Below are 72,089 nucleotides of genomic sequence, written 5' to 3' on the forward strand. Positions count from 1 at the left end.
GAAGTTTTGTAAAAAGACAAACATTGAAAAAGGTCTGGCGCTTACCTGTTGTGGTTCTGCAATTTGATCGGGAAGGGCACTGAGCTGGTCGGGCATCACCGCGACCATATCTGACGTTGGGAGAGAAAGTAGCCTTCCCGTCGATTCTTCCAGTCGGTGCGCCTACAGTAAAAGGTTTGGAGTTAATGGTTAAAATAGATATTCATTTTTTCTGAGGAATATCAAAAACCATTTTTACCTCTGATTGTCTGGGAGTTGGCTGTTCGGTGGTCGGGACCACAGTCAATGGTTCAGTGGTCGGGACCACAACCAGTTGTTCTATGGTCGGGACCACGGATGGTTGTTCTCTGGTCGGGGCGGCAGTTGATTGGGATGAAGATAGATTAATATGAAATTGTGCCTCAGGTGACTGATGATCGGTCGGTTGAGAGATGGTCGGACCAGTGGTCAGTGGCAATGAAGGACCTTCTAAAATAGAGGGATTGAAGTTTAAAAAAAATGGGGACTGTAAGGAAAAGTAAAATAGTGAAAGGGACAAGACTTACCAAATTGTTGCCTTAAATAATTTGGCATCCCGCTGGTGTCTATTGGCAAAGATGCCAAGTATTCTTCAATAGCCTGCCTATCAATAGCAAGAGTGGTCTTTGTTTTTTGCCTCTTCGCTCCAGACCCGCCTGCAACAGGCGCCTGCCTTTTTCTTCCTTTGGCTGCTAGACGAGGAGAGCCAAGGGCTAGGGCTGGAGGTGGAGCAAGTTTCCTGACCAGTTGGTCAGTAGAAGGGGCAAGCAAAGACCAGGTGGCTGACCACCAGGCAGGGAAAGTTTCGGTTGTCGAGGGTTTCGGGCAGAAAGGTAAGTATGAATTAGAGGTAATATAGCTGGTGAGTTGGGAAATATAGGTTGGGATGAGTTCGGGAATTACTAATCTCTCTGGGCTTTGAAATATTAGGTGGGGACTGGCTAATGGTCCCGGTATGCCCTGACAGCAGCCAAATTGCCTCGAAAAAAATTGGGGTTGATAATTGTAGGTATAAAATGACCTACGGTTTTTCTTGTCCGACCTCCTACTGGAAAAAAAAGATCGGGGTTTCTTTGCGATGTCCCAGGAAAAAGCATAGGTCGGATGAGGGATAGGATCGGGACGAGTTAAAGGATGAGTTGGGTCAGGATAAAGGAAGAAAAGATCAGTTGAATACTGTATTAAAGTTGTGTATAAAAAGAAACGGAAATTGTTCCGATCTTCAGTTAAAATTTGGTTTATTACAGAATCGGATGATTTTAGACAAGAAGAATTTGGGGTTAATCTGGCTAAAGCATAACCAATAGATCTATAAGGATTGGGAGAAATAGGGAGGCGACCAAAAAATGCGGAAGGAAATTATAGACGGAGCCACAATTCTAGGAACCAGAATTGTCCCGAGGCTGTAGTGTCTGCCTTTTTAGTATCAATAAGACAGGAACTCACTCGAGTTAAACCTTCAAAGAGGTTGGCTAAAAATAAGGTGTCTAATGAGAAAAAATGGCCGCAGGCCAGTTGAATGGCAAGGTCAACCTGAGTAGAAAGAACGAGTTTGGAAGGGGAGAGAATAATGTACCTATGACGAAAGAAGAAAGAAATTTAAACTTGAATACCCAATCTTTGGAGATAAAAAAGAAATAAAAAGGGAGAAGATATACCTGCAAAGCCAAAAGAGGAGGAAGGTTGTGTGTTTCAATTCGGAAACAGGGGTACCCTCTTTACCTTGATATTTATTGACAAAATTTTTCCATCCTCTTTCTCTTTCAGGAAGCTTAGCTAGGGCCCAACCTTGATGGTTGGGAGAACGTTCTTGACTTCCGAGAGAGACTAGAACAGGATCCTCGCCTACAATCGGCAGATGCGCAATAACTGCTACATCCATTAAGGTCGGTCCAATAGGACCTGAGGGGAGGAAATAGGCACCCGCCTGAGAATGCCAAATGGCTGCCATGGCCAGTAGGACTTTATCATGTAGATAAAGAGGTTGCGTTGAGAGGAGGATAGCTTTATGAATCCCCTGGTTTTTCCATTGGTTTTCGAAATGGGGAAGGAGCCTTGCGTACCATTTGCGATAAGCATCTTTCGGATCAATCAAGTGAGTCTTGATACTGTCTAAGAGGTGCTCTAGCTTGAACGCGTTGTTGTTGACGATAATGGGAGAAACTTGCGCAATAACGGACCTCATACGCCCAGCGTCTGTAGTGGTGGTGCAGTAAGGGCGTACGGTAGGAGTGAGAACTTTTGAAGCCACAAAGGGCACTGAGGGATCGGCTCCATCGAAAGGAAGTGCGGGAACATACTGGTTAGCCATTTACGCGAAGATGAAGGAGATAAAGGAGAAGTAAATATCAAAGGGGGAAGTTAGATGGAGAGACAGAATGGGATTTTCAGAATTCTGGATGCGTAAGTTTTAGAAGATGAAGGTAGGGTTTAACATAAACCCTTTGATTTGACACGACACAGTGTGATGATCACACTCTGTAACCCTAAAACGTCACATCTTCCGTAGTTCGAGGAGTGACGTTTCGGCGGGAGGAGGCAAGTTGTTGAGCACAAAAAATGGTGGATAGGATTTTTTAGAATGGGCCTGTCAAAATTAGGTTAAGATTTATTCAAAAAGTCTAGTGGGCTTTTTGAAAGTCCAAATATAGCTGCAATAACTGGGTCGGACGAGCTTAAGGTCGGACGTTAAGGTCAGACCTGATCGGGCTTATCCCAAAGGTCGGACGGATTATGAGACTGGACCTGGTCGGGTCAATTCCAATGGTTGAATATAATGAGGTCGGGTATTGAAGCCGGACTTGGACGGGACCTAATAAGGTCAGACATTGAAGTCGGACCTAATCGGCACAAATCCCAAAGGTCGGGCGTGTGAAGGCCGGGCATTGAAGTCGGATCAAGTCTAAAGGTCAGGCGCAATGAGGTCGGGCACAAAATGGAGACAGTACAAGGTCGGGCAGTAAAGTAGCCAATTTGCAAGTCGGGTGAGGGGACAGTTCCTGATAGTGGAGAGTAGCTTCAACTGGCGAGCAGTTTTCAAAGGTCGGACGTGGGAGAACGGTTGACACACGTGTCAATATGAGAGAATTTCTGAGGTAGTTAACAGTGGTTATGGTAACCGACTAGGTAGCGGTTCGAACCGCATCTTCAAGGGATTATTTAAGGATTTCGTACTGTACAGAGAAGGGATTTTCAATCGACATCAAATTCAAGAGAATTGCTTTTGGGGATCACCACCTTAGTTTCCAGTCTTTTATTTTATTCATATTTTATTTTATGTATTCTCTAATGTTTAGATATTTCTAATCCCAGGCATTCATCTATCAAATTCGAAGATATTCTCCTATTTTCGGATTTTACTTTTTATTGTTAAAAAAAAGACTCATCAAAAATACTATTTATGAATTTTAGGTGGTGTTGAGACACAAACACAAAGTGTTTCGATTCTGATATTGTGTTAAATGGTTGCCTTATTTAAAATTTAAAATTAAAAAAATGCAGATCACTTATTTATTTATACAAGAGTCAACTAAAGCTAACACTGGAGTTCAAATCATAGAATTGGCACCTAAATCGAACCTCAATAAATTCTAACTCAATTCTACTATAACCCAACTAAGGCATACTCGATAAAATCCGATAGACCTGAAATACTTCTGATATTTTTAATAATTTTACCGTAACTTGGACCTAAATCTAGACCCAATCTATATGAAAATTTATGTATTTATTAAAAAATAATAAAATCATCATAAATAAATAAAGAAATCAACATATATATTTATATAATTACTATAAATTTATATTTTAAAAATATTATTGATATATTATTATATTAATCTAGTCAAATTCAGATCCTAATTAAATCCACTCTTAGTCCTGGACCCAATACGGACCCGAATAGTATATCCATATCCAATCCCATTGCCAAATAATTAAATAGGTCCGGTCATAAGTATATCCAAATTCATTGCTATTACTATTGCTTTGATTAGGAAGAGACTTAGTTTATATAGAACTTACTCTACAATGCAAAATAAACTAAGAGTGGATTATTAATGCAAAATCTACTAGATCGTTAGTAGATTTTATAGCATAAAATTTTGTGGGTACAACACTGCTTTGTAGATTTTGTAGCATAAAATTTTAGACTTGGAATTCAATCAATGATTTAAATCCTAAATTACTTTATAGGACCCACCTTGCGTTTATATAAATTATCCATGAAAACCTGTGTAAGAATCATGTAAAAAAAAAAAGTTGTATCAATGAATCATCAATCAAAACTAAGTTTAAAAAAAAAAAAAAAATCCATAATTCATCTATTCTCCAACTTCTAAAGAGTGACGATCAATCTTTTCTTTGATAAATAGGAAAAAGAAACGAAATAGCACACAAACAATATTCCAATGTATTACGCATGAAATTTAAGATGACTTTAAGTTGTTTAATTTTATGCCCATTTTACTTTAGGAAACGTTTTATTAAAATAATACAAAAAATTGAAGTCCCTAACATAAAATGACATTTAATCTCAATACAGTGTGCCGACATAAAATGCATATTCTACAATTTCAATCTTCCATCCTTCCAAGAAACCAAGTCCTAATATTGTCATTGTGGTTGCTCAAACATATTGCATTAAATGTCATTGAGTGACTCCATGTCCTAAGACTTGAGTGGAAGCCAAGTCATAGTGCTCCAAAAAAACTATAGAAAAATATATATTTTGCTATTTCTAATATTTTTAAATAAAAATAAATTAAACAATTGAGCTAAAGTTGCAATTTATTTTTTCAACACAATTACTTCACTAAGCGAATTCATCTCTCAAGCATTGCATTCTATGAATTCACCCATTCCATTAATTGTAATGAATATTCAAATTACAATATAACCGAATGGGTTAAATTGTAATTTAAAATAAATAGAATTAACAAATTACATAGTTATCTCTCTGTATATATACCAAAAATATTTACATCATGCTATGTAGTGCTTTCACTAGAAAATAGTTGCTTTGCGGTCAAATGCTCCTCTATGTACCAAGTACAAAATTGCGAGTTTTATAGTGAATAGGCGCAAAACACATCAACAAAAATATATAAAAGCATGGTAATAATCGCAGATACTTCTATAATATATTATATAATTTTTCCGTTAGTTTTGGTATTATACTACTATTTGACCAACAATAGTTGTTGCATTAGCCCTAACCAAAGACAATAAATTCCACTAAACATTCTTGAACCCGATACAATTGCCATGAAAAACTATATTGTGAAACCCCGGCCTACAAACCCCGCAAAGCTGGGCATGTCGGGATTGTAGAGTGACCCCACAGGTCGACACGATTCCTTCCAGCGTATTTCTATCCTTACTCATGCGCACCTGGGAAACTTCCGTAAAGGAATGTGTGTAAGTTTTCACATCTCGTACTTCTTTACTCTTGAAATTCGATTTCATAACTTTTTGTATTATTTTAAACTATTGCATATATTTAAAATATGGATTTATTGTGTTTAAAGAAAATTTTGACTTCTCATGATTTTATCTTCCCTTTTACATATGATATGAGTTATTTGGAAGAACAATGAATTTTATATGATTTTCTAAATTTGAACACTCTCTTTCTTGATGGAAAAATACTACAGTATATTCGATACATTTTCTGTAATGCTTGGCTATTTTTTTCACTTTTTTGTTGTATTGGAGATATAGATTTTTGTGTTAGCTTTAGTTAGAGACCAAATTTGTTCCATTTGGGTATAAAATGAATATTATATAAATTTTTAAAGTTAAACACCATGTTTTTTTACGGAAGGTTTATTAAGTAAGTTTAAATAATATTTTCTTCTTTTTTAATATTATTTTAGTCTTTCTGTTTAATTGAGAATAAAAGTATATGTGTTACCTTCAATTAGACACCACATTTCTTCTATTTGAGCATAAAATATATGTTTAGTGATTTTTACAATAAAACAGCTATGTTTCCTTGATTCGAACGAACTATTTGAGTTAAGATGATATTTTAGAAGTAATTCAAATTACTAATTAAATTTTTGGTCTTTGAAATAAAATTTAGGAATGTTAGCTTCGATTTAGCACTAATTTTATAATGTTTGGGCTGCCGATGAGTTTAAGGTAAATTTAAGATCTATGGTAAATTGTAGTAAGTTGATTGATCATATTTGGTGATTAAGTGAAGTCCGATCGAACCAAGTCCCATGAGTCAGTGGTAGTTGAGTTGCTTAGCTTTCTATAAGTAAAGGGGTTAAATATCGCATGTGCGATGGTTCAACTGATCGTCGCTTGATTGATAAACTATAAGAACAAAATTTATGTTAATGTGACATCATATGAGAACATGATGAACATATTGTTTAGGTATAGCTGAACTGATATGAGTTGAGATTTATTGAAAAATGATTATGTTACATAATATTAGTGATTGTTGATTTTTAAATTAGCAAATCCGGTGCTAGGCTAACTAATGAGATGAATGGTTGAACCGGTGCTAGGCCAACTCATATGTATTGATGAGCTGCTGCTAGGTCATCCGATTGATTGAAAATGGATTGGACCGGTGTTAGGTCAACTTCTATGTATTGATGAGCCGGTCTTAGGCCATCTGATTGATTGAGAATGAGTTAGGTCAGTGCTAGACAAACTCTTGTACATTGATGAGCCGGCGTTATGCCATTCGATTGATTGTGACTGGGTTAAGCCGGTACTAGGCCTCCTCTATGCATTTATGGATGTCAGTGCTAGATATGCTTTGACTTTTTGATGATTTTAATGTAGCATGATAGTTATTGTTTATGCATATTTAATTCTTTACTCAGCTTTAGCCGATAATACTACTTTTCTCTATACAAAGTTGAATCAGGACCTTAATCCACTTGATGTATCGTTGATGTGAGACTTTTATTGACCATTCGTGAACTTTTGGATTGGATACTTTCCAAATTTAGGGTTACACACTCACTACTTTTGAGAGTTTTAAGTTTCTGTAATGACATTTTAGAGTTTCATGTTTTAATGTAAAGAAAAACCTTTACACTCATTATATTTTAGGCTTAGCATTAAGGCACGTCATATTTTTGTGTGGCATTGTTATGATGTTGGCGTGTAACACTTAAGGATTGTTATTATATGGGGTCTTACATCTATTAGTATCAGAGCTGACTTAAGATAGCCCACAGTTGTTGACCGGACTATTAAAGGGCCTAGGAGTTGATAGATCGTTAGGGTGCAATGTGGATGTTGCATTTTTAAAAAAGGGGAGGATGTGATACCCTTGAAGTTGGATTGGTTCTAGGCTAACTCCCATGTATGGATGAGCCGATGCTTGGTCATCCAAGATTGAATAGACTACTCATGTCAACAATGTGCACATTCTTTTTGGGGAGTCTTACTTAAAGAACTCTAGATTTAAGTTTGCTTGTTCTAGAGTAATTTGAGAATGAGTGATTCCCAAGGAAGTCTCTCAGGGTCCGCATGCGTGAGGATAGAAACACACTGGAAGGACTCGAGTTCACCTGTGGGGCCAGTTTACACGTCTGGTTTTCCGGGGCTTGCGGGTTGAGGTGTCACAGTTGGTATCAGAACCAACCTGCGACATCCCATAGTCATTGACCAAACTGTTGAAGGACCTAGCAGTTGATCAATTCTTTGGGTGCACCGTAGATGTTGCATTCTTAAGTGGAGGATGATGTGATACCCCAAAAGTTGGGCCGGTGCTAAGCCAACTCTCATGTGGGGATGAGGTAGTGTTAGGCCATCCGATATTGAATAATAATTAAATAGATTGAATAGACTACTTATGTCAATAATGTGCACATTCCTTCTAGAATTAATCATGCTTGTTCTAAAGTAATTTGAGGATGAGTGACCCCATGGGAAGTCTCCCAGGGTGCGCATGGGTGAGCCAGAAACACGCTGGAAGGACTTGTGTTGACCTTTAGGTCCAGTCTAAAATCCCGACATGTACACCTAGCAGTAGTCGTAGCTTGGTTTTATCATTTATTAGACAATATGCGATGTATAAAACTAATGGCATCTACCTTAATAAAGCATGATAAATCCTACCAAACTTTGTAGAATATGTTCAAGCGTCAAACAAGGTCGATGTCCACGATGTGAAATATTTTTACAATTAGAATATAATAACTCCACTAGGAATCGATTCTCAATACACCTATTGAACATCAATGCTTGGATTTTTACGGAATAATTCTAGTTCACTAGCTGGAATCAACTACAATTAATAAATGCCACCGGATGCTCCAGAAGCCGATGCAAGCCCCACTTGATGCCATTACTACTATCAAAAAGTATTTTTCAAAAATGAGAAAATCAAAGAGTTGAAACAATTGAAATTTGGCTACAATAAAATAGTCAACACTGATCAATGGAATGAAGGGGCAATGCATCGGTGATACACACTCTAGCCTATAAAATGCATAGTCAGTGGATCAAAAGGCATCATTGATGCCCTATTCAATCGAAAACTTATAACTTCTAGTCCTGATACAAAAAAACCAAAAAAGTCTAAATCTGAATATCTAAAAACATTATGACAACAAACGGCAAACAAGCCAATACTATAAATCTGGATATCTCTTCCGAACAACTCACATAGAATACATCGGAAAATTTCTGATTAAAACCATACAAAAAGATATATAACTAAAATAGAAAAAACCATTGTAAGAACATCTCACCTGAGCATCTCTAGATTTCAAGTTTCTGGACTTTCTTGGAGCCCTTTTATTCTTCTTGCCCCATTCCAACAACGTTTTCTTGACACAATCTACAAGAGGGGCACAGTCAAAACCCCCAACACAAATAACAAACAAAATGAATCTCAAAATTGAACACAAAATGCTTTGATTTAGAAGCCTAACCTCGGATGTAGGTTTATTCGTTAGATCTTCTTTATATAACTTTTGAGCCTTTGCAGCTTTGTTGTCCTCCTCCTTCTCATGCAAGATAACTTTATGTTGCTTTCGAGAAGCCATCTCAAGTTATTTAGTTTTTGTAGAGTTCTTTCTTTTTTCTTTACTTCACTCTTGCTCGAGATTGCTTGAGAGAAGGAAAGAAAGAGAGAGCGGGGATGGGTTATGTTTGGTAAGTGATAGTGGGTAAAAACCACAAGCTAGTTGCAAAAATATGAACATCAAAACACTGCCCCCACCCAATATAATTTTTGTATATTTGCTCCTTTGGGCTTCCTTTCTATGTTGATGATAAAGTATAGTTTTAATGGAAAGTCTATCTTGAGTGGGAAGGGGGTTAAGTTAGGTAAGCGGAAGCTAGTAAATATCATCAGCAAGCTGGGAAAATGTGAACATTTAAAACATAGCCCACACCCGAAGAAATTTTGGTATAATTGTTGGGTTGAGCTCCATGTCTATGTAGAACATAATTAAAAATTTTGATGAAAACTCCATTCTCATCAATTTGAAGTTTGAGATAGAGACTAAAGCAGGTCATTTTTTCATTAGATCTAGTTTTCATGCTGTTCGAGATAGAGACTAAAGCAGGTCATGTTTCCTTTTCCTTTTTAGGGGTAAGAGAAATTTCTTTCTTTTTTTTTTTATTTTTTTTATTGCAAGCTTGTTTTGGTGATTGATTGGCTGTTGGATTATTATTATAAGCTTTCTTCAAATTTTCTTGTACCTTGTTTCAATGTGGTGTAGCTACTCTCGTTGGTTTGGACTAACCAAGTTGTCACTTGCATTATTTAATTTCCTATTCAGTTTGTTATTAGTCCTCTATGTAGAATCTTGCTATTGTACCTGAAATTTCTCTTTTAGATGGCCAATGTGTGTTACACTTTTAGAATCTTGCTGACTCCGAAAAGTCTAAAGGCTAGTCTTGCTTGAGATAAAATTGGATAATCAAAATTGAAGAAAGATTGATTAAAATTACATAAATAACAAGAGCAAAGAAAAGAAGGAAAAATAAAGTAAATGATTTGTGTTTAATTAAAACTAAAATAAATGCATTGCAAGAACAACAGAAGGAAAAGAAAATAAAAACAAAGGAAAGAAAAAAATAAGTTTGTGGTGTGTTGGTCGCTATCTTTTATCCTCTTCCCTCATGGCTTTTAAAGCTAATATTCACTCGCATTCATTAAGTGCTCGAGTAACTCCCTTCTTCATTAATGGTTCTTTGATTTCCATTACAATCTCCTTCAGTAACTTCCATAACCGCAATTCTTACACCTTTCAACTACCTTAAGCTTGCACGTCTCCTGTTCATTGTATCATCATTTCATTAATGATTCCTCAATTTCAGTCAATAAATACTCAAATAAAACTTATCTTTAAACCCTCAATTCTAATTCCTTTAAGTTGCCTCATGCTTTGGTTCCTCTTCAACGGTACTGAAATCATCGGTGGTGGATCTTCCTCTTACACAACCCACCGATTCATCCCTTGGACTGATAATCACTTTCTTGGGCTGAATCATCTCTAAATCAGGTTGGACTCCACAATTTTTCCTGTCGTTGCACTATTTGAGTACAACAACATGCCCCTCACAAAAATGGTTGGATGTATTGGACTTCCACGAACATCTAATATACTTGTCAGTTTTCTACCACTGAGTCAATTATTCATTGGATAATCTTCTAGTTGCGGAACATAAGGCCAATAAACCTTCTTGGGAGTACGATTTTTCCCTGTTCCTGTGAATTGGAGTTAGTACTACTTCTGTTGCTTTTGCACCTGAGAGAGTAACTTTGTATGTCCTCACACGTGGTTTCACATATTGCTCTCACTTTTAGTTACATATTTTTCTTTTTTCCTTCTCCATTCTCAAGACCGACTTTGAAACTGATCCAAAATCCTAGTTCCCTTATGACCACAACCCTACAAAAGATTCATTCTCCAATCTTGATGATTTTACTCTTCCTATTCCAAGTAATCCGACTTTTCTATCCATGAGCTCACCACCTACATTAATATATTGTCCTTTGATAGGTGAAACAACCTTTTTATCTTGTTGGCCATTTTCATGAGGTGGAAAGTCCCTCAAACTAGCTTTTCTAGTCCTAATAGATATAGATGGTGAATCTCCTACTTGAAAAGATAGCCTCCTGATCCTATCCTCCCATTTTGTTGATCCTCCTGAAGTCTTCCCACTAGTAGGATTGAGGAAGTGACTTCCAGTGTTGGCAAGTTGTTGGTGACTTATATCTTCTATCAGTAGCCGGCGGTAGACTTGCACTTTAGATTGGAAGTCCCTGCATTGATATTAATAAATTGAGAGTAACCTGTCATTAGTTAAAAAAATGACAGCTTACCTTATACAAGAAATGATTGAATGCCTTCAATACTATATGTTCAAATCGAAGCATTTTTTGGGGGAGCTTCCACATTCATGGAACCCGGCCAGCTTAACGACAAGTTCAATTGCTGGTGTTAAGCAAAGATGTTAATCAAGTCTGTGCACATGCAATGGTCCATAATCAAGTCAGGGCCAATCAACACTCTAGGGAAAAATATAGCCTGGGCTACAAAAATGAGATTTAGAATATCACTAATAACTGTGGTGATGGAGATGCTTGTATTTATAATACAACCGCATCGCTTAAAATTACAATAGAGATATTAAATGGATTAATTAAATAATCAATTACATATATTTAAAATTTAGAATATAAAACTAATTCACCTAATTTAATTTAATCAATTAATCGTATTAAGCCCCCTCTGTTGAGCACTGTGTGGGATTACGACATATGCAAAGATTTGGCCCAAAGAACTCCGTAGTGGGTCGAGGAAGACTCTTTGTAAAAATATGAACTAACTGAAGATGAGAAGAAAGAAAATTAGTGACTAAATTTCCGGAAGAGATAAACTCACGAACAAAGTGATCGTGCAAATCAATGTGACGCGCCACCGTATTTTGACTAAGGAATATATTGCTCTTATTACCACATAAAAGAGTAGACCGAGAGAGAAAAATTGTACAAAGCTCACGATTCGCTACCTAAAAGGATTTAGAAACCGCATTCACAACTAGAGCAAGCAACTGAAGATTGTTTTTCGGTGCTTCAAAATACATAGTTTCCCAATATACATCAGAGTACCATATGATCAAAGAGTTGGAACTCTTAGTAGAGGGAAGGACAAAAGTGCAAAGTACCATTAACGTATCTAAGGATACACTTCACTGCCAAAAAATGATCATCAATTGGCGATTGCACTAATTAACTAACTGAGCTAACTGCATATTAAAGGTCAGAATGGGTGATGGTTAGATATTGAAGAGCACCAACGAGAGACCGGCATAGTCTAGGATCATGAAATGGAACGCCACCATTGACAAGAGATTCTCGGGCTGCTAAAGAGGTTAAGACATGCTTAGACTCCAAGAAGCCAGCTCACTAAAGAATATAATGTGCATACTTGGCTTGACCAACAAAAAAGCCATCATAAGTATTAGAAATCTCAAGGCCAAGAAAATAACTTAGTCATCCAAGATCCTTAATAGAGAACTCGTGATGCGTACAAGAGATAAAAGTAACCAACAGTGATTTATTATTACCTGTAATAATAATTTCATCCACATAGATTAACAAATAAATAACTAATATACCACGCTGAAAGTAAAATAAAGAGGGATCACAATGACTTTGATGAAAGCTAAAACTAGCAAAATATGAGCTAAATCTTTGGAACTAGGCAAGAGGTGTCTGACGAACACCGTATAGGGCTTTCTTCAAATTACAAACATGAGTAGGGAACTAGGAGTCAAAATCTTGGAGGTTATGTCATAAATAAAAATTTTCAAGAACATTGTTAAGAAATCCATTTTTACATCAAGTTGATGAAGTGGCCAACTATACCGAAGAAAGAGCACCATAGTGTGATGTGAACATTCGCAGCCTTAATAACCAGTGTGTGATTAAAGTCAGTGCCAAGAATCTGGGTAAAGCCCTGGGCAACAACACGGGCTTTTTACATTTCAATTGATCTTTCGGCATTAAACTATACAGGGAAGACCCATTTTGATCCAGAAAATATTAGTACCATATGGATGAGGTACTAGATCCCATGTTTAGATGGAACGAATGGTTGTTGATATTTGCATAAATGAATACCATATTAAGACATCAAGTGAGGAAAATAATGAATTGTTGTTGATTACAAAATTAATTGATGGACACAAATATAATTTGAAAAATTGTCTTCATTGTCTTCTGGATTATATTACACAAAGATTAATGGAGTTGAAACATATCTGGTAGACCATGAGTCTATAGATTTTGTGATTTGTCATGACCAGTTTGGGCTCCTGATAATATTATAATGAGACGAATTTTAGAAAATATCCATGGTCATAATTTGAAAATCAAAGGATATTAAATACAAATAAGCTGAAATATGTTGTTTGCTCAAAAGAAAAGTTAATAACTAGGCCATCACCAAAAAAAATTGGAACTGAATCCCCTGCATTTTTAGAACGAATTCATGGTGATATATGAGGGTAGTAGATGCATCTACTGATGGTCGCATGTATATTTATTGTCCACCCGCAACTTGGCTTATGCGAAGGTTGTTTGCTCAAATAATTAGATTACGAGCACAGTTTCTAGATCACCCAATAAAGAAAAATTTGTCTTGATAATGGTGGTGAATATTCATCAAAGAGATTTGATAATTATTGCATGTCTATTGAGATTGATATTGAGCATCTCATACCGTATGTACATACTAAAAATGTTCTAGCTGAATCGCTTATCACTACAAAAAAACTCTTGATTTGCGAGGGAAAAATTCCTTCGCAAATCAAATTATTTCCTTCGCAGAACATGTTAGCGAGGGAAGTTGTGAAACAATACATGTCATCGCTATACACCTGCTCCCTAATTTCGATCCGAGGAAAAATTCCCTTGCAAATGTTTGCGAGGAAATTTAGTGAAGCATCGATTCCTTCACAAATGTTTGTGAAGGAATTTTGCAAAGATATAGTTTTCCTTCACAAATTGATTCGAAATTTGCGATGGAGTTCATTCCTTCAAAAATATCCATCGCAAATTGATTCAAAATTTGCGAGGAAGTTCATTCCTTCGCAAATATCCATCGCAAATTGATTCAAAATTTGCGAGAAAGTTCATTCCTTCGCAAATATCCATTGCAAATTGATTCAAAATTTGCAAGGGAATTCATTCCTTCCCAAATATCTGTCGTAAATCATTTTACAAATTATCATCACTAGTTCATTTCAAATTTCTATACTTCCAAAATAATTACAAACTAACAATATATTCATTTTAAATTCGTACACTTGTCTCAAACAAGTACAAACTAACATTATAAAAAATCATTTTAACCATCCAAATAGTAAGCACCATGTAATACAAAATAAACTTCATCTCCAATGCCATATGATAGCATAAAATAAAGCAAACATTCCATCAATTCATAAAATACCAAAAATAAACGAAATATGAACCAAACATTCCATCAATTCAGAAAATACCAAAAGTAAACGAAATATGAAGCAAACATACATCACGTGATCGGGGGAGCACTGGTATCTCCGTCTGGGTCATGACAATCTAAGTGTGCCTGAATATTCCGTAACTGTTCTATGATGGTCATATTTTGTTCCTTCATAATCTGCTGCTCGTGTTCTCTTCTCATTATACGTTCCATATCTGTAGGTTCAGCTGCAGGGGTTCGGCTGTCACTGTTAAACGATGATTGTTCAGTAGGAACCGTTGATGCCAACGATCCCAACCCAAATATACATTTTTTCTTATCACGGACTAAGCTTAGAAATGCGTCGTCCTTGCTATAGTCATTGTCCCCAAGTTGGGACATCCCCTCTTCAATATGTTTCATTCCATCCTAAAAATACAAATATATTCATGAATTATATGCAATACTTTAAATAGTGCTTTAAAACATATGATTTTCATACCGCTACTCGGGTAGCCTTCGTGTTGCACCATGATTTTTTATCGTGCTTCCTCGTGTGAGCCCACTCATACGTTCCCCATTTCTCAAGATTCTGCATTGCATATCAAATATCAAACCAAAAGAATACACAATTATATATAAGTAAAATTACTACAAACCAACTTTTTTGCCGTCTCCATGATCGAGCGTGATCCCCCGGTATGCGTCGACTCTGGATTATTTGCTAAATTGCCCCGACGTCTATTAGTCTTGGCAGTCTTTGACCTTTTTTGTGCATCATTGGAGCTCCAAGCCCTTTTCCATGCACCGAGCACCGCAGTGGGAATAATCTTTTGTGCGGTTTTATCCCGCCCACCTGGAATATCACTCATCCACTTGTTATAGGCCTCTTGTGCCCTAGTATTAAGTTTCTTTAAGACCTTTTCCTCATGAGCCGGATCCCACCTGATGTACTTCTGCATTGATTAGAATACACAATACAAATATGTTAGAAGAAAGGGAAGTGAATCCAAATTAGTATGTTAAGAATTCACATAATTAGTTGACATACCTTCATCTCAGTCGTATACCACCGGCGTGTATCTTCCGGTACGGAGAGCCACTTGTTTCCTTCCTTCATTAATTTTGATTTGAAAACATCCCGGAACTTAATCGAAGCATCACATGGCCAGAAGATGCAATAAGTTATATACATTTTAAATTGATACTACAATATCAAGTTGAATGCTAGCAAAAGGATCTTAGACAAAAACATACCTCCCACCCAACTCGACTCTCACTCCGACACGTTGGTCGTCTCCAACAGCAATATCCACTTGAGAATCTCCAACATCTGTTCGAATAAGAACTTCATGTAATCTAAAAAAATATTAACTATAGCATTCTCATAAAATTTACTTACGTGATGTGGTAGCCTGTGTATTCTCGGCCGATGTAACATTTGCAGACGTACCTGCACAATGAATACTTATGAATTTTATTTATATTTGCACAACTTCAAAGATATTGAAATTGTTATGTCTTTCTTACCTGACCCTTCTCCTACTTGGGTCTCAGAAAAACTCGGCTCATGTTGCTCCTCTTGCGTTTCCGTCTGCCACAACAACATTTGTGACCTTGCCAGACGGCGGATGTTCTGGCTTCGTTGTTCTTCATTGGATCCTTGCGACATCTACAATTTAAAGTACATTATCAGAAATCTTAAATATAGTTCGGAACTATGAGAAAATATAAATAAGATTAAATCTTATAAAGTTATAACCTAGCCATAAGGCACATCATCATCCGAACTCAAGGAGTAAAATTGATTGTCATCAGAACTAGATGTCTCAAGAAAGACTTCTTTCTCTGTATCAGAGTCATTAGACATTTGCAAGGGTATACCAACTCCGCCACATGTTGATACCAAATTTATAGATTCCCCGCATCTAACGGATTCAATCATGCATGCTTCAACAACTGGATCTTGGTACGTCTCAGTTTCTGGTTGAGTGAACACTTCTCCGTCTACCAATTCAATCCAACCTCGAGGTTTCACCCGACCAACAGCCAACCAATCATCTTTGTCCTTTCTCAAACTTCGGAATGAAATATAGCTGACTTGCGTAGCTTGCAGCCCAAGTATAAAAGGTTCATAAGTGCATAATTTTTTCCGTTTGTTTAGCTCAACCAAGTTGTAATTTTCATGCTTCTTTGTTACGAAACCACCTAGTTGGATCGAACTAATCAAAATGAAAGAAGATGCATCATTTTATGGGTAGCGCATGAAACTCAACCTCCATAATTTTTTGAATATTTCCGTAATACTCTAACCCTCCAGCATATATGCAAACCCTGCAGTTATAAGTTGACCTGTTTGATCCATGTGTCTCCGTGTGGAAAGGGTAACCGTTGATAAAACAAATTGGATATGTGGTAACCTCCTCCAACGGGCCGTGCGCAATATCTTGAAAATTTTTATCCAAAGCATGTTGGTTCTCCGTCTAACATAGAGAAGTAGATAATTATACCATATTACTAGAGCAGTTAAGTAGTTGTATGTCAACACCAAATACATACATATTGGTAGAACCATGTAATAAAGTTCTTTTGAAGCTGCGAAGCAACCTCGACCTCTGAAATACGTGGATTCGATTGCCTCAATTCATTGTCAAAGATCCTACAGTAAAAACATCAAGTTTCACTAATACATAATAACATATAGATAAAAATTGTAATCAGGAAACCTAAAAAGCTTACGATATGAATGGATCTATTTCGGGGACATTCAGGAGAAAGTATGTCTGAATTGCATTCCGTTCTATAGGAGTTAGAAATCGTTTCTGGGTTTGCCTTGCAATCGGGCTGAATGGTTGGACACAGGCAATGTATCACTATTTCCATAAATAGGTGCACCACCGTCATCTTGTCTAGGAACATCCCTCGCACGCGTATAGACGTGTTTTTCAAAATAGTGTGAGCAAAAAAACTAGCCTCCCTTACTATAAATGCATTTACAATTGACCCTTCAACATGGGCCTTATTTTTAACCATCCTTTTTAGACGATTCAAAAACCTATGAAAAGAAAACAACATTGTCGTGTAGGTTATGCAAACAGGTTTAAGTATACACTAAAGGTGACATGAAAGAACATTTCAGATTGATTCTATGTACCTCTCGAAAGGATACATCCAACGAAACTGAACAGGCCCGGCAATTTTCACCTCGTGTGGTAGATGGACGGGAAGATGTTCCATACTATTAAAGAAGCCTGGAACAAATATTTTCTCCAATTTGAAAAGGATCACGGGTATTTCAGACTCTAACATCTCCATATCACTAACAGTAACAACTTTTGACGTAAGCCGACAAAAGAAGTTGCTTAACTCGGTTAGTGGCTCCCAAATCTTCTTAGGCAAGAGCTCTCAAAACCCAATTGGAATGAGCCTTTGCATGAAGACATGACAATCATGGCTCTTCATCCCAAACAACCGATATTTTATCATGTCCACACATCGACCGAGGTTGGACATGTATCCATCAGGCATCTTCAACTTTTCAACCCACGTAAGGAATTCTTTCCTACGAGGTTTATCCAATGTATACGCAGCTGGAGGGTAGTATTGTCGGACAATGTCATATTCGAGTTCTTTTCTATCACAAAGTTCTGTCATGTCCACCCGTGCCTTTGCATTATCCTTTGTCTTACCCTTCACATCCATTACCGTGTTGAATATATTCTCGAATACATTTTTCTCAATGTGCATAACATCCAGATTATGTCGTACCAATAAATCCTTCCAATAAGGTAAGTCTCAGGAAATACTTCTTTTCCGCCATCCACACACCCGGGCAAGCCTTTGATTCACATCAGTAGCATATAATTCCGTTACTTTCAGAAACCCATAACCATCTATCCCTTGGAGTTGTTCCATTCCCGTTTTGATACGCGGAGGGGGATTGAAGTTGGTAATTACTTTTTTAAATTTCTTTCGATGAAAACGGTATGGGTGATTCTGGGGAAGAAACTTATGATGAGCATCAAACCACGATTGCTTCCAACCATTTAAGAGAGTAAAAGCCACTGTTTGTTCCTGACATATCGGGCAAGCAGTCTTTCCGGAGGTCCCCCACCCAAACATCATCGAATAGGCAGGTAGATCATCTAGAAAAATTAGTGTTATTATTAATATAAATTTGAGGACAATTACTTTTAGGAAATGTGCATATTTTTACCTATAGTCCATAATAGTGCAGCTTTCATGATAAAATTTTGCCCACGAGATGCATCAAATGTTTCAACTCTAGTGCACCATAGCATGTTCATCTCCTCGATAAGTGGCTGCAAATATACATCAATCTTTTGTTTTGGATTTGCACCACCCGGTACTACAACAGAAAGAAACAAATATTCATCTTTCAGGCACATATTTGGGGGAAGGTTGTACGGTGTCACAACTATGGGCCAACAAGAATATTGTCTTCCTGATTGTCCAAATGGTTAGAATCCATCAGTGCAAAGACCCAAACGTACATTCCTTGCCTCCATTCCGAAAAAGGGATATAGTGCATCGAGATGCTTCCAAGCATTCGTATCACTCGGGTGGCACGACACATCTCCAATTTCATGACGATGACCCGCATGCCACCGAATATACGAAGCCGTCCTTGTAGATACAAATAGATGTTTCAACCTTGGTGTGATGGGCAAGTAAAACATGTACCGTATCGGGCGCCGTCGCCCATTTTTTACTTTATAATGCGGTTTTTCACATAGCTTACAACACTCTAAGCACTCATCTTCTTTCCAGAATAACATACATCCCAACTAACAACAATCAATCTTTTGTGCCGGAAATCCCAAACCCTCAATCAATTTTTTTGTTTCATAAAAATTCTTCACGAAAAAATTGTCCTCTGGCATGATATTGTGCATTAGCTGGCACTGTGCATCATACCATCACACAGACAAGTTAAAATCTGCTTTGATAGTTAGCATCCTCGCCACAGCGGATAATAAAGTTGCCTTTGTGCAACCCTCCCATAACTCCTTGTAAGCCGCATTGAGGTCATATAATTTGTTATCATCTGGGTTCGGTTCTTCAGCTTTCACAACACGTGCCTCAAAATCGGGACCTCCAACGTCCATCACCATTTGGGTGTAATCACCCATTGCAGGTACAATAGAACTTTCTGGTACTTGTCTGTTTGATTGATTAGAGCTACCACTCCCGTCATGCTCTTCACCATGACATGTCCATCTTTCATAAAAATGAATGAATCCTCTTGAGTACAAGTGGTATTTCACATCATCAAAAGGAAGAAATCTGATATTTTTGCAACGCTTACATTGACATCTTATGTTACCATCGATCCTATACACCTCTGGACTGGTCATACAGTACTTAAGAAAATTGTCTACCCCAACAATAAAATTCCTATTCAGAATACCATTTTGCATTCTATTGTACATCCAAGACCGCATAGTACTCATGTCGCATTTATATTCTGCAGAAAATACAAATTTCTAAAAATGATTCTCAAAACATTGATAAACAAGAATGGATATATAAAGAACAAATTAAGCTCATAATAAAGAATAATTACTTATATTAAAAACATACACAATTTTTCTCTTTGATAGATCAATCATTATTTATTCATAATGTATTCATTATTATCAGAGAATGAAAAACAAACTACTAGAGAATATAATACAGATTCAAGGAGAATACCTCTTGGGACTGCAGTTGCGAGATTTTCTTTGTTTTCTTACAATAAACTCAATGAACCAATTGCAATCGTGTCTTTAGCTCCACCTATATTATATGATTCCGATCGATAATAAAGGGCATAATAAGCAAAATAAAAAATATATATCAGCTCAAACTCATAAGTCATCCATGGCTTCTATGCTTTATGCAATGTACTAGTTAATTAACAAGCCCAAATAAGTACATAAATAAATAAATAAATAATTTTGAATCAGTTACTATTCCAAAGGATGAAAGTTTGAATCAATCTTGCCATGGTGCTGCTACCGAAAAGGAAAACTCACACGACGAGTATCAAGGGGAGGATGGTATAACAGAATCTAAAAAAGTTTGTAGCCCTTTAAACCCAAAGAATAATGAAGAACCGAACCCTTGAAGTTTGAATGGTTATTGGGTGCACACATAACAATAACATTTCCCACTCTTGTTTCACATTTTGGGAATGCATACAACATGACAATCAGACTCAAATTATACATGCAGCAGATTCGACCCTCTTCATTTTCTAATTCAATATGCTGCTTAAGAACCCAGCAGATCAGATCACAGATCCAGTCACTAGATGAAATTCATATAGCACCACTAAAACTCCATTAATTCATAAGCTGAAAATAATGTCTAATTGCACGGCATGGAATTACTTGGAAGTTCTTTCAAAGGACTACACATCAGAAATTAATTTGTCATACAGATTAACACCCAAGGCTGATATTAAATCTTTTAAATCGGGTACGTGAGACTTTTCACAAGCAGATAATCAAAAGTCATATATACCGAGCAAAGAATGAGAGAAATCAGGAGATTAACCAAAAGAAATGGCAAAAATTCGATATGCTAAAAAAATAAATAAATTATTGCAACATCTAAACAGGGCAGGCCACGCGTGCATTTTTCTCATCCAAACAAGGCATAGGCTTGTGGTGTGTAAGCTCAAATACTTCATAATGAAGAGGATCCTTTGATCTTTTAGTGGCCTTTGTAGCATATAGATTCTGGCTTCTGTAACCTCTCAAGCCTCAACAATACTTTATTCTCAAATTGCAGACCAAATGTCATCTAACGACACATTTATACTTCTGAAAGAATATGTCTTAATACTGAAAATTTGTAAGAGGTGACCACATAAAGTATTTGAAATTCTTACATGAAGCAACTCAATATCGTCTACAAAGAAAGTTTCATGAATTTCATCAAATTGTAAGTTGTATAAAACACTAAAGTACCAACTAAAAGCAATAAGACAAATTAAAGGTGCGTTCCTTCGTGATTTCATACTTGTTTTGCAAATTGTGTTTACCCCTATAAAACATCAACATCAAACACTCATTTCCATTAAGAACATCACATGAAAACATATTCCCAATTCAAAATTTTACTATTCCCAAAACAAATTAAAAAGCCCAAAACACAAAGGAACACACTTAATTATTGTTGGCAACGATAGCCAATAAATGCAGTGAATACTTAGCAGGAAAGCAAATATGTTAACAATAGGCTAATAGCAATGGTGTAATCTATTGATTTCCACGAAGACAATTCCCATCTTTATCTGCCTTACAAGCAGAATTTCTACAAAATTAAAGAGATAAGCTCACCTCAATAAGCTTCATGCAGAGAATTCTTAGTGTTGCATCACCTCCCAGAACTAAAGCTGCGTCGATAAGAACATCAGCTACAGCTGCAACCATAAAATAGTTTCATTAGTATGCAGAGAATTTAATCACAGTCATGGATAGACCAAGACAAGGAACAGTGTGTGGAGCAACTTGAAGAAAGTTTTAGATGTTACCATACGACAGACACAGAACAAAGATAGAATCAGCAGGTGAATAAATCTAGGTGTTTAAAAAAACATAAAAATAGAATATGCACGCATTTCCAAGAGTGAATTAATAGTAATGCAGCAGAGTGTCCAGGGTGATAGAGAGAGGGAACAATATTGGGATATAAGATGTCCAACCAAGATAAAAAGATAGCATGGTTATAAACCTTAAGTAGGAAAGTAGTAATTACTTCCAGCAATAAACTGGGATGTAGTTAGTTTCCTCTAGAAATCATATTTCTTTCCTTTTAAAGTCTCTCTAATGTGATAAAGGAGCAAATATAAGATAACCAATCAAACAATTAAAAGAACAGAACATAAAATTGTTAACTACAGTATGTGACAGGTTATGTTCTATAGTTCTAACAAAATATAGCCAAAGGATGTCATTGAAATCAACATGAGGCACTACTAATTCAGGAGCAGTTTTTGGGTCAAAGGCACACAAATACATCACAGAATATTTGTCAAAAAACTTATGTATGGTATCACAACAAAATTAGCGGATGCTGTACAGGCATTGAAAACAACAAGCTCACTATGCCTGATCTAAAATCCCCATATCGAACAAAGATGGACTCAAATGTGGAAAACTATCGTATAAGTATTGACGTGTTGTGCTATATAATGAGCACTTTAGAAGAGTTATCGAAGGCTGAAAAAGGGTAGGAAGATTTTCAGACACATAATGAATTGATTCTTGGTGACATGAAAGAAATAAAACCTTTGTCCACAAAAAGGTCTAATAGAATGCCAATCGAAAAGTTCCCTATCTAAAAACACTTTCATTTAAATAGCATTGGAGAAGTAGCTCTACAGGTTATCTTTGATGCCTTTTCACAATATATGTTATCCCAAAATCCACGGCTGTTTATCAAAACAAACGCATGTTGCATCCTTTCCATTGAATTCTGTAAGAACATCATCTTCTTTGATCCAAAAACATAGCAGCCTCTCTTAGTGCATCGACATTCTTTAGGTATTATATAAAGCATCAGGCAGAACAATTTTGTTTTCTACTTACCGTGGGAAATAAACCTTTCTATGAAAAAAAAGGAAGATTTGGTTGAGTGAGGATACTGGAGAATTCCTGTGGTAATGATCAGCTTGACGTGAGAAAAATATAGTAGGCAAGATTAAAGGTATAGATGGCTTGTTGAGCAACCTTAGGAAGAGAGGGTAAGTGTTCTACAGGTAGCATCTAGTACAACTCTGCTGTAAGCTCGATTTGTTCTTCATGAAGAGTGATATTGTCTAGGTTGGTACCCCAAGACGTAGGTCTTCGATGGTCGAACTGGGTTAACAATTTGATTGTCATTTATTTTTTAATTACAGCGTGCGTGGTTTGAACCTTCCACAAACAATATAACTATGCTTGTGATGCTCGAATTCCTTCTACAAAAATCTGGTGCAGTTTTGTGTCATTAAATATTTAAGGAATTTGGGACCAACAGAATATTTATCAATTTCAATTCTACTTAAGAACATGATAATACATACGAAAATTCTTTCACAAAAAAAAAAAACAACCAATACTCTCTAATCCCGAAATTCATATAGAAAACACGGACAAAACATTGCATATCTAACAAGTATCCTTTGGAATCCAAATTTAAGATTCCTTAAAACTCTTTTTGTCCTTTCTTTTTATGATTTGACTATATGGTTTTTGCACAATATAAATGCAATAACAAAATAAAAGTGCATCATTTTAGATTTGAATATTTTGTATTCAATTCAAGTTTTATATCTATTCATAGTTGATTTATATCCTACCAATTAACATAGTATTGTGAAAAAGAATACATTGTATTTTTATGTAGGAATTATTTCAAAAGAATGTAACGAATATTTTTCTTTTAGTAATATATTTTGAAAATATGTAAAACTATGTTAGCTATCTATTATTTATCACGCGGACAAAGATTCAATAATTTTTTGTTATCATATGTCATAGCTTTTATATGAAATTTGATAACTTGTTCCGTCTATCAGATATATGGTTCGTATAAATTAAAATTAGAATATTATGAAAAAATTATTCTAATTGTATTTTATGAAGAATTTGAGTTGGCCTTCAATTTAAATATTTTGTAAGTATAAAAGTAAATCTTGAATGTTTTTTTTTTTTTTTTTTCAAGTTCCCATACAAATATACCATTGATGTCATTTTGTTTTTTTGTTATTTATGAAGTTAGTCCACATTTTGTCTATTGCATGTAGGTTCTTTTGCAACCATGCATTGTGAAACTCTAATGTCAGAACCATTATTCATACCAAAACAAAATAGAATGCCAGCATAAGTATTTTTACAAAAAATTATCTGCTATAATTTATTTATTATTAAATAGAATGGCCAGTACAACTATTCTTACAAAAATGATCATTTATTATCTCACAAATTTATAAATTCTACACTGATTATAATCAAAGTGTGCATTGAGATTGTTCTAATTGAGTTTAAAAATTAGCAAAAAGAAATGATATATTTGAAGCAACAATGGGAATGTACGATGGAGTTATTATGGTTAGAGACAAAAGAATGGATTCTCCGTCAAGGGGAATGATAGAGCCATAGTACTAGTAGATGAGAGAAGGGAATTGGCGTCTGCTGCTTCGTAGAGTTCCTCCAGTCCGAGATAACACCGAAGATGCTAGAGATTCCTCGGTGGTATGTTGGAAGGGTTCGTGCAGCTGAGATGAGGATCGAGAGAGAAATCTCTATTGATGTGATTAGCATGGGGCTGCCTGACAGGGATGAAGTGGCACATGACTACCCAACACCACCGATGTTTGAGTGGGTTGAGCCTGTGAGAGATGTGCCGTTGCTGGAGGCGGCACCTGTAGTGACTGAAGAAACACGAAATAAGATATCTCCAATGATTAAGCATATATATGGAAGCAGTAATGTTTTCTTTATTAGTTGTTCCCTTATCAGTGAAAACTTGAAGGGAGAAAAAGGTAACGTTATGATTTCTCCAACATGGTTGTAGATTTTGAAATGGAGAGCCATCATGTTCTTGACACGACAGGATGCGATGGCAAACCTGAAACAGGAGATGCTCTTCCCACTACAACTGGATTTGACGATATGGTGCCAATAACCCAATCAGTTCCCTTTTTTTTTTTTAATGCCTCCGGTGAACAATATCTTCACTAAATATGCATTTCTAATATTTTATTTGACACTCATATTGAACTTCCATGAGCAGCAGGTCGATGAAGAGCTCCAGGCAGCTCAAAATGAAGGACGCACCGACAAAAACAATGACCTGTCTTATATAGGTAACCAAGGATTGATTTGCACGTCCTGTGGTCAGTTGGAGCTTCACACATACCAGGTTTTGAGTTCGTGGGTAAGTATATTGTTCTTGAAGCTGTACTGCTTCTATTTCAAGAACTACAATCATAGTCAAATGGGCAATTGCTTTCACCTCTGTAGGTGGACAATGCTTGTTTCGATCGGTTAGAAGAGGTAGATGATCAAGAAGGCAATGGCTGACTAAATAAAATTCTAACATTGAAGATTATCACTGATTGACTGTCTCATATTTGCGCCTCTTTTTTCAGGGACAGAAACTGAAAATGAGAGAAAAATGTTGCAAAAGAAAGGCAGTATCTGCAAGATGCAGCCTTCCGTGATAGTTTGATCCATTGTAAACAATAAATGAAAATCAAAGCATAATTTATAAAATTAAGGCAAAAAACTATGTTATGCATAATCCTTGGTCACATTTCATGGCTTGACTTGGACTAGTATTAGTTTAGGATCAATTCTTGTTTTTTTCCTTTCTTAGCTCATTTGGTGGTTTATATATAGATCCTAGTTCATGGTTTGTCTCATCACTTGAAGAAGTATAGCAATACAAAGTCCTTTTGAGTTCTTCTCTAGCCGTGCCTTCTTGTTTGCTTACTCGTTTATTTTTTGGATTTTGCCTTCATTCAGAAAAAGGAATTCAATGAAATTTAGAGTTTTTGAGGATTGAGCTCATACTTGTGCTTGCATTTTTGGTGATGAGTATACAGTCCATGAACTAGACTGCCACTCCAACCAGGATAGTTCCAACAGCCCCTCCAATACAATGACTCCCCTTGAAGAATGCCATGAAATTGACGATTTGGAATGAGATTCGGGGAATAGTGTCAGCAGCAGCAGCAGAGGACGGCGCGCCTGTGGAGGCTTCAGGGCAGCACAGAATCAGAACTCCAAAACGGAAGGCTGCAGTGAACTTTCCTCAGAGGAAGACGAAGTGGAGGAGGCTGTCGGAAATTTGTTAAGTTGAAGAACACAGATTGGAGCAGGTGGGTGCAGTCTTGAAAGCACAGCGTTTGAAAGCTTCACGGACTGGGAGAAACAGCAGTGATGGAGATGACATCATGTATTGGATTAAGGAGATGAGATCATGTATTGGCTTAAGGAGATGACGAAGTTCATGACAGGGGCCAAAACGATTTGACATCTCCAAGTTCCTAGAAAAATCCATTCTCGGACCACCATCTGGGACAATGCATACAGGTGAAGCCGAAGGCTGCTCTGCTCTTCCGAAGAAGTTCAGGTTTGAAGACGATGTTGTGCCACTGCAGAAGAGGAGCAGAGAGAAGCTGAGTTGATGAAGGAGGTGGATGATTTGATTGATGAGTTCAACTTTAAGTGCGCTGTGGAAGAAATGGGGACGATTACCAGCCGTGAGGTTAGCCATTTAGTTTCAATAGAGAATAACAGATTCGACATGGATTGAGAACTGATTCAGCACTATTTTAGTTCAGAAAGCAATATGATAACTAGCGTTGCATTCACGGCCTGCAGGCTGTTCAAATGGATGAACAGGAGGAGGAAGACACTCAGGAGCGCAGATGTGCTCGAGGGCTGCATGAATTGACATTAGAAGAGGATCAAGGACTGTATGGTATCTACGGTCAACATGTGGTGATTCATCCGAATGATGTACTTCCTCCGTGGGTAATTATATATCGATTGCTTCATTTTGAAAAACTAAAATCAGAAAATTATCCAATTGCTGTAACATCAAAATTGTTCCTTTTAATTTATTATTCTCCCTAATTTTGCACTACTCTGATAAAAGTAGGTCAGTGAAATTTTAGGTTGATTTAAAATTTGTGTAGCTACCCCTGTTTATATGACTTCTGCTTTCCGGTTTTGCAGGCGATCAGAACTCATTATGCTCCGGGAAAGAAGAAGAATAAGCGGGAGAATGGGGAGGGTCTGGATATCGGCGCCATTAATCTCCCAGTAGCGGATGCAGCTGAGGTAAGCTGCTGGACCAGCGGCTCAGTTTGGAGCATCAAGGCTGGTGTACAATAAACTATGTACAAACACCAACGAGAAGGAATTGAGTTACCCTCTGGAAGAACATGGCGGGCAGTACTGATATTAGCTACAATCTTTTTGAGAAGTTGCTGAACAGAACTTGGAAGTTCTAAAGTGGACACTTCTTGAGACGCTTGGACTAGTGATTCTTGATGAAGGCCATACTCCTCATAACCACAGAAGTAAGATTTGGACTACACTAGTTCAGCTCAAGAGAGAAAAGTGTCTCATATTTTCTGGGACACCGTTCCAAAACAACTTCGAAGAGTTGTTCAACACCCTGAAGATCGTAAGGCCGACAGTGGCAGGAAAGATTAAGCAGGATTGGACATTTGCTGAAATTCTGTATTCAGATAAGAAAGCCCAAAGCTCTCGCTCTCCTTTGCTTCCTGAATCAATCAATCATGCAATGGAGAGGCTTAAAGTCTTCATGTCACCGTTTGTGCACGTGCACAAGGGAAATGTCCTGCAAAATAATCTCCCCGGATTAAGAGACTGTGTCATCCTCCTGAAACCGAATGGATTGTAAAAGAATCTGATCGAAAGGTTGGAAGTGCAACGGTTACGGAATACACTTAAAAGTGAATTTGGATTTTTTTTTGGTATCTGTTCATACTTGCCTCACCCAAAAATACAAGTCACAAGTGCCAACAAATCGAATTGATATGCTAGCAGAATAAAAAAGTGCTCATCTTCAGCCAGTATATTTCGCCCTTGGATCTGATCAAAGAGCATCTGACCGCGAAGGAAATTCTGATGCTGGAAGGAAAGCTACGGAAGAAGAAACGCCAGAATGTGTTCAAGGCATTCAATGATACAGAAAATGATTCAAAAATCTTGCTGGGGTCAACGAGGTGCTGCTATGAGGGCATAAGTCTGGTTGGGGCTTCCAGGGTCATTGTGCTGGACATCTTCTGAATCCTTCAGTCGAACAGCAGGCGATTTTCCGGGCTTACAGTATTGAGCAAAAGAAGTTTGTCCATAACTACCATCAAATGACTGCTGGAACATTTGAGGGGGACAAATAGCGCCGGCAAGCAGCTATCAGAATTCGTCTTCTGCTATTCATCGAAGGATATATCAAAGCAGCAGATGCTGGAGATTGAGGACAGGATTCTTCAAGAGATGATCCATATCATTCGGTAGTTTTAGCTTGTCTATGACATAAACAAAATATGATTGATTGCCGTTGATATAGGTTTCCACTATTTGTTTTTGACGGATTGTTAAATTTGAATTGCTCTAAGTTCTCAGGTGTGATTGAATAGATTAAATTATAATATTTTAAGAATATTCTCTTAATATTTTGATAGTGGTTGTTTGTCCGTGTACTTTGTTATCCTTCTTATATGCTGAAATTTTGAAAATAATTTTTATCCTTTAGTTGTCTGTTCTTAGATTTTTTGTACAATATTTTTGTGATTTAGAGATTTGGAAAAGCCAATGTATTGGGAATGAAAAAAAAAAAATGATCCATAATTAAAAGAGGAGATGATTAATCGAGTCAAATAGAGTTTTAGTGAAATTAAATTTGTAAAGAAATATCTCTTACGTAATCTGTTGGTGATTTGTATTTTTCGACAAAAAATTGTGTTATTTTTAATAAACACAAGATTTGTACAAATTATATTTCATTTGGATTTAAAGCAGGTCCTATTCTCTAAATGGGTCCTTTGATTCTCTTTCCGGGTTGATTTGTTTTCCAATTTGGTTTTCGATGACTTCTTTGATCCAAAGAGATTTGGTCTTCGGTTTGATTTTGCCAGACTTTGGAGGGCTTTGGTCTCTGTGCAGGCGATTGGATAGTCATCTTTGGATTTGATGTTCTATTTGGACGATCTGAGGCTTCGATCTTTGATTTGGCTTTGCCGCCTTTTGGAGAGCTTTGGTCTCCGTGTAAGCAATTTGATCATTAGTTTTGAATTTGATGTCTTCTTTAGACGATTCGCGGCTTTGATATTTGATTTGGCTTTGCCGCTTTTGGAGGGATTTGGTCTCCATGTGGGCGATTCGATCATTGGCTTTGGATTTGAAGTCTTCTTTGGACGATCCGTGGCTTTGATCTTTGATTTGGCTTTGCCGCCTTTTGGAGGGCTTTGGTTTCCTTGTGGGCAATTTGATTGTCGGCTTTGGATTTGATGTCTTCTTTGGAAGATCCGTGGCTTTGATCTTTGAGGAGATGGATTTGGTGCTCCATAACACTTTTGGTGGGGTGTCCCTTTGACTTTTGGATCGAAGAGGGACGAGTTGATGCTTTCGGGAAGTACGCGATAAACACCTTGAAGCTTTGGGATGAACTTTGGATTCTCTTCCTTGGCTTTGATGGATTCTTCAACGGCTTTTGGAGCTTTGATCCTTGAAGAGGTGGATTTGGTGCTACACTTTTGGTGGCGTGTCCCTTTGACTTTTGGATCGAAGAGGGCCGAGTTGATGCTTTGGTGAAGAACGCGATAAACACCTTGAAAGCTTTGGGATAAACTTTGGATTCTCTTCCTTGGTTTTGATGGATTCTTCAACAATTTTTGGAGCTTTGATCCTTGAAGATGTGGATTTGGTGCTCCATAATACTTTTGGTGGCGTGTCCCTTTGACTTTTGGATCGAAGAGGGCCGAGTTGATGCTTTGGTGAAGAACACGATGAACACCTTGAAGCTTTGAGAGGAAATTTGAAGACCGTCCCTTGGCTTTGACGAATTCCTCAACAGCTTTTGGAGCTTTGATCCTTGAAGAGGTGGATTTGGTGCTTCATAACATTTTTTGCGGCGTGTCCCTTTGACTTTTGGATCGAAGAGGGCCTAGTTGATGCTTTGTTGAAGAATGCGATGAACATCTTGAAGCTTTGAGAGGAAATTTGAAGACCTTCTATTAGCTTTGACGAATTCCTCAACGAATTTGGGAGCTTTGATATTTCCTCCGGCTTGGGCATACGACGAAAAACGTTAACTTCATCAATTCATCAACCAATATTGGATCATTTGTCCAAATCAGTGACTTTTGACGAAGAACATTTTGAAGGACACGAAGAACATGAAGAACAATACAGAGAGTCTAGAGACTTACCCCTTTGTTTGAATCATCGATGTAACTTGGATGTGTGAAATGAACTGACCATGACTCCTATTTATAGGGAAGGGGTGACTTCGGCTTCCTTTTGAATGGTGCCACATGGCGCGTCCTGATTGACCAATAAGAATATTTTATAATCTTTCATTTTCCATCAGATGTTTTTCATTTGCAACCGATTTGATTGTACCGCTTCCTTTCTCGCAAAGATCTTTGTATCATTGCTTTTTTCCGAAAATATTAATTTATATACTTCCTTTATCGACAAAAATAATTCATTCTGATGCCAAATTTATTATGGCTCTATTTATGCACGATATCTTCCATTTTAAACAAGTTTTGCATTAATAGTTGATATATATTGTTCAAAAATTAACATATGTGCATAATTAAATATCGTATATTTATTTTATTGGAATTTTATTTTCTTCCAAAATATATGATCTTTAATTTAATTTAGACATTTAATTTTTTATGCATACAATTATTATTATTATTATGATTATTATTTTTTTTTTGTTGTTATTGTTGTTGTATACGTGATAAATAATTCGATACTATTTATTAATATTATTATAGTTTTTTTAAATAAAAGTAATAAATTAAAGTAAATTATATTAGCAAATTATTATCTATCTTTTTGAAAAAGTATATTTTTATATTATAAATGTAATATTAAAAAATATTATTATCATAATTATGAAATATAATATATTGTCATTCTGATGTCGTTCTTTGATTTCAATTATCAAATACATTATATTGTTATATGGGTCATAGTGGAATAAATATTTATATATATATTTTTATTGTAGAACCGTTAACTTATATTTATTTACTTTTTATTTTAATATTTTTTTTTCAAAAATTTTAAATTATTTATTTTATTTTATTTTTATACATATATATTTTTAATGTGAAAATATTATAGTATATATAATAATAACAACTAATAAAAAATATAAAAATAATTGATATATTGAATGCTAATATAATACTAAAAATTATAAAATTATAAAATTAAAAATATTAATATACAATATAGTTGTGTTATATATATTATAAGGTTTCTACATTGTTAATAAGTATATATTATTTATTTATTTATTTTAAAAAATATAATATATAATAACTTTAATCATAAATATATTATATTTTTAAAACTTATGTTTGATATAAATTTATATAATTATACGTATCAATAAAAAAAATTATTCTTCAATTATGAGAAATTCATATAAATTTATAAAGAATTCAAACAAATCTATAAAAATTCCATTCATTTCTCAATTAAAGACACACCTTTAGAAATCATTGATTAATATAAATATCATAAAAACAAAAATGAAGAAATCATCGATTTCTCATATTAGAATTATCTTATCCAAATAGACAAGGAAAATATGACAATTAGTCTACATAACAACGAGGCACAAACGGTTAAAAAGAACTGAATGCTTCTTATAAGATATCACAAACTCATACTGCTTGGCCTCATGCAAAGAAAAGTGTGTTTGTTTGGGTGATTGGATTGGATTTACACTATTCATCTAATTTTTTTCCCCAAAAACATCAAATCAAACACCTATTTTTCATTTTTTATATTATACTAAAAATCAATTTTACATTCAAAACATCACATCAACACCTATTTATATTACATCATACAACTATTCAAATTTAAAATTTTTACTATTCAAATCTCAATTCAAAATTCAAACCCCCAAACAAACACACGAGTATCAATCTTTTCTCTACCGCCCCAATATTTATCAATTTCAATTCTCCTTAACAACATGATAATGCATTCAAAAATTCATTAAAAAAAAAAACTATACCAAAATTCAAAAAAAAAAAAAAAAATGCATCATTTCTAATTTTAATTTTTCAAGCCAATCCAATCAAAGTAGTTGTTTCATGCTCTAAGCATTCTTTAATTTTCTCACCACTAAATTAATCTAACTGATTCAGAGTTGCAAACAACCAATCTAATCAAAACAGTTCGTCATTCTGAATATTCTTTAACTTATCTAACAAAAAGAATTAAATCAAACTTGAATTTCTGTTAGGCGTCACTAACTTATGCATTGAATTTTTCACATACATTAGAAAATTCTGGCAAGATGTCAGCGAAAGAATGGACAACAATGACTTTTATTTATTACATATAATTATTGAATTTACTATTTACCAGACAACGTCAACGGTGTGTTTGTTCTATTTTTGAATTATAGTCTACCGGTAACTATATATAGTTTTAAGAAGAAAAATATATAGTTATTAAATACTTAAGGTGTGTTTGTTTGTGGGTTTTAGGTTTTGGGTTTGGATTTCTTAATAGTAAAAAGTTGAATTTGAATAGTTGTTTGATGTGATGTGATATAAATAGAGATTGATGTGATATTTTAAATGTAAAATAAATTTGTAGTATAATATAACAAAAAAAGTAATTGTTTAATGTGATATTTTTTTTAGGAAAAAAAACTCTCTATAGTAAAACTTGCGACAAAACTCACAAAAGAATACAACCTTAACTTTTTCTGTTTTTTGACTTTCCATTTGTATTCTGGTTACTTTTTATTATTTTTGTTTAAATGATAGTTTAATTTGACGTGATTTTGTAAGAATAAAATATATTCTTATTTGTGTGATTTTGTGAGAGGCGGAAAATAGGATTGTGTTTTATTATAAAAATAAGAATATAATTATTTTTCACAAAATCACATCAAATTAAACTATTGTTAGACAAAAATAATAAAAATAACCATAATACAAATGAAAAGTCCAAAAAAGAGACGAACTTAAGTATTTAATAAATATATATATTTTCTTAAAACTATATATACTTACGAGCATACTATGATTCAAAAGTAGAACAAACATGTCCAATCCAAAAAAAAAAAAAAAAAAGCAGAATAAACATATCCTTCACATTGTTTGTAAATTGTAAAGTTAAATAATTATATGTAAAAAATAAAAGTTCATTGTTGACCATTCTTTCCGTAACATCTTGCAGATGTTGGGGTGTATGTGAAAAATTTAATGGATAAATTAATTTCAACTTCTGATGTCTAACATAAATCGAGGTATAATTTAATTCTTTTTGTTGGATAAGTCAAAGAGTATTAGAAGGATGAACGGTTTTGATTGGATTGGTTGTCTGACATTCTTTCAGTTAGATTAATTTGGTGGTAAGAAAATTAAATTTCTTCTTTGCACATTAAATATTTGATGCATAAGGTACTTCCCAATTTCCAAGAACTCTGACCCACAACTAAAGGTCAGGGGTTGATTAATTTCTCCGTGAGTTGGATAAGTTAAAAGAATGTTTACAACAACAAACAACTATTTGATCAGATTGATTTGGAAAATTGAAATAAAAAATGATGCATTTTTGTTTTTTTTGAATTCTGTTATTGCATAACCTTTTGCTTGAAATCATAAAAGTGAAAAGAGAAAAAGGTTTCAAGGAATCTTAAATTTGGATTCCAAAGGATACTGTGTTTTCAGTTGAAATTTTAGAATTAGAGAGTTTTTTTTTTTTTTTTTTTTTTTTTTAGGTTTTTTTCTTTTTTCTTTCGAAAGAATTTTTGTGTTCATTATCATGTTGTTAATGGGAACTGAATTGATAAATATTTTACTCAATATTGAATGGTATGTAAAGATAATATTAAAATACTATATTTTAATATTTTTATTGTATACAGTCAAGTATTATGAAGATTAATTAATTTTAAAATCTTTTTAATCATATTGTCTCATTATTATGTCCACTAATTCATTTATAAATCTCTATTTATTATTTTTATTTTTTACAATTTAACATTTACAAAAAAATTTTAAAGTAGTTTAATTTTACAAATCTTCACCTTCAAATTATTATTAAAAAAAAAACATTAAAAAAAAACACAAATCACCAATTAAATAAGTAGGAAATATATATATATATATATTTACGGATTCTCATTTCACTCACAATTCATCATGTCTGACTTAATGGATGCATCATAACTTTTTCCATTAGCAATACATTGCCTTTTCTAAATCACTAAATAACGAAAGTATTTTTACAAAAAAATTTAACAAGAGACAACTAAAAGATAAAAATCATTTCAAAATTTTGTTATATATAATACACTTATCTAAATAGAAGGATAACAAAGTACACTGACAAACAATCACTGTCAAAATATTAAGAGAACATTCTTAAAATCTTATAACTTAATCTATCCAATCGAACACATTTAGTGCAAATTTAGAGCAATTCAAATTAACAATCGGTCAAAAAAAAAAAAAAAATTAAGAAGTTACAAAATTCATCATAAATCTATACAAATCACAACCTACTCTACATATTTCTGCATTTCAAAATCATCAGAAACCTATAGGAATGACAATCAATTATATTTTCACTATAAAAAAATAGCATATTTGTAACGGAATTCCATTACTAAAGTTATCATTAGTAACGGAAAAAGTGGATTTAAGAACAAAAAAATCTCGTTACAAAATTGATATTTTTTTTGTAGTGTTTGTTTATGCCATAAAACAAGTTAAAATTACGGAATGATAAGAGAGAAAATATAATTCCCAACTTCTTTAAAAACTGCACAATCAATCGCATTTTGTTTCTTGCAACAAATCAACCAAGCAATTCCGAAACAAAAATGATCAATCAACTCATCAATTTGCTTCCTCGAAGAAACTTTAACTCAACACATAACTTTATATATACGTACTCCCAGTCCCGGGAATATTCTCAACCTCTCATGCCCAAGGACTGGATCAAGTCAGGGTTCTTCGGCTGGTGGATGACCTTTTAAATTATATCTTTGTCTTGGTGTGCTGGATCATATCTTCGAGAATCCTGTCCTCAATCTCCGGCATCTGCTGCTTTGATATAATCCTTCTCGTTCGAAGAAAAGCAGAAGACAAATTCTGATAGTTGGCGTTCAGACCCTCTTTCATCCTATCCAAGGGCGGAATATAATAAAGACTGGTCAAAAATTTTCTCGATCACCGGAATCTCCGACGAGCAGCAAAGTCCGACCACATCGTAGTAGCTCTTCTCCAGCTTCGCGGCCGTCTCCTTTTCCGCCGCCATATCTCTTCACCTCGGAAGCTCCTCTTTCTCTCTCTCTCTTCCTGTATGTCCGCAACAAACAAAAAAATCAAATCAAACAACCTGCGAACACATTAATAATCGAAAATTGAGGTTAGGACAAAGAGCTAGCTAGGAAATTAAAGGAAACCTGAATTGAGGAGAAATTGGAGAAAAGGAGTGCAGAAACGAGCAAGTTGAGATTCTTCACATAAAGAAGAAAGGAGAATGGAAAACGTGTAGGGGAAATGAATTAATTTATTGGATTTGGGTTGTGTAAGGGAGTACTAATAATGAAATGAAATGCATTCTAAAGAGAATGAGAATCGGTTGGGGAATAAAGAAGGAGAGTGCGGGTGGGGTGGGGTGGGGTGTGGATTCCACATGTAATAGCTGAAGATGAGCACTTTTTCATTCAGCATCATACTAGTATGAGGTGGACAAACTCGAGGATGAATTTTATTTTGACGCTTCGCCAGGAATGAGCTTTGACGCCTCGACTGCTCGAATATCAATTCGATTGGTTGGCACTTGCGACTTGCATTTTTGGGTGATGTCTTTCGGAGAGATGGCTGAGTGGTTGATAGCCCCGGTCTTGAAAACCGGGTAAGGATTAACAGATACAAAAGAGAATCCAAGTTCACTCTTAAATTGTTTCCTTAACATAACAGTACCCCTTCCAACCTGTCGATCAGTTTCTTTTGCAATCCAGTTGGTTTCAGGAGCATGACACAGTCTCTTTTGTAGGACATTTCCCAAACGGTGCGATGGAGACTTTAAGCCTCTCCACTACATGATTGATTGCTCCGGGAAGTAAAGCAGGCCCAGATCTATGGGCGTACGATCTTCAGGGTGTTGAACAGCTCTTTGAAGTTGTTTTGGAACAACGTCCCGGACAATATCACGCACTTTTCTCCGCGATGCCGTTCATCCTTACCTCGTCCAAAAATGTAAATGGATTTTCTTTGGCGTCTATTCATCCTTACCTCATCTAAAAATGCAAGTCGCAAGTGCCCACAGATGGAATTGATATGCAAGCAGTCGAGGCATCTGTTCTGTGCTTCTGCAGCGCTCGAGCACATCTGCGCTCCTGAGTGTCTTCCTCCTCCTACTCATTCACTTGAACAGCCTGCAGGCCGTAAATGCAACGCTAGTTATAATATTGCTTTCTGAATTAAAATAGTGCTGAATAAGTTCTGAATCCGTGTCTAATCAGTTATTTTCTATTGAAACTAAATGACTAACCTCACGGCCGGTAATTGTCCCCATTTCTACCATAGCGTGGTTAAAATTCAACTCATCAATCAAATCGACCATTTCCTTCATCAACTCAGCTTCTCTCTGCTCCTCTTCTGTCAGTGGCACGACATTGTCTTCAAAACCGAACTTCTTCGGAAGTGCAGGGTAGTCTTCAGCTTCACTGGTATGCATTGTCCCAGATGGTGGTCCGAGAATGGATTCTTCTAGAAACTTGGAGATGTCAAATCGTTTTGGCCTCGTCCTGTGCTACTGCTGCTGCTGACACTATCCCCCGAATCTCCTTCCAAATCGTCAGTTTCATGGCATTCTTCAAGGAGAGCCTCCGTATCGGAGGGGGCTGTCAGAATTATCCTGGTTGGAGTGGCAGTCTAGTTCCGACAGTGCACACTTATTACAAAAAATTATAGCATAAGTACGAGCTCGATTCCTCAAATACTCTAAATTTCGTGAATTCTTTTTCAGAAGACTACATCTTGCCATGCTGCTTTTCTTCTGCAACATTTTCCTCTCATTTTCAGTTACTTTCTCTAAAATCAGAGACGCAAATATGAGACTGTCAATCAGTGATTTCAAATGTTCGAATTTTATTTAGTCAGCCATTACCTTCTTGATCATCTACCTCTTCAAAGCTATAGAAACAAGCATTGTCCACCTACAAAAGTGAAAGCAATTGCCGATATGATGATGATTATATTTCTCGAAATGGAAGCAGGTATAGCTTCAACAACAATATACTTACCCACGAGCTCAAAACCTGGTATGCATCAAGCTCCACATGAGCGCAGGACGTTCAAATCAATCTTCGACTACCCATATAGGACAGGTCGTGGTTTTCGCCGGTGCATCCTTCATTTTGAGCTGCTTGCAGCTCTTCATTAACCTGCAGCTCATGGAAGTTCAATTTCAATATCGAATATAAGATTAGAAATGCATATTTAATGAAGATATTGTTCACGGGAAGCATTCAATAACAAATGGGAGCCAATAGAATTATTGGCACCTTATCGTCAAATCCAATTGTAGTGGGAAGATCATCTCCTGTTTCAGGTTGGTCATTGCATCTTGTCATTTCAAGAACACGATGGCTCTCCATTTCAGAATCTACAACCATGTTAGAGAAATCATAACGGTACATTTTTTCTCCCTTGAAGATTTTATTGATAAGCAAACAAAAAAGGAAAAAAGGCAAACATTAAAACATCACCGCATGGGTGGTGTTGGGTAGTGATGGGCCACTTCATCCCTGTCGACCATATCTCAGCTGCACTAATCCTTCCAATGCACCAGAAGGGATCTCCAGCATCTTCGGTGTTATCTCGTACAGAAGAACTCTATCAATCCTCAGTGCAGGTAACACCAATTTCCTTCTCTCATCTCGTAGTAAGATGGCTCTGCCATTCCCCTCGTGCCTTCATGGAGAATCCTTTCTCTCGTCTCTAACTACAATAACTCCGTTGTAGATTCCTATTGTTGATTCTGAGCTCATGATGTCGTTTGTTGGTTCAAATGTATCATTTATGTTAGCTAATTTGAACTCAATTGGAATGTTCTCAATGCATAGTTTGATTATGATCATTGCAAAATTTTAAAAGTAATGGGGTAAAAAAAAATAAATTATAACAGATAATTTTTGTAAAACTAATTAGCTTTGCATTCTATTTTGTGTTTGTATAAATAATGGTTCTGACATTTAGTTTTATAATAGATGATTGCAAAAATAAGAAAATAACAAAACAATCCAACATGCAATATAGACAATTGAATTCACAAACTACAAATAGATTATTTGACATAGGAATATTCTACCTTTAATTTATACCAAACATATATCTAATAGACCTAATAAGTTATCTGATATCATAAAAAAGTTGTGACATTGATAACAAAAAAATATTTAATCTTTGTCCAAATAAAACTGAGGGTATGTTTCTTTACCCAAATTTTCCCAAATTTTACTATTTGGATTTTTCGTTTCCCGAATAAAAAAAAAAAAAATCATTTTTTCCTCTCACAAAACATCCATCAAATATTATTTTAATATCAAACTCAAATTAATTTTTTTCAAACTCAACCAAAAGAAACACACCCTAAGTGAGGCAAATAATAAATATCTTAAATATTTTGACAAATTTTTACAATATATTACTAAAAGACAAATATTTGTATTTTATCTTAAAATAACAATCTACATTAAAAAAAATTAATATATTCTTTTTGACAATACTATATTAATGGGATACAAAATTTAAACTGGTTACAAATATTCAAATCTAGTTATATTTGATGTCTTCTCAAATACTTAGACCCAGCCCATTACAATAGCTACCTTAAACCCATCAAAAGCAATATTATTTTAAGAAATTGTAAATACAAATAAATATTTAAAAAATAAATAAAATAAAAAATCTTACCATTACGTTAGAAATTGAAATCTCAGCAAATTCTAAGAGAATTTGTTGTGTCTTTCTCTGCCTTCAAACTTGTTTCAAGAATACTGCAGAAATGGAATATTTTAGAATATATGAGTTGATAAAAATGACATTAACAATCCCTAAAATATTTACTTTATTTTCACAATCTCGTTGATTTGAGTTTTTTTGTTAAGCATAGAAAAAAATTAATTGAATAACAATAACGGCACAATGTATCAAACGAAAAATAAAAAGGAATCTGAAAATAGATTGAAAAATATTCACCTCAAGATCAAATAATATTATTTGCCTCTCCTAGATTAGAAGCATGTAGTTTGAAATATCCTAATACTCACTCAATTCTAGATTCTAGATTTAATAAACATAAGAGTCCCAAAAATAACTTAGTATAATTCAAATTGTGGCCAGCATTAAAAAAAACAAAGATAAATCATATGACCGGAAAAGCTACAGAAATTAATTATATAAGAATCATATTTTACTTGTGGCTTTGAATTCAGTTTTAATATTATTTTACCAAAACTATCTAGATCTCAAACATCAAAATAAAACCAAATCACAAGTCAACACACCCTAAAATTCATCTATCAAATAGATAAATAACATATCATGAATATAAATGAATAAATTAATTTATATTATGCTATTTTAACAAAATTTCATGAACATATCGAAACAATTTGTAGAATTTGTCAAGCCTATCTTGTTTCTATATAGCAACTCCCTCCCATTTAAAACATGTACTAAGCAAAGTGAGAGTACAAAGTTTTAGTAAATCTCATACATAGCAATGGTTTCCAAAAAACAAAAAATGATAATATGCCACTTCAATCAAGATTAAGGTTTCCATAAAACCCTTCTCCCCTTCTCTTTTTATGATCTCAAACTATTTTTTTCTGCAAAATATGAATATTCCGTTATAGAATTTTTTATTTTTTTCTTAAGATTTACGAGGGCATACCCTTTTTTTTCCATCAATTTTGATACTACAAAACTAATCCAACCAAATTCTCTTACCCTATGTCCTCGAAACTAATGCAATTAAAGCAGTTTTGATGTTTTGAACATCATCGTCCTTATAATTTACCAAAAACCACAATTAATGAAAATGGAACTCTAAACTTCAGTTATGATCACCCTGGATAAATTGTCAAAAACTTGGATCAATCTTGTAGGCTCAAAGAAATCAAACATAAAGCTAATCTTTACAGACATATATATCACCAAAATGAATGCAAAAAAAATTGTCATTGTTTTATAAACGATGAACATATGCTTTAATGCTAGGTGTGGTTGGGAAATCAACAGAAAGCAAAGAAAATAGATATCTTTATTATATGTAAGAATAGAAATCAAGAGACCAATATGTTTCTTTTCTTTTCCGATTAAATTTTTGGATATTAAATAAATTTTCCTTGAGAAAACATCATCATTGAATCTAATTTTTAATTAAAAGTTATAATCTAATAATTATTTAAAAATCCAAAATTTGTTAATATTTATAAAATAGCAAAAAAAAAAAAAAAACTTCAAAAAACAAATACATACTCCACGAATTACTGGTTTAGTGCGATAACTTCAACTATAATTATTACAAAAGTCATCTTTTAACAATGATTCTTTATCATCACCATCTAATAATTAATTATTTTATAGAATTATATTTTCAGATTGAGAAAAAGAAAGACCGTATATGAAAACTCTACGAACCATCGAAAACAATTACATCATGGACCATATTTTAAGATATTGCAAAGAAAAATAATGAGTTTTCTCACTGAACCCAAAATGTTTGAATAGATTTTCCAATTAATATTATAAAAGTATCCTGTATAAATATTTTTACACAAATTATATAATATATTATATCTACTAAAAAACCAAAAGTTCAATATAAAATATTATATTTTATATTACTGATGCACTTCCTTTTATCTAACATTGAAAATGCACCAAACACAAAACAAACACACTCAAATATACCAAACAAAAAAAATACTTACAAGTTTGTAAAAATTGTACAAAGGATGATGAATTCCTGTTTTCTTCGGTTCTCAAAAGATAACTGCATACATGGAATAAATTTCACAAAAGATTTACATTTAATCATTGGAACATTTATTTTTCTATTTCATTGTTTATTTTTATCCATGTTGGACTATGCCTATAAATAGGTCTTTGCTTTATTATTAGTACAATTAATTATTTTCCTCTCAAAATTTTAAATGATATGAGAGCTAATAGATTATGTTCGTCGACTTCCGGCCATCACTGACTCTCACCTCCGGAACCACTGTGTTCCTCGTCGTCCGCCGACCCTTCTCCGGAAAAATCTCGCCGATCAGCGGCGCATATAGGTCACATGCGCGGGTCAACTCTCACACTACTAGAACTTTGACCGGTGCGTGAGAGCCACCCGGACATCAATCGCCGCCATCTTTTGTTTGCCGCCTCATCTCATCCTCCTCGACATCATGCTGTCATTGGATTTTATTTTTATGACAGTTTTTTTGGATTTTTCTATCCTGTTTTGTAATCTACCGATTGTTGTATTATATCGGTGGAGTACTGTTACTTTCATCGTCAAGGTCATGCCATTCAGAATTATCATGTTAGACCACTTCGGAATGCGTCAAATATTCGGTCTTCTTATCACCCTGCATCTGCAACCCTCTAGAATATCATGACTCTCACGCATCTAAGTTCTTGCTTCCAGTTTCTCTCATGTCATGGCCATTTTATGTAGTCCTTTGATTTTGGTCGTTGCAATCATATGACACCTACACTTGGTGTCTTGACCGGTGCGTACCTTGCGTCATCTTCATCACCTATACAGACTAGTAATGTGAGCTGCATGGATATCACTCATTATGGATCTGTATCTTTACAATTTACACATCTTGCATATAGTTACTGCATTCTCTAGTTGACTATAAATCATGTATCAAGAGACCAATTAATTGACTAGAGACTTATTGTTACTTTCTCCTCTACAGGTGTGCAGGTTCAGGATCAATGTACGAGTCAAATTCTTGAGAGAGGTCTAAAGGTGGGTTATCGATTTCTGGTACAATCTTTGAAAATTGCTCCCCGTATTTTTTTTGCTTTTGCTACTCATACTCCCTTTACTATCCTTTATTCTCCTAGTCTCTAGTGGCCCGTTCGTATTGGTCATGCATCTTCATCTAAAATTCAGTCTCTGTTTAATAAAGGTCATTTGGGTTCTACTAGTTTTGAGTCATTTGACTGCTTACACTATCATTTGGAAAATTAATCAGCCTTATCCTTTCGACAAATGTGTAGATCGTAAGTAAACCGTTTTCTTTGGTTCATTTTGATATTTAGAGTCATTCTCTGTTCCCTATATAAGTGAGTGTCATTATTATGTCATATTCATACATGATTACTCCCACTTTATATGGATATATTTTTTGAAACACATCAAAATTACTTCATCCGTCCATTCAATGGTGTTGGTTTTATCCTTATTCCTCTGCATGAACGTTTCAAATTGGAACCTCATGCATGTTTATATTGTCTTATTAGTTATGGGATAGTCCACAAAGGTTATAGGCTTTGGGATTTGATCTCTAACTAGTTGCGTATCTATTATCATTTACATTTTGAGATAGTGTAATATTTCTATCATGTCTACATTCCATCCATTATCTCTTTTTGGTTTACCTTCATTCATGTCATATCTCATCGACCACATCAAGTAAGTCATCAACCTACTCATTTGCGTGATTATCATTATTTCCTACTATGATAACTATACATGGCGTAGTTTATTTAATGAATAAAATTATGATATGTTGTGGCAAAAAATACGTCTCAACAATCGCAAACTTTAGAGAAGATTCATTCATAGGTCTTTGTTGATTTACCTCCAGAGAAAACACCTATTGACTGCAAATGGATTTTAAATATTAAAACTATGTTTGATGGTGTCAGTTGAGCGTTATAAGGCTTGTTTAGTTATGAAAGGCTAATAATATGAACCTGACATTAATTATGAGGAAACCTTTGCTCTGGTGGCACGTCTTACCTCTTTTCGTTGTTTAATTATAATTGCAGTTGTTCGTTAGTGGTCTCTTTTGCAGTTAGATGTCAAGAATGACCTTCTCCATGATGATCTCTTTGAGAAGGTTTATACGGCATTGTCTATTGGTTCTTTTCCTTCTTCTGAAGTCTGCAAGTTATGATGTGCTCTTTATGGCTTAATACAAATTCCTAATGCTTGGTTTTCCAAGTTAAGTTCAGCTCTTCTTCAGTTTGGCATCACTTCTAGTTCGCACGACTCTGCCATTTTTGTTCAACGAAGTATATATGGTATCATTGTGTTACTTCTCTATATTGATAATGTGATCCTCATTGGAGATGATGAATCTAGCGTATTTGATTTACATAACTACCATTGGAAGAATTTTGATATGAAAAGTCTTTTCCATCTTCGGTATTTCTTGGGTCTTGAGTTTTTTGATGGTTCTAATCTATATTACATGTCTCAAGCTAAGTATGCTTTTGATATGTTGTATCATTCCAGTCTCACTAATGCAAGATAGATTTGACACCCCTCGATGTTGGATGTTGTCTTATATCAATGGATGGGACTCTTCTTGAAGAGCCTTCTCATTATCGCCAGCTTATTGGCATATTAATTTACTTGACAGTCACTCATTCTAATATTGCTTATGCTGTCCATCTGCTAGTCAATTCATGTATGCACCTCGCACTACTCGCTACTCTGCAGTTCTGCGTATTCTTCGTTGTGTTAAGGGAACACTATTGCTTCTCAAATCAATCTTTTTTAACTTTATCTGGTTACTCTGATGCTGATTGGGCAAGTGATCCTACGGATCGTCGCCCCACCACTGGTTTTTGCTTATTTATTGGTGATTCTTTTGTCTTCTGGTGTAGAAAGAAACAAATAGTTGTCTCTCATTCCAGTACTAAATTCGAATATCGTTCCCTTACTTATGCTACTTTTGAGCTCCTATGGTTTTGTTGATTACTTGATGACCTTGAAGTATGGCAATCATCTCTTATTCCTTTGCATTGTGACAATAGAAGTGCTATCCTAATTTTTCACAATGATATTTTTCATGAGCCCACCAAATAAATTGAGATTTATTGGCATCTTGTTAATCATCATATTACTTATGGAAACGTCAAGTTAGGCCCCGTATATTCCAACAATCAAACTGCTGATGTTTTTAATACCTCCGGAGTTGCATCGGTGCTAGGCTAACTCCTGTGGATGAGCCGGTGGGAGGCCATCCGAAATTGAATACTAATTAAATAGATTGAATAGACTACTCATGTAAGCAATGTGCACATTCCCTTTCGGTAGTTGTATTGACTATTGGTGACCACTAAGAAATCTCCCACGATGCGTGGTAGTAGGACAGAAGCACGCTGAAATGAGTCGTGTTGACCTGTGTGGGGCCAGTCTATGATCCTGACATGCCCGGCTTTGCGGAGCTTGCAAGCCGGGGTGTCACAGTTGATATCAGAGCCGACCTGCGACAACCCAAAATTGTTAACATGACTGTTGAGAAGCCTAGCAATTTATTTTATTCTTTTTCTAGCAAAGGTTGTGCCCAAATTGGGCTGCCTACGTACCTGAATGGGATCAAGTCATACGTAGTTCTGCTGATACAAGCTATATAGTCCAAGCCAGGAAAACAGATAGACAAGCCTAGGTATGCCTAAGGCATCAACACCAACAAGCCTATCAATTCTAAGCACAAGTGTCCCAAAGACAAGTAAATAGGTGAAGCCTGCTACCTGAAATGAGAAGTTGGGAGACCATCTGCATCCGCTCGAAAGAGGCCTCTAGTCGATGAAGGGATATCTTTCGGGAGAAGTGTCTGTCAAATTGGAAGAGAAACAGCTAAAGTCGCTAAGGCATCTGCGACAGAGTTCCCCTCCATATATATATAAGATATCTGCAAAGTTGCATCCCTAAGCCACAATCAAATACACATAAGGCATCGCTGGAGAGTCCAGTCACTTGTCTCGGAGGAGATCAAAGAGATGCATGTTGTCGAATCTGTCTCAATCCATAGCGGCATCAGTCCTTGATCAATCGCTATCCAAACTCCAGTCTGAATCTCCGTAAGCTCTGCCAAAGTGTTCGTCACCTACAGAATCAGGGTCTGAAACACTATGAGTACTGCTCCTTCTGAATCTCGGATAATACCTACCACTCCGGATTGCCAAGCGAAGCACCATCTGTGTTAAGCTTGAACCATCCCGGAGACGGTGCCTCCCAACGCACTATAATTGGAGGCTGAGGAATCAGAGTGGGATATCAAAATCCAAGCCCATTAGCTATATGAAAATCGCACTCCCAATGTCGACGTAGAAGAATCATAGCACGCCAAAGAGTCTGCAAGTGTGAATTAATTTGCAAGAAGACGCGCGAAGCCCGCTGTGCTACGCATCATTCCGAGCAATCCAAATGAACTATAGTATCATCAACTGAACATAAGCTCTAATACTTTGAGAATATACCGAAGAAAGCCTCCATGAGACACAAATAGATGCAGTGTATGTGTTTCTGGCAAAGATAGCCTGAAAAGCGCCATAAAATGCTCCAACACTCGCCAAGCAACCGCCGAACCAATAAAGAGATGTAGAATAGTCTCCACCTCTATATTACAACAATGACATCGTGATGCAATCGAGACCCTATAGTGCTGAAGGATCTTATCCGTCGGCGAAATAATCTCCATAGGAATACTGACATCATCGCAGTCAAGATACATGACCATAGTATCCCCATAGAGGCCTAGCAGTTGATAGATCATTGGGGTGCAACATGGACGTTTCATTCTTAAGTGCGGGTGGATGTAATACCCCCGATGTTGGGCCGGTGCTAGCCCAACCCACGTGGATGAGCCGGTGCCAGGCCATCCAAGATTGAATAGTAAATAAATTGGTTGAATATACTACTCATGTCAACAATGTGCATATTTCTTTTCGAACGCCTTACTGAAAGAACTCTAGAGTTAAGCGTGCTTATCTTAGAGTAATTTAAGGATGGGTGGCCTCCTGAAAAATCTCTGACTTGTGGGTCAGTCTATGATCCAGGCAAGCGGGGCTTGCGGGCCGGGGTGACACACAAATTATCTTGACTCATTTTTGTTTTCTCTTACACAAACTCGAGTTGACATTTACGGCTTGGAATATTTATTTTTTTTATCTTATTATTGATTTTTATCCATTTTAGACTATGCCTATAAATAGGCATTGGCTTTATGTTTAATGTAGTTAATTATTTTCCTCCCAAAATATTATGTTTAATGTAACTTCTACTTTATTTCTATGATCTAGTTTATTATAAAGGTTTTTCCATCTTCACCAATTTTGGTTTTTAATTTTGGAAAATTATTTTAAGTTTTAGTAAAACTTGGGGTGTATTGAAATAAACTTTAATGTATATAGATATGTATATATATATATATATATATAAAGGCTAGATCTAATCAAATAACAGTTAATGCATAACAACATCAAAAGAGAAAAGGAAAACATATAAAAAAATATATATTGAAAATGAAACATCATCTTGAGTTTTTATTCAACGCTCCAAATAATATATATAAATATGAAATCATTGAATTATCGACTACTTAATTAAGGATTTAAGAAACATATGACAATCATTTGCCCAAGAAAGAGAGAAAATAAATTTGAATTATAGTCCGACCTTGAGTATTTTAAAACCTAAGATCCAATTGAATCATAGCCTAAAACTTAATGAATAACAATATCAACAATCAATCAAAAGAGTAACAAGAATGCATATAAAAATACATTGAAATTCTCGACTACTTAATTCTCTAGAAATAGTTTTCAGTTTTTTCCAACCTCAAATATATCGAAAAGTGAGATGCAGTTGAGTCGTACCTAAAAAGTAAATGAATGACAATATCAACAATGAATCGAATCTAGACTAGTCAATTCTCTGAAATAATTTTTAGTTTATGTTCGACCTTGAGTATGTAAAAAATATCTTGAGTATATAAAAAACATAGATCCGGTCGAACAGTAGCTAAAACTTGAATGAATAAAAATACCATAAGAATATCAAAGGAGAAATGAAAACACATGAATGAGAATAGATTCAAAAAGCAACATAACATTGTGTTAAGATGTCACTCCATGAATAATGGATCACAAATGTGTAACCTCCAAATTCTCAACTACTTAATTCTCCGAAATAATTTTGAGTTTTGTCTAACTTTGAGTATATTGAAAAATTCTCAAGTGTATCGAAAATTTAAATCCAGTTGAATTGTAACTGAAAACCAAATGAATAGTAATGTCAACAATGTATCTAGTTCTAAATTACGTAATTCTCCAAATTAATTTGGAGTTTTTGTCCAACCTCAAGTATATCGAAAAAAAAATCTTGAGTATATCAAAAGCTTAGATCCGGTTGAATCAAAGCTAGAAATTGAATGAATAACAATACGAACAATTTATCAAAGCAGAAACGAAAATGCATGTATAAGAATAAATTGTAAAAGAAACATAACTTTTTTTTTTCTTTAAATTCAACTCTCCAAATAATTGATCTAAAATGTGAAATCTCCAATCTCTCGACTACTTAATTATCCGAAATTAATTTTGATTTTTGTCTAACCTTGAGTATATTGAAAATATCTTGACCTCATCAGAAACTTAGATCGAACTGAACCGTGCCTTAAAACTAAATCAATAACTATATTAACAATGCTTCGAATTCACGCCATCTCAGTTCTCTGACTTAATTTTGAGGTTTTATCCAACCTCGAGTATATGGAAAAAAATATTGATTACATAAAAAACTTAGTTCTAGTCGAATTGTAGCGGAGAATAGAATGAATAACAATACCAACAATGTACAAAGCAAAAAGGAAAATGCATGTATAAGAATAGATTGAAAAAGAAACGTAGACTTGTGTTTAGATGCTGCTCTGCGAATGATGGATCTAAGAAGATCTAAAACATAAAATCTTTAAATTCTCAACTACTTAATTTTACAAAATTAGGTTTTAGTTTTGTCCAACGTCAAGTACATTGAAAAAATCTCAAGTGTATCGAAATCTAAGATGCAGTTATGCCATACTTAAAAAGTAAATGAATGGCAATATCAATAATGAATCGAATCTAGACTAGTCAATTTTCCAAATTAATTTTTATTTTTTGTCCAACCTAAAGTATATAAAAAAAATAAAGTCTTGAGTATATCAAAAACATAAATCTGGTCGAATAGTAGCTAAAAGTACAATGAATAACAATACGATTAGTATATCAAATGAGAAATGAAAACGCATGACTAAGCATAGATTGAAAAAGCAACATAACCTTTTGTTTAGATGCCACTCTAAGTATAATGGATTAAAAATACATAATCTCTAAATTCTCAACAACTTAATTCTCTAAAATAATGTTGAGTTTTGTTCAACTTTAAGTATATTGAACAATTCTCAAGTGTATAAAAAATTTAGATCCAATTCAACCGTACCTAAAAGATAAATAAAATGTAATATGAGCAATGTATCGAATTTTCGATTACACAATTCTCCAAATCAATTTGGAGTTTTTGTCCAACTTCAAGTATATCGAAAAAAATCTTGAGTATATCAAAAACTTAGATCCTGTTGAATTGTAGCTAAAAATTGAATGAATAACAATATAAACAATGTATCAAACCAGAAACAAAAATCCGTATATAAGAATAGATTGTAGTTTATTTTTAAATTCCACTCTCCGAATAATGGATCTAAAATGTGAAATCTCGAATTTCTCGACTACTTACTTACCCAAAATAATTTTGATTTTTGTCCAACCTTGAGTATATTGAAAATATCTTGACCTCATAGAAACTTAGATCCAACTGAATCATACATAAAAACTAAATGAATAGCTATATGAACAATGATATGAATTCTCGCAATCTCAATTCTTCGAATTAATCTTAAGGTTTTATTCAACCTTGAGTAGATGGAATAAAAGCTTGATTACATCAAAAAATTAGATCTAGTCGAATCTTAAGTGAAGAATTGAACGAATAACAATACCAATAATGTGCAAAGCAAAAAGGAAAATGCATGTATAAGATTATATTGAAAAAGAAACATAACGATGTGTTTAGAAGGCACTCTGCAAATCTTGGATCTAAAACGATCTAAACAGAAAATCTTGAAATTCTTGACTACTTAATTATCAGGAATTAGTTTTGAGTTTTTTCCAACCTCAAGTATATTGAAAAAATCTCAAGGGTATCGAGAAGTGAGATGTGGTTGAATCGTACCTAAAATGTAAATGAATGGCAATATCAATAATGAATCGAATCTATAATCGTCAATTCTCCAAATTAATTTTTTGTGTTTGTCCGACCTCAAGTATATACAAAAAAAATAAAAAATCTTGAGTATATCAAAACATAAATACGGTCGAATACTAGCTAAAAGTTGAATGAATAACATTACCATTAATTTACCTAATGAGAAATGAAAACGCATGAATAAGAATAGATTGAAAAAACCACATAACCTTGTGTTTAGATGCCACTCTGCGAATAATGGATTACAGATGGGTAATCTCCAAATTCTCGACTTCCAACTATGAGTATATTGAACAATTCTCGAGTGTATCAAAAACTTAAATCCAGTTGAATCATACCTAAAAACTAAAATGAGTAGTAATATCAAAATTGTAACGAGTTCTCAATTACACAATTTTCCAAATTAGTTTAGAGTTTTTTTCCAATGTCAAGTATATCGAAAAAACAGTCAAGTATATCAAAAAAAATCTCGAGTATATCAAAATCATAGACCCGGTTGAATTGTAGCTAAAAATTGAAAGAATAACAATACCAGCAATGTATAAAACCAGAAAGGAAAATGTATGCATAAGAATAGATTGTATCAGAAGCATAACTATATTTTTAAATTCCACTCTCCAAATAATGGATCCAAAATGTGGAATCTCCAATTTCTCGACTACTTAATTATCCGAAATAATTTTGATTTTTGTCCAACCTTTAGTATATTGAAAATATCTTGACCTCATCAAAAACTTAGATCCAACTAAATCATACCTAAAAACTGAATGAATTGTAATATCAACAATGCTTTTAATTCTCGCCATCTCAATTCTCCGAATTAATTTTGAGGATTCATCCAACCTCGACTATATCGAAAAAATTGTTGATTACATCAAAAACTTAGATCTAGTCAAATCGTAGTGAAGAATTAAATGAATAACAATACCAACAACGTACAAAGCAGAAAAGAAAATGTAGCATAAGAATAGATTGAAAAAGAAATATAGACTTGTGTTTAAATGCCATTCTACGAATGATGGATCTAAGATGATCTAAAACATAAAATCTTTAAATTCTCAACTACTTAATTTTACAGAATTAGTTTTTAGTTTTGTCCAACCTCAAGTACATTGAAAAAATCTCGAGTGTATCGAAAAGTGAGATGCAGTTATGTCGTACTTAAAAAGTAAATGAACGGAAATATTAATAATGAATCGTATCTAGACTAGTCAACTTCAAATTAATTTTTATCTTTTGTCCGACCTCAAGTATATAAAAAAAAAGTCTTGAGTATATCAAAAATATAAATCCGGTCGAATAGTACCTAAAAGTTGAATGAATAACAATACCATTAGTATATCAAATGAGAAATGAAAGCGCATAAATAAGAATAGATTGAAAAAGCAACATAACCTTGTGTTTAGATGGCACCCTGACTATAATGGCTCAAAAACCCATAATCGCCAAATTCTCAACTGCTTAATTCTCCGAAATAATTTTGAGTTTTGTTCAACTTTGAGTATATTGAACAATTCTCGAGTGTATAAAAAATTTAGACCCTATATAACCGTACCTAAAAACTAAATGAACATTAATATCAACAGTTTATTGAATTTTTTATTACGAAATTCTCCAAATCAATTTGGAGTTTTTGTCCAACTTCAAGTATATCGAATAAATGCTTGAGTACATCAAAAACTTAGATCCGGTTGAATCGTAGCTAAAAATTGAATGAATAACAATACCAACAATTTATCAAACCAGAAATGAAAATCCGTGTATAAGAATAGATTGTAACATAAACATAACTTTATTTTTAAATTCCACTTTCCAAATAACGGATCTAAAATGTGAAATCGCCAATTTTTCGACTACTTAATTACCCAAAATAATTTTGATTTTTCTCCAACCTTGAGTATACACTACAAGAAAAAATCATTTTTGTAACAAAACGTTTTTGTCTCTAAATCTACTTTTTCCGTTACTAATGACATTAGAGACAGAATTAGGAATGGAATTACGTTAGCTACGTGAACTTTAGGGACGGAATTCTGTTACAAATATATTATTTTTTTGTAGTGATATTGAAAATATCTTGACCTCATAAAAAACATAGATCCGACTGAATCATACCTAAAAACTAAGTGAATAGGAATATCAACAACGAATTGAATTCTCGCCATCTCAATTCTCCGAATTAATCTTAAGGTTTTATCTAACCTCGAGTATATCGAAAAAAGCTTGATACATCAAAAAACTAGATCTAGTCTAATCGTAAGCGTAGAATTGAATGAATAAGAATACCAATAATATGCAAAGCAAAAAGCAAAATGCATGTATAAGAATATATAGGAAAAGAAACATAACACTATGTTTAGAAGCCACTCTTCAAATCTTGGATCTAAAACGATCTAAAACATAAAATCTTGAAATTCTCGACTAATTAGTTTTCAGGAATTACTTTTTAGTTTTGTCCAACCTCAAGTATATTGAAAAAATCTCGAGTCTATCGATAAGTGAGATGCAGTTATATCGTACTTAAAAAGTAAATGAAGGGCAATATCAACAATGAATCGAATCTAGACTAGTCAATTCTCCAAATTATTTTTTAGTTTTTGTCTGACCTCATGTATATAAAAAAAAAATATTGAGTATATCAAAAACATAAATACGGTCGAATACTAGCAATAAGTTGAATGAATAACATTACCATTAATTTATCAAATGAGAAATGAAAACGCATGAATAAGAATAGATTGAAAAAACCACATAACCTTGTGTTTAGATGCCACTCTGCGAATAATGGATCACAGATGCGTAATCTCCAAATTCTCGACTTCTAAAATTCTCCGAAATGATTTTGAGTTATTGTCCAACTTTGAGTATATTGAAAAATTCTCGAGTGTATCAAAAACTTAAATCCAGTTGAATCGTACCTAAAAACTAAATGAGTAGTAATATCAACAATGTATCGAGTTCTCCATTACGCAATTCTCCAAATTAGTTTGGAGTTTTTGTCCAATGTCAAGTATATCGAAAAAAATCTTGAGTATATCAAAAACTTAGATCCGGTTGAATCGTAGCTAAAAATTGAATGAATAACAATACAAACAATGTATCAAACCAGAAACGAAAATCCGTGTATAAGAATTGATTGTAACAGAAACATAACTTTATTTTTAAATTCCACTCTCCAAATAATGGATCTAAAATGTAAAATTTCAAATATCTCGACTACGTAATTACCCAAAATAATTTTGATTTTTCTCTAACCTTGAGTATATTGAGAATATCTTGACCTCATAAAAAACTTAGATCCAACTGAATCATACCTAAAAACTAAATGAATAGCAATATCAACATTGAATTGAATTCTCGCCATCTCAATTCTCCGAATTAATCTTAATGTTTTATCCAACCTTGAGTATATGGAAAAAAAGCTTGATTACATCAAAAAAATTAGATCTAGTCAAATTGTAAATGTAGAATTGAATGAAGAACAATACCAATAATGTTCAAAGCAAAACGGATAATGCATGTATAAGAATATATTGAAAAAGAAACATAACATTGTGTTTAGAAGCCACTCCGCAAATATTGAATCTAAAACGATCTAAAACATAAAATCTTGAAATTCTCGACTACTTCATTTTCAAGAATTAGTTTTGAATTTTTTCCAATCTCAAGTATATTGAAAAAATCTTGAGGGTATCGAAAAGTGAGATGCGGTTGAATCGTACCTAAAAAGTAAATGAATGGCAATATCAATAATGAATCGAATCTGCACTAGTCAATTCTCCAAATTAATTTTTAGTTTTTGTCCGACCTCAAGTATATAAAAAAAAACTTGAGTATATCAAAAACATAAATCCGGTGCAATAGTAGCTAAAAGTTGAATGAATAACAATACCATTAGTTTATCAAAGGAGAAATGGAAACACATGAATAAGAATAGATTGAAAAAACAACATAACCTTGTGTTTAGATATCACTGTGCGAATAATGGATCACAGATGCGTAATCTCAAAATTCTCGACTTCTCGGAATTTTGAGTTATTGTCCAACTATGAGTATATTGAACAATTTTCGAGTGTGTCAAAAAGTTAAATCCAGTTGAATCGTACCTAAAAGCTAAATGAATAGTAATTTCAACAATCTATCGAGTTCCCAAATACGCTATTCTCCAAATTAGTTGGGAGTTTTTGTCTAACCACAAGTATATCATAAAAACTCTGGAGTATATCAAAAAAAATCTCGAGTGTATAAAAAACATCTATCCGATTGAATCGTACCTAAAAACAAAATGAATAGTAATATCAACAATGTAATGAGTTCTCCATTACGCAATTATTCAAATTAGTTTGGAGTTTTTATCCAACCTCAAGTATATCGAAAAAAATCTTGAACATATCAAAAACTTAGATCTGGTTGAATCGTAGCTAAAAATTGAATGAATAAAAATACCAACAATGTATCAAACCATAAACGAAAATCTGTGTATAAGAATAGATTGTAACAGAAACATAACTTTATTTTTAAATTAAACTCTCCAAATAATGGATCTAAAATGTGAAATCTCCAATTTTTCGACTACTTAATTATCTGAAATAATTTTGATTTTTGTCGAACCTTGAGTATATTGAAAATATCTTGACCTCATCAAAAACTTAGATCCAACTGAATCATACTTAAAAACTAAATGAGTAGCAACATAAAAAATTCTTTTAATTCTCGCCATCTTAATTCTCCAAATTAATTTTGAGGTTTTACCCAACCTCGAGTATATCGGAAAAAATCTTGATTACATCAAAAACTTAGATCTAGTTGAATCATAGTGAAGAATTGAATGAATAACAATACCAACAATGTATAAAGCAAAAAGGAAAATGCATGTATAAGAATAGATTGAAAAAGAAACATAACATTGATTTTACAAGCCACTCTTCAAATCATGTATCTCAAATGATCTAAAATATAAAATCTTGAGATTCTCGACTACTTAATTCTCCAGAATTAGTTTTGAGTTTTTTCCAACCTCAACTATATTGAAAAAATCTCGAGTGTACCGAAAAGTGAGATACGGTTGAATCGTACCTAAAAAGTAAATGAACGGCAATATTAATAATGAATCGAATCTAGACTAGTCAATTCTCCAAATTAATTTTTAGTTTTTGTCCGACCTCAAGTATATAAAAAAAAAAAATATGTTGAGTATACCAAAAACATAAATCCAGTCCAATAGTAGCTAAAAATTGAATGAGGAACAATACCATAGGTATATTAAAGGAGAAATGAAAACACATGAATAAGAATAGATTGAAAAGGCAACATAACCTCGTGTTTAGATGCCACTCTGCGAATAATGGATCACAGATGCGTAATCTCCAAATTCTTGACTTCTAAAATTCTCTGAAAGAAGTTTGAGTTATTGTCCAACTTTGAGTATATTAAACAATTCTCGAGTGTATCAAAAACTTAGATCCAATTGAACCGTACCTAAAAACTAAATGAATAATAATATCAACAATGTATCGAGTTCTCAACTACGCAATTCTCCAAATTAGTTTGCAGTTTTTTTCCAACCTCAAGTATATTGAAAAAAATCTTGAGTTTATCAAAAACTTAGATCCAGTTGAATCGTAGCTAAAAATTGAATGAATAACAGTACGAACAATGTATCAAACCAGAAATGAAAATGCATGCATAAAAATAGTTTGTAACATAAACATAACTTTATTTTTAAATTCCACTATCCAAATAATGGATCTAAAATGTGAAATCTCCAATTTCTCGACTACTTAATTATCCGAAATAATTTTGATTTTTGTCCAACCTTGAGTATATTGAAAATATCTTGAGCTCATCAATAACTTAGATCCAATTGAATCATACCTAAAAACTAAATGAATAGCGATATCAACAGTACTTTTATTTCTCACCATCTCAATTCTCCGAACTAATTTTGAGGTTTTATTCAACCTCGAGTATATGGAAAAAAATCTTGATTTCATCAAAAACTTAGATCTACTCGAATCGTAGCGAAGAATTGAATGAATAACAATACCAAAAATGTACAAAGCCAAAAAGGAAAATGCATGTATAAGAATAGATTGAAAAAGAAACATAGCATTTTGTTTAGAAGCCACTCTGCAAATCATGGATCTAAAACAATCTAAAACATAAAATCTTGAAATTCTCCACTACTTAATTCTCCGGAATTAGTTTTGAGTTTTTTCCAACCTCAACTATATTGAAAAGATCTCGAGTGTATCGAAAAATGAGATGCAGTTGAGTCGTACCTAAAATGAAAATGATTGGAAATATCAACAATGAATCGAATCTAGACTAGTGAATTCTCCAAATTAATTTTTAGTTTTTGTCCGACCTCAAGTCTTGAGTATATCAAAAACATAAATCCGGTCGAACAGTAGCTAAAAGTTGAATGAATAACAGTAACATTAGTATATCAAATGAGAAATGAAAACACATGAATAAGTTTAGATTCAAAAAGCAACATAAACTTGTGTTTAGATGCCACTCTGAGTATAATGGATAGAAAATACATAATCTCTAAATTCTCAACTACTTAATTCTCTGAAATAATTTTGAGTTTTGTCCAACTTTGAGTATATTGAACAATTCTCGAGTGTATCAAAAACTTAGATCCAATTGAACCGTACCTAAAAACTAAATGAATAATAATATCAACAATGTATCGAGTTCTCAACTACGCAATTCTCCAAATTAGTTTGCAGTTTTTTTCCAACCTCAAGTATATCGAAAAAAATCTTGAGTTTATCAAAAACTTAGATCCAGTTGAATCGTAGCTAAAAATTGAATGAATAACAGTACGAACAATGTATCAAACCAGAAATGAAAATGCATGCATAAAAATAGTTTGTAACATAAACATCTTTATTTTTAAATTCCACTCTCCAAATAATGGATCTAAAATGTGAAATCTCCAATTTCTCGACTACTTAATTATCCGAAATAATTTTGATTTTTGTACAACCTTGAGTATATTGAAAATATCTTGAGCTCATCAATAACTTAGATCCAATTGAATCATACCTAAAAACTAAATGAATAGCAATATCAACAATACTTCTAGTTCTCACCATCTCAATTCTCCGAACTAATTTTGAGGTTTTATCCAACCTCGAGTATATGGAAAAAAATCTTGATTACATCAAAAACTTAGATCTACTCAAATCGTAGCGAAGAATTGAATAAATAACAATACCAAAAATGTACAAAGCCAAAAAGGAAAATGCATGTATAAGAATAGATTGAAAAAGAAACATAACATTTTGTTTAGAAGCCACTCTGCAAATCATGGATCTAAAACAATCTAAAACATAAAATCTTGAAGTTCTTGACTACTTAATTCTCCGGAATTAGTTTTGAGTTTTTTCCAACCTCAACTATATTGAAAAAATCTTTAGTGTATCAAATAGTGAGATGAAGTTAAGTCATACCTAAAAAGTAAATGAATGGCAATATCAATAATGAATCGAATCTAGATTAGTCAATTCTCCAAATTAATTTTTAGTTTTTGTCCGACCTCAAGTATATAAAAAGAATCTTGAATATATCAAAAACATAAATCCGGTCGAACAGTAGCTAAAAGTTGAATGAGTAACAATACCATTAGTATATCAAATGAGAAATGAAGACACATGAATAAGTTTAGATTCAAAAAGCAACATAACCTTGTGTTTAGATGCCACTCTGAGTATAATGGATCAAAAATACATAATCTCTAAATTCTCAACTACTTAATTTTCCGAAATAATTTTGAGTTTTGTCTAACTTTGAGTATATTGAACAATTCTCGAGTGTATCAAAAACTTAGATCCAATTGAACCGTACCTAAAAACTAAATGAATAATAATATCAACAATGTATTGAGTTCTCAACTACGCAATTCTCCAAATTAGTTTGCAGTTTTTGTCCAACCTCAAGTATATCGAAAAAAATCTTGAGTATATCAAAAACTTAGATCCAGTTGAATCGTAGCTAAAAATTGAATGAATAACAATACGAACAATGTATCAAACCAGAAATGAAAATGCATGCATAAAAATAGTTTGTAACATAAGCATAACTTTATTTTTAAATTCCACTATCCAAATAATGGATCTAAAATGTGAAATCTCCAATTTCTCGACTACTTAATTATCCGAAATAATTTTGATTTTTGTCCAACCTTGAGTATATTGAAAATATCTTGAGCTCATCAATAACTTAGATCCAATTGAATCATACCTAAAAACTAAATGAATAGCGATATCAACAGTACTTCTATTTCTCACCATCTCAATTCTTCGAACTAATTTTGCGGTTTTATCCAACCTCGAGTATATGGAAAAAAAATCTTGATTTCATCAAAAACTTAGATCTACTCGAATCGTAGCGAAGAATTGAATGAATAAAAATACCAAAAATGTACAAAGCCAAAAAGGAAAATGCATGTATAAGAATAGATTGAAAAAGAAACATAGCATTTTGTTTAGAAGCCACTCTGCAAATCATGGATCTAAAACAATCTAAAACATAAAATCTTGAAATTCTCCACTACTTAATTCTCCGGAATTAGTTTTGAGTTTTTTCCAACCTCAACTATATTGAAAAGATCTCGAGTGTATCGAAAAATGAGATGCAGTTGAGTCGTACCTAAAATGAAAATGAATGGAAATATCAACAATGAATCGAATCTAGACTAGTGAATTCTCCAAATTAATTTTTTGTTTTTGTCCGACCTCGATTATATAAGAAAAATCTTGACTATCAAAAACATAGATCCGGTCCAATAGTAGCTAAAAGTTGAATGAGTAACAGTAACATTAGTATATCAAAGGAGAAATGAAAATGCACGAATAAGAGTAGATTTAGAAAGTAACATAACCTTTTGTTTAGATTCCACTCTGGGAATAATGGTTCACAAATGCGAAATCTCCGAATTCTCTACTACTTAATTCTCCAAAATAATTTTGAGTTTTTTCCAGCTTTGAGTATATTGAACAAATCTCTAGTGTATTTAAAATTTAGATCCATTTGAATCGTACCTAAAAAGTAAATCTAAAACAAGATTAGAGAAACTAAATAGAAATTTTATTAGAATCGAAAAGACCCAAGAACACAGTAGGAACACAAACGTACAAACTATTGTAGCTCAGATTTTACAAGGTATACTCTTATAGATGAAGAGCAACAAAAGACAGTAGTGCAACGGTCGACGGCTAACGGACACCCACCGAAAACCTAGTCTACAACACCAAAGCAAGAAACCCTAACACTATTGAAAACAATTCGATTTAAGGAGAATTGAATCGTTGAAATCCTCACCAAATACTTCCAAGGCACACAGAAGAATCACCTCTCCATTCTATGGTAAATCGGCCGGAAAGGACCAACTTCGAACACAAGGCAACTGGAGAAGAGAGACTTGCTAGAGGGAGACGAAATTTTAGAGAGAGAGATTTCAGCAGTGGCACATCTATACTTCTGTATAATGAGGGACAACACTATATATATAACTCAAGATGGACGGCTCATACCTGATCCGTAAAATGAATGGCTGGGATTCACTCATGAGGAGATACGGTTTAGACATTGGTGGTTGGTCCATCTGAACTGGGTCGGAGATGCAGGTCACTCACCGAACAGACACTGGAGTGGGTCCAAAAGGCTGGAGGACAATTCGGTCAAAATAAATCCCAACAATAATCTTAGTCATGAAAATTAACGATTATTAATTTACCTAAATCACAACTATGAAAAATCACAAGATCAAATTAATAATAAATAAGTATACAATGCAACAAATATAAGAGGAACTTTCTTTTGTATCTATTTATACGCTATGCAACATTTAGTATACCTATATTTATGTTAAAAATGTCAAATTCAACATCTCCTTTGGGATTGTACCACAAATTCTCTTCAAGGCAAGATTTCCAGAAGTTTCCAGTGGCCTTAGTCATTTGCATGACAAGGAGGACTTTCCTATTTTGGATTTGATTTTATATATCTTGCCAAATCAGAATATTTTGGAGGCTTTAATCACGGGCGTGACCAAGATGGCAAGGTTGACTTGGCACCAAATCATTAGAGTCATGGGCGTGATCAATGAGTGATTTCCTAAGATTCCATATCTCCGTCCTTCCATATATTGGTGATCTCTATCAATTTGATTTACCTTCCATGTTAGAAGGTCAAAACTTCCCCTTTTGCATAGATATTGATAAAGGGATGTTTTTGGGGGTTGAGAGATGTTAATAATTTGATTTGTAACATTAAAAAAGTTCGATTCTTCTAGTGGATTACTCATCGTCCGTGGTTTTATTCCGTTTTGGGTTTTCCACGTAAATCTTGTGTTCTTTTCGTATTTTGCAATATTTTGTTTGTGCTTCAATTGTATTTCGATCTGCTTTTGCAATTTCATCGCACCTTTAGGCGCTTAAATCCCTAACAAGTGGTATCAGAGCATTCAACGGTTGAAGATGTCAATTGCAAAATTCAAAATTGAGAAGTTCGATGGCAAGATTTTGTTTGCTATTTGGAAAATTCAGATGCGAGCGATTTTAGTTCAGAACGGATTGAAGAAGGCATTTGATGGACAAGAGAATGCAGGGGTGAATGACGATGCTTGGGCTAAATTGGATGAGAAGGCATTGACTGCAATACAACTTATGTTGTCGAAAGAAGTCCTGCGCGAGGTTGCTCATGAGACCACCGCACGAGGGATGTGGTTGAGGCTGGAGACGCAGTATATGACGAAGTCTCTCGCCAACAAACTTTGTTTAAAGGAACGCCTTTATACAGTTCGAATGCCCGAAGATACTCCGATCCAATCTCATCTCAATGAATTTAATACAATCCTCATGGATTTGGAAAATTTGGATGTTACAATTGATTATGAAGATAAAGCCGTGTTGTTGATTGTCTCGTTACCTCCTTCCTACAAGCATTTTCGAGAAATAATGCTTTATGGTTCTCAAGAAACTCTTCGATTTGATGAAGTTAAATCAAATTTGTTGTCGAAAGAAAATTTTGATTATGGTGGCCAATCGAATGACAACGATGAAGGTTTGATTGTGAGGGGAAGGTCTATGTTGAAAGCTGATGGAGGCAAGAAAAAATCTCGGTCTAAGTCGAGGGGATCGAACGCGCATAAGAGTTGCAATTATTGCAAGAAGTATGGCCATGTTATTTCCGATTGTTGGAAGTTGAAAAACAAGAATGAAAGGTTTGATAAAGGAAAAAACCTATAGAGGCAACACAAGTTGATGTCGTGCACTCCGATTCAGACGGCGATCCAGTTTTGACATCGGCATCGGAAAGTCGCGTTAAGAATGAGTGGATTTTGGACTCCGGATGCAAATTCCATCTCTGTCCCAATCGGGACTGGTTTACAACATTTGAATCAAAGAATGGCGGTGTAGTATTGATGGGGAATGATGCCCAATGCTCTGTCCTTGGCATTGGTTCAGTTTAAATAAAGACTCACGACGGTTGTGTTCGTAGTCTTACGAATGTTCGATACGCTCCTGATGTCAAAAGGAATTTGATATTTCTTGGAACTTTGGACTCGCTTGGTTATAAGTTCTCGGCTACTGGTGGAGTTTTGAAGGTTTCTACAGGATCTAGAACAATTATGAAGGTGAATCGGGTTGGATGTTTATACGTCCTACAAGGTCATACCGTATCGGGTTCGGCGGCAGCGGCTTCATCGACGAATGATTCAGATTTCACTTGATTATGGCATTTGCATTTGGGCCATATGAGTGAAAAAGGAATGAAGATGTTAAGCTCTCGAGGTCTTCTTGGTGATCAAGAAATCAAAAATTTAGAATTTTGTGAACACTGCATTTTCGGAAAGCAAAAGAAGGTCGGTTTCTCCATTGCCTCTCATCGTCCACATGGTGTGCTCGATTATATTCACTCCGACTTGTGGGGACCGTCGAAGGTTCCATCATTTACCGGAAAACGATACCTTATAACATTGATTGATGATTTTTCTCGGAAAATTTGGGTGTATTTCTTGAGGCGGAAGGATGAAGCTTTCGACACTTTCAAGAAGTGGAAAGCTTTTGTGAAGAATCTTATGGGTAAGAAAATAAAATTTCTTAGAACTGACCGTGGCTTAGAATTTTGCAGTGGTGAATGCAATGAATTTTGCACATCGCATGGTATTATGAGGCATAAGACCTAGCCGAGAAAGCCCCAACAAAATGGCGTCGCAGGACGAGTCAATCGGACTTTATTGAAGAGAGCTCGGTGTATGCTTTCGAATGCAGGATTATGGAATTGGCGTGATTTGTGGGCTGAAGCTGTTTCGACGTCGTGCTATTTGGTAAATCGATCTCCACACTTTGCTATTGACTTTAAAATCCCAGAAGAAATATGGTCAGGTAACCCAGTCGACTATTCCTCTTTGCGTATTTTTGGATGTCCCGCGTACATGCATGTTGACGAAGGAAAATTAGCTCCGAGAGCTTTGAAGTGTATTTTCCTTGGATATTCAACTGAGTCGAAAGGATACCATTTATGGAACGCGGATGGTAAATCACGCAATGTAGTTTTGAGTCGAGATTTTACTTTTGACGAAAAATCTATGTTGTCTTCTGGAAATGGTTCAGCTGTAGGTTCGACATCCTCGTCAATTGACCAGCAGCAATTTGGAGAGAAGGTGGAGTTGCCAATGATGTTCCAACCCACTGCTGATGTTCCCAGCTCTTCCGACCCACAAGTTGATGAATCTAGTTCGAGTACCACATTGAATGCTCCGGTGAGGCACGATACATACTCAATTGCCAGAGATCTTCCTAGGAGACAAATTCATCATCCTTCAAGATTTTTAGAGGATTCTGTGGTGGCATATGCTCTGTCCGTGGCACAAGAATTCGGTGATGTCGGTGAACCGAAAAATTACGATGAAGCAACTTCTTGTGCCTAATCTCCTAAATGGTTTAGGGCAATGAAAGAGGAAATTCGAAGTCTCTACAAGAATGGCACTTGGGATCTTGTTGAACATCCGAAGGGTAGGCGTCCACTACGTTGTAAGTGGATATTCAAGAAAAAAAAAGGCATTTTTGGGGTTGAAGAGCCTCGTTGCAAAGCACGGCTAGCCGTCAAGGGATTCAGTCAGCGTGAAGGTATAGACTTCACTGAAATTTTCTCTCCCGTTGTTCGACATACTTCTATTCGTGTTTTGCTTGGTATTGTTGCTATGTTTGATTAATTGGAGCAACTTGATGTAAAGACGGCCTTTCTTCATGGTGACCTTGAGGAAGAAATCTATATGGAGCAGCCCGAGGGCTTCATCATTTCCGGAAAGGAAAATTTGGTGTGCAAATTAAAGAAATCGCTTTATGGATTGAAGCAAGCCCCGCGGCAGTGGTACAAAAGGCTTGATTCATTTATGATTGGGCTAGGTTATTCTCGCAGCAAGTATGACGACTGTATTTATTTTCAGAAGTTCTCTGACGGTTCATTTTTATACTTGTTGCTTTATGTCGATGACATGTTGATTGCCTCACGTAACATGTCTTGTATTGTTAAGTTGAAATCGCAGCTTAGTAATGAGTTTGATATGAAAGAGCTAGGTGCTGTGAAGAAAATTCTTGGGATGGAAATAATTAGGGATCGAAAAGGCGGAAAGTTATTTCTGTCCCAAAGGAAGTATGTGGAGAAGGTACTCGATCGATTTAATATGCGATCTTGCAAAGTTGTATCTACTCCCTTGGCTGCGCATTTCAGACTGGCGCTCAGAAGATAAAGTTGAGGACATGGCGAAAATTCCGTACTCAAATGCGGTTGGTAGCCTAATGTATGCAATGGTTTGCACTAGGCCGGATTTGGTGCATGCCGTGAGTGTTGTGAGCCGTTATATGCACAATCCGGGAAAGGCTCATTGGAATTTTGTTAAGTGGATTTTTCGATACTTGAAAAGTACATCGCATCTTGACCTGGTTTTTGATAGAAATAAGTGTGCTTCATTGGATGTGACCTTATGTTGATTCGGATTATGGTGGAGACCTTGATCGCAGACGCTCTCTTTCGGGATATATTTTCACTTTATGTGGCTGTTCTATTTCATGGAAATCTTCACTTCAGTCGGTTACTGCTTTATCGACCACCGAGGCGGAATATATAGCAGCTACCGAAGGAGTTAAAGAGGCAATTTGGCTACGAGGTCTTGTTATGGAGCTTGGTTACGAGCAAAAGGTTCTTACTGTATTTTGGGATAGCCAAAGTGCAATACATTTGATGAAAAATAATCGGTATCATGAAAGGACCAAACATATTTCTGTGAAGCACCATTTTATTCGAGATACGGTCTTAAAAGGTGAAGTTGTAGTGGACAAAATTCATACGTCCGAGAACCTGGCTGATATGTTAACTAAGCCACTTGGCGTTGCCAAGTTCCAATATTGTTTGGACTTGGTTAATCTTAGCAGTTGTTGAGTGTCCCGTCAGGGAATCGAATTTGTGGCAAGGTGGAGTTTGTTGGGATTGTGCCTCAAATTCTCTTCAAGGCAAGATTTCCAGAAGTTTCCAACGGCTTTAGTCATCGGCATGACTAGGCGGACTTTCCTGTTCTGGATTTGATTTTACATATCTTGTCAAATCAGAAGATTTCGGAGGCTTTAATCACGGGCGTGACCAAGATGGCAAGGTTGACTTGGTACCAAATCATTAGAGTCACGGCGTGGTCAATGAGTGATTTCCTAAGATTCCATATCTCCATCCTTCCATATATTGGTGATCTCTATCGATTTGATTTACCTTCCATGTTAGAAGGTCAAAACTTCTTCTTTTGCATAGATATTGATAAGAGGATGTTTTTGGGGGTTGAGAGATGTTAATCATTCGATTTGTAACATTGAAAACATTTGATTCATCTAGTGGATTCCTCATCGTCGGTGGTTTTTTCCCGTTTTGGGTTTTGCACGTAAATCTTGTATTTTTTTCGTATTTTGCAATATTTTGTTTGTGCTTCAATTGTGTTTCGATCCGCTTCCGAAATTTCATCGCACCTTTAGGTGCTTAAATCCCTAACATCTCCATTTTCTTTCAACATAAAATTTAAAATTTATTTTTCATAAGGATCATTATATTTGTTAAATATATGAAAAGAATTAATTATTGATAGATGAACCATTATAAGGTGTCTCTTGAATTTTATTGTGAAGTTCTAAATTTTATATTTTGAGAAAAAATAGTTAGTGTATGTATATTTTGAATGAAAAAAAAATATAGATTGTATACAATATATAGTCTTTTTAATAAGAGTACATTGAAAACTGTGAAAATAAAAAATAAGTAAACAAACACTTAATAATACATTCTTTTTAAATTTACCCATTTTGGATTTTTTATCGCTCTTGGCCCAACCCAATTCAATTTGTAGTACCGATCTTAAACATTAATAATAAAATTCCTATATAATTATCTACAGAGAGTGAACTTACACATTTCTTAAATCTTGAATTGAGTGATTGAGAGTTCGAATATTGAAATTCTACCTCTAACTATTTGGGGAGTCGCATTCAAACTCAAGGTGATGTCTCTTTTTCAATATATTACCATATTCTTCATTTTCTCTTTTGATATCGTTGATGCAATTATCATTTGGTTTTAACTAAAATGCGAGTGAACCTACTTTTTAGATGCACTTGAGGTTGATTCTACGACACACTGTAGGTTCGAGAAAAAGCTCATACCTCTTCCCTTATAGGAATATTATTTTGTTTAATTATATAAAGCAAACCACACACATGTCCTAAATCTATAATTGTGTCATAAGGAATTAAGAGATTTTACATTCTACATCTATTATTCGGGGAGCAGAACCTAAACATAAGGTGATGTTTGTTTTTTACTATATTCTCATATTCCTTCTGTCTTTCTCTTTCGATAAATTGTTGATGTTTGCAATCATTTAGATTTAACTACATATAGATTGAATTTCCATTTTTGAAACACTTGGGATTCTTTCGATACACTCGAGGTTCTTCCGATACACTCGAGGTTTGACAAGAACTTGAAATTATTTATCTCCTTCACGATCAGATGATATTGTGGATTTCCAATCAAAGTTTATAACAAAGTGATATAATATTATATTTTCCCTCTCGATAATTGAGTACTCAAGAATTCGGAGATCTAACATTTTAAATCCTTTATTTGGTGAGTGCCATCTAAAGTCAGACGATGTTTTTTTTATTAATCTATTCTTATATGCACTCTCTTATTCCTTTGATGCATTGTGGATACTGTTATTCCTTCATTTTTTAAAAGCTAAACATCATATTATAGAAGGGGGAAAAAGGGTTTTAAGGAAACTTTAATCTTGATTCGAGAGGCATATTATAATTTATTTATTTTTTCTTTGAAAATGTAACCATTGGTAAGTATCAAAATTTACTAAAACTTCATTGTCTCACTTTGCTTATATATATGTTTTATATGGGAGGGTGTCGCTATAATGAAAGAAGATAGGCTTGACGATTTTGTTAAAATAGCAAACAAGATGATTTCAACGTTAAAATAATTAAAAAATTAAATTTGAAGTCACGTGTAAAATAGGAATTTTATAGTCTTAATTAATTTCTTTTATCTTTCCCAATCATATGATTTATCTTTTTTATTCTTAATCCGCAGGTAAATATATATAGTTTTAAGAAATATATATATATATTTATTAAATATTTAAGTTTTTCTTTTTTTTGGACTTTTTATTTGTATTATGGTTACTTTTTATTATTTTTGTTTAAACAATAGTAACGAATAAGAAAGCTCATTGTTGACCATTCTTTCCCTGGCATCTTGCACGGATTTTTCGGTGTATGTGAAAAATTCAATGGATAAGTTAGTTCCAAGTTCTGACGTCTAACAGAAATCGAGGTATGATTTAATTCTTTTTGTTGGATAAGCCAAAGAGTATTCAAAAGGATGAACTGCCTTGATTAGATTGATTTTCTGAAATTCTCAGTTACATTAATTTAGTGGTGTGAAAATTAAATTTCTTGTTTGCACATGAAATATTTGATACATAAGTTACTTTTCAGTTTCCGAGAACTCCGACAGTTAACTGAAAGTCGGGTTTTAATTAGTTTCTTTGTGAGTTGGATAAGTTAAAGAATGTTTACAACAACAAAACAACTACTCTGATTGGATCCGTTTGGAACATTGAAATTAGAAATGATACACTTGTGGTTTTTGGAATTTTGTTATCGCACAATAACCTTTTGCGTGAAATCATAAAAGTGAAAGGAAAAAAAGGGTTTCAAGGAATCTTAAATCTGGATTCCAAATGATATTATGTTTTCAGTAGGAATTTTGAAATTAGAGAATTTTCTCTATTTGTTGTTCGCTTATCAGTGAAAACTTCAAGGGAGAAAAATGTAACGTTATGATTTCTTCAACATGTTTGTAGATTTTGAAATGGAGAGCCGTCATGTTCTTGACAGAACAGTATGCGATGGCAAACCTGATACAGGAGATGATCTTCCCACTACAACTGGATTTGACGATAAGGTGCCAATAATTCAATCAGTTCCCATTTGTTTTTTTAATGCCTCCGGTGAACAATATCTTCACTAAATATGGATTTCTAATCTTTTATTTGATACTCAAATTGAACTTCCATGAGCTGCAGTTCGATGAAGAGCTCCAGGCAGCTCAAAATGAAGGACGTACCGACAAAAACCATGACCTGTCCTATATAGGTAACCAAGGAGTGATTTGCACGTCCTGTGGTCATTTGGAGCTTGATGCATACGAGGTATTTTGAGTTCGTGGGTAAGTATATGGTTCATGAAGCTATACTGCTTCTATTTCAAAAACTACAAGTATAGTCAAATGGGCAATTGTTTTCACCTTTGTAGGTGGACAACGCTTGTTTCGATAGGTTAGAGGAGATAGATGATCAAGAAGGCAATGGCTAACTAAAGAAAATTCTAACATTTGAAAATTATCACTGATTGACAGTCTCATATTTGCGTCTCTTTATTCAGCGACATAAACTAAAAATGAGAGAAAAATGTTGCAGAAGAAAGGCAGTACGTGTAAAATGCAGCCTTCGGTGATAGTTTAATCTATTGTAAAAAATAAATAAAAATCAAAGCATACTTCATTCAATTAAGGCCAAAAACTATGCTAGGCATAATTCTTGAGCACATTTTATGGCTTTGACTTTGACTAGCATTAGTTTAGTATTAATTCATTGTTTGTATCATCATTTGAAGAAGTATAGCAATACAAAGTCCTTTGAGTTCTTCTCTAGCCATGTCTTCTTGTCTGCTTTCTCGTTATTTTTTGGATTTTGCCTTCATTCAGAAGAATAATTAAACAAAATTTTGGAGTATTTGAGGAATTGAGCTCATACTTATTGCTCCAATTTTTTGCGATGAGTGTACACTTCGTGAACTCGACTGCCACTCCAACCAGGATTGTTGAGATATTTTAGATTTAGATTTGTTAATTTAATATTTGTTTAGATTAGTTTTGATTGGTCTATTTTTGATTTGGTAAGTTTAGATTACAATTTGATTTTATCCCTAGGTTGAGTTGTTCTGATTAGAGTTTGTCGAGTCTCTTTCAACCTATATATAGGCCTCTCCAATACGTTGTCTCCCCTTGAAGAATGCCATGAAATTGACGATTTGGAACGAGATTCGGGGGATAGTGTCAGCAGCAGCAGTGCCGATAGGCCCTATAATTCGATGGCTTCAGCTGAAGAAGTAGCTGGTATAGATGGAGATTCAGTGGATGCTGCCAGCGGAGGATTCGGAGAAGAATGCTGTCTTATGCACCTGTCCTCATTTTATGTTATGGATGAGCTGTCTGGCAACGAAAACTTCACTCTGAGGAAATGGCGAAAAGTGAACAACGACAAAAGAGCTGGCACAGCGGAACGACAGTGCGCCTGTGGAGGCTTCAGGTCAGTGCAGAATCGGAACTCCAAAACGGAAGGCTGCAGTGAACTCTCTTCAGAGGAAGACAAGGAAGCGGAGGAGGTTGTCGGAGATTTGTGAAATCAAAGAACAAAGATTGGAGCAGGTGGGTACAGTCTCAAAAGCACAGCATTTGAAAGCTCCACGGACTGGGAGAAACAGCGGTGATGGAGATGACATCCCGTATTGGCTTAAGGAGATGACGAAGTTCATGACAGGGGCCAAAACGACTTGACATCTCCAAGTTCCTAGAAGAATCCATTCTCGGACAACGATCTGGGACAATGCATACAGGTGAAGCTGAAGGCTACTCTTCTCTTCCGAAGAAGTTCAGGTTTGAAGACGATGTTGTGCCACTGCAGAAGAGGAGCAGAGAGAAGCTGAGTTCATGAAGGAGGTGGACGATTTGATCGATGAGTTCAACTTTAAGTGCACTGTGGAAGAAATGGGGACGATTACCAGCCATGAGGTAAGACATTTAGTTTCAATAGAGAATAACAGATTGGACACGGATTCAGAACTGATTCAGCACTATTTTAGCTCAGAAAGCAATATGATAACTACCGTTGCATTCACGGCCTGCAGGCTGTTCAAGGGGATGAAGAGGAGGAAGACACTCATGGGCCCAGATGTGCTCAAGGGCTACATGAATTGACATTAGAAGAGGATTAAGGACTGTATGGTATCTACTGTCAACATGTGGCGATTCATCCGAAGGATGTACTTTCTCCATGGGTAAGTATATATCGATTGCTTCCTTTAGAAAACAAAAATCAGAAAATCATCCAACTGTTGGTAATATCAAAATTGTTCATTTTAATTTATCTATTCTCCCTAATTCTGCACAATTGTGATTTCCAAAAGTAGGTCAGTGCAATTTTAGGTTGATTTATAATTTGGGCAGCTACCCCTGTTTATATGACTTCTTCTTTCTCATTTTGCAGGCGATCAAAGCTCATCGTGCTCCCGGAAAGAAGAAGCAGGAGAATTGGGAGGGTCTGGATCTCGGCGCCATTAATCTCCCAGTAGCAGATGCAGCTGAAGTAAACTGCGGCTCACTTTGAAGCATCAAGGCTGGTGTACAAGAAACTATGTACGAACACCAGCGAGAAGGACTTGAATTACCCTCTGGAAGAACATGGCGGGCAGTACTGATATTAGCTACAATCTTTTCGAGAAGTTGCTGAACAGAACTTGGAAGTTCTAAGGTCGACACTTCTTGAGTTTTCTGGACTAGTGATTCTTGATGAAGGCCATACTCCTCGTACCCACACAAGTAAGATTTGGACTGCACTAGTTCAGCTCAAGAGAGAAAAGCGTGTCATATTTTCCAGGACGTGTTTCCAAAACAACTTCGAAGAGCTGTTCAACACCATGAATCTTGTAAGGCCGGCAGTGGCAGGAAAGATTAAGCAGGATCGGACATTTGCTGAAATTCTGTATTCAGCCAAGAAAGCCCAAAGCTCCCGGCCTGCTTTTCTTCCTGAAGCAATCAATCATGCATTGGAGAGGCTTAAAGTCTCCATGTCACCGTTTGTGCACATGCACAGGGGAACTGTCCTGCAAAAAAATCTCCACGGATTAAGAGACTGTGTCATCCTCCTAAAACCGAATGGATTGCAAAAGAACCTGATCGAAAGGTTGGAAGTGCAACGGTTAAGGAAAATTCTTAAGAGTGAATTTGGATTTTCTTTGGTATCTGCTCATCCTTACCTCACCCAAAAATACAAGTCGCAAGTGCCAACAAATCGAATTGATATGCAAGCAGTCGAGGCGTCAAAGCTCATTTCTGGCAAAGGGTTAAAACAAAAGTCATCCTCAAGTTTTTCGGCCTCAGTATGATGCTGAATGCAAAAGTGCTCATCTTCAGCTAGTATATTCCGCCCTTGGATCTGATCAAAGAGCATCTGACCGCGACATTTCAATGGAACGGCGGGAAGGAAATTCTGATGCTGGAAGGGAAGTTACGGAAGAAGCAACGCCAAAATGTGTTCAAGGCATTCAACGATACAGAAAAATGATTCAAAAATCTTGCTGGCGTCAACGAGGTGCTGCTCTGAGGGCATAAGTCTGGTTGGGGCTTCCAGGGTCATTCTGCTGGACATCCTCTGGAATCCTTCAGCCGAACAGCAGGCGATTTTCCGGGCTTATAGGATTGAGAAAAGAAGTTTGTTCATACCTACCATCTAATGACTGCTGGAATGTTTGAGGTAGACAAATATTGCCGGCAAGCGGCTATCAGAATTCGTCTTCTGCTCTTCTTCGAACGAGAAGGATATATCAAAGCAGCGGATGCCCGAGATTGAGGACAGGATTCTGGAAGAGATGATCCAGCATACAAATAGAAAAGATATATTTGAAAACTTCATCCACCAACCGAAGAATGCTGACTTGTTCCAGTCCTTGGGCGTCAGAGGTTGAGAATATTCCTGGGAGTATAAAGGTACGCGTTGAGTTTAACAGATTGATGAGTTGATTGATCATTTTTGTTTGGGAATTGTTTGGTTAAATTGTTGCAAGAAACAGAGTGTGATAGGATTTATAGTTTTTTAAGAAGTTATGAATTTGTTTTCCCTGTTATCATTTTGTAGTTTTAGTTTGTTCTATGACAAACAAAATATAATATTGCAATTCATATAGGTTTCCGATGATTTTGAAATGTAGAAACATATGGATGGGTTGTGATTTGTATAGATTTATGATGAATTTAGGAACTTTTTAATTTTTTTTATCCTATTGTTAATTTGAAATTGCTCAAAGTTTGCACTAAATGTGTGATTGGATAGATTAAGTTATAAAATTTTAAGAATATTCTCTTAATATTTTAAAAGTAATTGTTTGTCGGTGTACTTTATTATCGTTTTATTATATAAGTTGTATTATGTATAACAACTGAAATTTTGAAAATGATTTTTATCTTTAGGTTTTTGTTGTTAAATATATAGTTTTTATTTTTATTTTTATTATATAGTCTTAAGAAAAAAATATATAGTTTTTAAATACTTACGTCCTTCTCTTTTTTGGACTTTTTATTTGTATTATGGTTACTTTTTATTATTTTTGTTTAAACAATAGTAACAAATAAAAAAGCTCATTGTTGATCATTATTTTCCTGGCATCTTGCACGAATTTTTCGGTATATGTGAAAAATTCAATGTATAAGTTAGTTCTAACTTCTCACGTCTAACAAAAATCAATGTATGATTTTATTATTTTTGTAGGATAAGTCAAAGAACATTCAAAAGGATGAACTGCTTTGATTGGATTGGTTCTTTGAAGTTGTTTCAGTTAGATTAATTTGGTAGTGTGAAAATTAAATTTCTTCTTTCCACATGAAATATTTGATGCATAAGTTACATTACGAGAACTCTGACCTCTGACCTCTAACGAAAAGTCACGTTTTGATTAATTTGTTTGTGACTTGAATAAGTTAAAAGAATGTTTACAACAACAAACAACTACTTTGATTGGATCGGTTTGGAACATTGAAATTGTAAATGATGCACTTTTGTTTTTTGGAATTTTGTTATTGCGGCAATAACCTTTTGCGTGAAATCATAAAAGTGAAAGGAGAAAAA

General features: G+C 34.6%; 1 long non-coding RNA gene across 8 annotated transcripts; it reads right to left on the bottom strand.

The window, feature by feature from the left end:
* Positions 1–34,869: 34,869 nt before the first annotated feature.
* On the bottom strand, positions 34,870–59,037 carry LOC127240842 (uncharacterized). Of its 8 annotated transcripts, none has more exons than XR_007836373.1 (10): positions 58,895–59,029; positions 54,878–54,952; positions 39,199–39,281; positions 37,992–38,263; positions 37,788–37,888; positions 37,527–37,667; positions 37,391–37,439; positions 36,773–37,314; positions 35,679–36,656; positions 34,870–35,571 (listed from the first exon to the last, which is right to left on the bottom strand). It is a non-coding gene; the product is annotated as an uncharacterized LOC127240842 (long non-coding RNA). The 8 variants fall into 8 exon arrangements; XR_007836377.1 differs by adding an exon at positions 41,223–41,284 and having other exon boundaries at positions 37,788–38,263; XR_007836371.1 differs by having other exon boundaries at positions 37,788–38,263; positions 58,895–59,037.
* Positions 59,038–72,089: the final 13,052 nt, after the last annotated feature.

The sequence above is a fragment of the Andrographis paniculata genome, unplaced genomic scaffold, assembly GCF_009805555.1.
Source record: "Andrographis paniculata isolate CXL003 unplaced genomic scaffold, ASM980555v1 Contig80END, whole genome shotgun sequence".
Taxonomy (NCBI): domain Eukaryota; kingdom Viridiplantae; phylum Streptophyta; class Magnoliopsida; order Lamiales; family Acanthaceae; genus Andrographis; species Andrographis paniculata.